The sequence below is a fragment of the Microtus oregoni genome, unplaced genomic scaffold (genome assembly GCF_018167655.1).
Source record: "Microtus oregoni isolate MIOR12 unplaced genomic scaffold, Mior012 000015F_ref0000493, whole genome shotgun sequence".
Classification (NCBI taxonomy): domain Eukaryota; kingdom Metazoa; phylum Chordata; class Mammalia; order Rodentia; family Cricetidae; genus Microtus; species Microtus oregoni.
The window spans coordinates 15554709-15611681 of NW_024543074.1; the positions used below are offsets into that span (position 1 = coordinate 15554709).

Here is a 56973-nt window from a genome sequence, read left to right on the forward strand (position 1 = left end):
CAGGCCCCTTCTTTCTCCTCAGGACACTCACTGCTCTCCTCCTCCCAGCCCTCCTGCACCTGGGGCTCTGGGGCTTAGGCTGCTCTAGGATGGCTGCTAAAGATGGAAGGCTGGCGCTCCTCCTAAGAGACCACAAACAGTTCATTTCTTTCCTAAATTAAATCAGAACTTTTTTTCATGTCAGTATTTACTATAATAGGAACAAATTCCCCTGGACCTCTACCCTCCCTTTGCCCTTCTCCTTCCATATGGTCCCTGTGTTCTCCGCACACTTTCACGTTTGTTTGCATTTAGTTTGTTCTTGTTCTTGTCTTCGTCCATTTGAGTGAGAATTACACAGAGCGTGACAGTTCCCCGTCATACTTCCTGGAGTGACGCAATGCTCAAAGTCTCAGAGGACAGCACAGGTTAATTCATAAAACTCGTCCACTTCAGGGCATCAAGCAACCACACCTTGGCTATATATTAGCCAGTTGCTGTCTAAGGGTTTATCAGGGGAGGTTTTTAGTCACCCAAGATCACACCTTCTGCCTCTCTGGATAAGAAAAACAACTGGAAGACTACCAGTGCTCTGGCTTCAATGAACTCAACTCCCAGGACACTGAGTAAATGAGCCAGGTCCATTGCAGCATCCATGACCCCACTGTCTTTCTCTTCCTTTTCCCACCCAGTGTCTGGGCCTGTCAACTTACTGACCCCTGGGGGAAGTGGAGTGTTGGAGTTGCCAGCACAACCCATCCCTCTCAGGTAAACCCAACCTGGTTTCCTTGTAGGAATCTCAACTTCTTGGCATCTTCATAGACTCTTCTGTCAAAGCACAGACTGCTGAGGACTTGGGAGTCACCGGAGCTGAGGTGAGAGCAAATGTCTTCCTCTCTTGGGGAGGGGGGCTTTAAGTTGCAGGGAGAGAAGCTACTATGCTCATTCTGTGACTGACTAGTGAGGCAGGAATAGGGAGGTAATGAGGGGCTTGTATGGCAGGCTTGTGTGACTCTCTAGAGTCTCTTGAGGGTTCCCTATTCTCCTGGAGACCTGACCCTGTTGCAAGGTAAGAAAACATGGTTCCCGGAAGGGGAGGAGCACTTTAGAGCCAGAAAGAAATCAGCCCCTATGGAACTTTGTAATTTAGAAGATGGGAACTTTGCTTTTCGAAGGGAAATGCACAGTGCCAACCCAGGAGAGAAAGAGACAGCATGGTCTATGCTTGGGTGTTTACTTCTGTTCCACAGAAAGCAGGTCCTTCCTCTCCTGGCCACTTTTTCTCTGCTTTCCTACCAACCTGCATTTGGGGGAAAGTAAGGACATCTGAATGTCATCCTCTTTACTTCCAAAGATAGCTGACTGGACACCCTGAACCCCAGTTCCCTTCTGAGAGAATGTCCCAAAACTCAGTGCTACAATTTAAGAAGGAACCTGGTAAATTAGACCCAGGGCTCCAGGACTTGAGTGAGGTCTACATCAGTCTTGGAAATTGGTGAGCTCTGGTGTCTGCCTTGGTTTTTAAGGACGGTGTCACAGCCATGTGCCTGAAGGTAGTGGATATGAACCATAGTCAGTTTTCATAAACGGGCCCTTGAACTGAGATAGTCATTGTCCCAGGCTAGCCCACAGCTCCTCTCAATGTGACTGCATGGTAGCACCCTCGGGTTTTAATAATCTCAGGGGCATTGTCATTTTGCACTTCGGTGTGAAATATGACTTCTGTTCCCTTTTCATACAGGGGTGCTGGCTTAGGACAGGACCTGGTAAGGAGGGTGCGGGACAGGAGGGGCTGGTAAGGAATGAGGAACTGAGACTGCTCAGGAGTGCAGAGAACAGGGTGGAGAGCAGAAAGGAAACTGCTTCTTCCTCGGCGGTACAGTCGCTTTAGACCCAGTGTAGTTTGGTTGTGGTTTTGTTTTAGTATTTTAGAAGGGAGGGAGGCAGACAGGGTCTTGGTGTGTACCCCAGGCTGGCCTGTGATTCACAGTGTGTGTTCTGCCTGCCTCAAGCTCAGGATGCCCACAGCAGGCTCCCAAGGCCTACACCATGCTTGGCTCCTGACAGCTCTTCAGATGGAGATGAAGATCTCTGGCAGGGCATTAGGGAAAGTGACTGACATCTGGGGCTGCCCTCCTGTGTAGAAATAGTTACTGACTGGCACTAACACACACTAACACACACTCATTAGCTCTCCCGTGAACCAGAATGCTCATCACAGTGAGAACACACAACTTCCTGTGTGTTTCTAGCTCAGTTACATCACATGAACATCATGATTAGGCATTCAGTCTACATTTGAGTGATCACACACCTCTGGTTTTCTCACTGTTCATCTCCTGGGAGACCAGACTTCTTTCTTTAGCCTGACTGTGAACTTTCAGCAGAGTGTTCAATGCTTTCTTTACCTGGGACCTATCTGAATGCATGGCCAGTCTGAACTCATCTTGGGACAGTGTTTTCCTCCTTGCTCGGGGTACTTGGGGAACATAGAGGAATGTGCTGGTTTATAATAGATATGGAACCCTAGGCCTGTGTCCTATCAGGTGCTGAGCGTGCCTGCACAGACCCGCCCAATAGAAAATTGTTGGGGAAAACCCAATGGTGAATATAAAATATATAAGTAGTTTTATCACTTGACCTAGTAATTCAGCTTCCAGAAACTTCTCTAGTGTTCCTATGGTTTTACAGTTTTAGATAACATTACCTTCTTGTAAAATGAGTCACAAATTCAGATGCATCCTCATGGTTTAGTTAAATTGGATTCCTGGAGTCAAAACAAACTTCTTTCCCAAAAGGTTGTTTGACTTCAGGATTCTATTTTTCTTTTCTGTGATTTAATTATTTTGTGTATCTTCTCAGGATTCCCACCTTCCAGTATAATTTTTATACCCCTGCATCACATCTACATGTAGATTTCAGGATATTTATGAGAGAACCCTTGGGCCTATAGAAATTCAATAGCTGTGGCCAGGAGGGTTGACTCATGCCTTTAATTCCAGTACTCAGGCTGCACGGGCAGGTGGATCTCTGTGAGTTAGAGGCCATTCTGATGGGTCGAGGCCAGCCAAGTGGACATAGAAAGATCCCATCTCAAAATACATAAATAAAAATGAAATATAAATAAATAAATAATTAGTGATATGATGATTAGTATTCTCCTGCCTCAGTTCTGATTACACCCAATCCTCACATATGTTACTCTAAACATCCGGAAGCCATGTCCAATCTCAGCTGTCATGATATTAAGAAGTACTGGTGCATTATTATGAATATGAAATTAGGAGCAGTTTACAGGCACTGGGATGGTGTTGAGGTTCAGAGCGCTTGCTGCTCTTGCAGACGACCTGGGTTTAGTTCCTAGCATGGTGGCTCACCAACAGCCCAAACTTCAGTTTCGGGGATCCCTCTTCAGAACTCCATGAGCACCAGTCCCATGTGTGGTACCCATACATATGTGAATCAAAACACTAGTTATAAAAAAGCTACAGTTTTCAGGGTTTTGACGGAAGCTATTAATCATTATTTTACAAACTAATTGTAAGTGAAACATGACTGCAAGGCAAAACAAAATTCCAAACTTTCTACTTTGATTTTTGCCAGGATGGCAAACCATGTTGAACTCGCCCATGAGGGAAAGAAAGCTCATCATGTCGGTGAAATGGTACTTCCTTCAGCTGTAGGGTAATGGATGTGCTGCACAGTGTTCTATCCAGAATGGTCCCCACATCAGGGCAGATCTCTGCCATTGAGCTGCGACCCAGCACTTCCCCCTCCTTTCGTGAAGTTGCTGAAAAATTAACACCAGCATTTTTCGACAGTGATGCTAAGAAGAACATCATAGATGCAGAAGCTTAAGTCAAATGCTAATAGATTGAATTCTGCCCTAGAAATAACAACAGAGTGATGGGTATGCCCATAATTATGGGTACTTGGGAAGCTGAGGTGGGAACAAGGTTGGAGGCCAGAATTTGGGTAACTCTGGGCAGAGAGAGGAGGAAGACAAAGGAACAAAACTGCTTTATTCCCTCAGGAAGCATTAAACAAACAATAACAACAACAACGAAACAAAACCAGAACTCATGAAGGTTAAGTATCTATCCAGGAGAAGCCACATTCGGCACTGAAGGAACTCTCATCCTTGCAGGGCTCCTGCTCTGGTGGAGGCTGCACAACGTGAAATTTCCTCTTTTGAACAAAAAGAACTTCAAGCAACTAGATTCCAGCACAAGGTAGGGTGAGGCAGGTTCACACCAGCGTCCTGCAGACTCATTGTATTTCTCTTTCTGTCCTCACCCCAAGAGCAGGTCCTGTCTATTCTGGGATGAATGAGAGTTGATGGTTCAACCCACTGTTTCCTGTAAATCCTGGAGAAATTCTGTCTCTTCTAGAATCTTTGGATCCTTAGCATCTCTACAGCCTCTTCTCCCAAAGCACAGACTTCTGGGGACCTGGATGCTGCAGGAGTTTGGTGAGAGCAAATGCTTTTCTCTATTTAGGGATAGGGAAAGATTAAGGTGCTGGATTATGCTTGGTCCAAGTCTGGCTGGTGAGGCAGGGAGGAGGGGTCTGTGTAGATCCTCAGAGTCCCTTAATGATGCCCCATCCTCTTAGAGAACTAACTCTACAACCAAAAACTGATGAAAGATCTCTACACAGAGAAGAATGAAATTGGAACTCACATTAAAGATACACTTCAGCTAAAAATGGGCTATAAAGATAATTTTCAGACCCCACAGTTGGGGTGCTGAAAGAGGAGAAACCCCAGGACCCCATCCGTTCAGGAATCCACAGCTGGATAGAGATTAGGGGAAACATTCAACGCAGATTCACAAATGCCAAAGAGACACTTGACAAAAATTGAAAGTCATAATCTTTGAGGAGGTACAAGAGGAACAGTGAAATATGATTTATTCTTGTCACAATGACTGGGTAATTTATTATTTTAATTATTATATTTATATTATAATTATAATTGTTTTCTTTTATAATTATTTTATTAGTATTTTTATTGTGTTCATGTATGTATGTACACCATGTGTGTGCCTGTTGCTCTGTAGAGATAAAGAGGGTGACAGATTCCCTGGAACCAGAGTTATAGAAGGCTGTGAGTCATCACATGGGTGCTAGGAACTGAACCAGGTCCTCTGGGGGAGCAGCCAGTGCTTTAACTGCTGAGCTATCCTTCAGCATCCTGACTTTTTATAAGACTAATTTATTTTACGTGCATGTAGGAAACTTGAGTCTTCTGCAAGAGCAGCAGGTGCTCTTACCTATGGAGCCTGTCTCTTCAGCTCCTGAATCTGCAGTGCCTGTTATCAGAAAGATGAAAGAGAAATGTTGTCAGAGATGTGGAGTCAAGAGATCCCAGGACAGCGTGGGTAAGCGTATGACTTAGAGCGGATAACTTGGAGAACACAGTGGCAGCTCAGCTAGTGAGGGACACCACTAGGCTTGTCCAGGGAAGTAAGATCGTTACGGCAGAGGGTTGCCTGTCCCTGGCTGTTGCTGCATTTTTGAAAAAGTCAAAATATGAAATCATGGATGGATGAGAAGCACAGAATATGTAGTACACATACAGCGGACTGGTATGGAGCCTTAAAAAGGAGGGAAATATAGTCCCTTGTGAACACATGGAAGAACCTGAATATGTTCTGTATAATAAGCCAGGCACAGAAGGGGGAATCCTGTATGAATTCACTTACATAAGGAATCTAAAGAAACTGAGATGACAGGAGAAGTTAGGGTGGCAATGAGCAGGGAATGGGCTTGCATGCTGAAAGGCTAGCAATTGTGTGTTATGTAAGAGGAGCATTGCAGAACAGGGCGCCTACAGCAAACGGTAGTGTGTTCTACCTGGAAAGCTACCAAAACTAGACATCGTATTGTGGTACAGAGGGCTGAAGGCAGGGCCGAGGACATGCTGGGCAAATGCTCTGCTTTTGAGCTCTATCTCCAGTCCTCTGATCACTTTTTATTTGGAGAAGGAGTTTCGCTAAAGTTACTCAGGCTGACGTTGAACTCACTCTGCATTCCAAGCTTGACTTTGAAGTTGTGCAGTTTCTGCCTCAGCCTCCTGGGTACTGGGATTATAGGATGCACCACCAGACCTACTCTAGAAGTAGGTGGTTAGTGTTCCTCACACAAAAATGACGGTTTCCTCCTATTTGTATCAAATAATCCATAAGTTAATTAACTTAGTTTAACCATCTCATAATATGTACATATTTCATATGGGTATTCTGCACTCTGAATACACGGCATTTATGTTAGTAAAGAAGAAAGGAAGGATGGAGAAAGACTGACAAGGATGGATGGCTCAGCAATCCAGAGCACTGGCTGCTCTTCTAGAAGACCTGTTCCTAGCACCCACAGGGCAGCTCACAACCATTTGTAACTCCAAGTCAGATGTCCTTATGTCATCTTCTGACTGCCAAAGTTACCAGGGACATTAGTGGTTCACAGACATACCCAACGGGAAAAAAACTATTAAAAAAATTTAAACTTATTATACATGCAGCATTCTTAAACATGTTTTTTTAAAGATTTATTTTATTATTATGTACATTGGGGCTTTGCCTACATGTATGTATGTGAGATTTCCTAAAATTGGAGTTACAGACAGTAGTGAGCTGCCATGTGGGTGCTGGGAATTGAACCCTGGTCCTTTAGGAGCAACAGTCAGTACTCTTAACCACTGAGCAATCTCTCCAGCCCCCACTTAAACATGTTCAGAGAGCTAAAAACATACAGCCCATAAAAGAATCCTGAGCATCCACACCGAGCTGGCAAGAACAGCACAAGTGACTCCTGCAAGCTCGGTTCCCTGAAGTCAGATGAGCTCAGTGGGGTTAGCTCACAACAGGGACAGGCCATTGGCCAAGACACTGAAGTGCCCCACCTTATCCTCCCACAGCTCTGCAGCTCCTCTTGTCCAAGGCTGTCTTCGCTGTCATTTTGTGTGAGAGTGCCCCCTAGCGTCAGTACAGCAAAGCAGCTGCAGTTCAAAACACCTCAGGCTGAAAGTTAGGATGAGAAAATTGATTTGTTGGGGGTGGTGATGTTTTTCCTTCACGGGAGCCTCTTTCTTATTGATTGGTATTCGTTTTACTGAATAAGGGGCTTCACTCTGACATTGTCACCCATGAGATGTCCTTTGGTCATGGGAACCCCTCTTTACTCTCTCTTCTCCCCCTCCCCTCCTGCTCCTCTTCCCGCCCTAGTACTTTAATATCTTTTAGAGGCTTTATTCTGCATGTGGGAGTAAACACGTGATGTCTGTCTTTCTGTATCACTTCACTTATCACACTCCTCAGCTCCATCCATTTTCCTGCAACGATGCATTGTATTCATCGCTATGGCTGAATAAACCCTCAGTACAGAGTAAGGATGTGGCTGGCTGGATTGTGCATCACCAGCCTTATGTTCCCCATGCACGCACCTGCGTCATTGATTCAGCAGGTCGGCTGCTGTGCAGAGGAAGATGATGCACGTGTGTGTGTATGTGTGTGTGTGTGTGTGTGTTTAACTGCATGACTTAGAGACGTAGATTCTTTAGGTTATATACCCAGGAGAGTAACTGCTGTGGTTTTTTATTTTGTTGTTTTTAATAGAACATCTTTTCTTTATTCTTGGATAATTTCATGTGTGTAACAATGTATCCTGATCATATGCATCCTTCCTCCCCTACTCCATTCCTAACACTTTCCTGCCTTATGTTCTCTCTCTTATTAATTAATTAATCATCTGTGACCCCCTGAGTCCAGTGAGTGCTGCCTGTTGGACACGGTGTGACTTTCTTGGCTTGGTCTGGTGCCTGTACTGACAGTATGGGGAGTTCATGAGTACAGAGTCATCGTCATGTCCTGAAGACAGCATTTCTTCATATTCCACCTCACCCTCTTGCTTTTACAATATCTTAATGGATTTATTTATCGTTATGTTCGTGTATGTGTGTGTGTGTGTATGTGTGTGTGTGTGTGTGTGTACACAGAGGTCAGGAGAGGATCCTTATCCCTGGTCCTGGGGCTGCAGATGGTTGTGCGCTGCCACTCAGGGCAGTGAAGCAAATCTGAGTCCTCTAGAAGAACAGCAAGTTCTCTTCAACACGACCCGTTTCTCCAGCCTCCAGCTCTCAGCCCCGACATTCTTCGTGTGTCATCTTCCACACTGGTCCCCGAGCTTGACAGGGCGGGCCATATGTTTGTTCCATTTAAGGAAGGGAACTCAGTAGCCAATTCTTCCCAACATTTGAGCAGTGTTGAGTCTCTGTATTAACCACTGACCACTGTAGAGGGAAGCTCTTCAGGCCAAGGTTGAGTGTAGTAGCAATTCAAGTATATAATCATCAAGGGAAAGTTGTGTTTAAAACAACTTTTAAACTATTTTTGTATGTATTGGTGTTTTGCCTGTATGCATTTGTTTGCACCACATGTATTAGGTACCACATGTGTAGGCTGAGGCTGCTCAGTTCATTTCCCAGCCGCTCCAACCCAAAATAATCACACAGAAACTATATTAATTTAAACGCTGCTTGGCCTGTTTGCTTGGGCTTCTTATTAACTAACTCTTACATCTTAAAGTAACCCATTTCTATTATTCTGTGTATTGGCACAAAGCTGTGGCTTACCAGATAAAGCTCTGACATCTGTCTCCTTTGACAGCTACATGGCATCTCCCTGACTTTGCCTTCTTTTCTCCTCTCTCTCTGCTTGGAATTCCAGCCTTGCTCCCTCCTGCCCTGCCATAGACCCAAAGCAGTTTTTTTTTTATTATTAACCAATGGTAATAAAAAAACATCTTCACAGCATACAGAGGGGAATCCCACATCATCTGTGCATAGTGGGAATTGAACATTGGTCCTCTGGAAGATCAGTCAGTGCTCCAAACCACTAAGCCATGTGTCTAGCCCTGTTGGAATCTGCTGACATCAGGAGTACTGTTCTGGTGTGGAAGGATATTGTGTAATTGTGTGCCCCTGTCGTCTGTCACGTAGAGCAGGGAAGAGAAGCTCCATTGTACAGTGGAGTTGCCCTGGCCGGGATTCTGAGAACTACTCTAAGGAAAGACGGAGACCAGTATGTCACTTTAAAATATAAATCTACTAATTAAATGAATCATGACGGAACCAAACAGTTTTCAAGACTACACTAATTGAATTTTTGAAAATATTTGGAAATGCCCAATAGTAGACTGAACAGACAAGAAAACAAACCTGTAAACTGAAGAAAAAAAACAATGAAACCAATAACCCAGGGAGCATCAAAAGCAGCTGCTGTTTTAAACTAATCATTCAATTTTACCGATACAGACTTGGGAGTCAGATGCTGGGGTGAAAGTCTACCAGCTTAGAGAGGCAGAGGAAGCACCCAACTGCTTCCTCCTCTAGCAGCATCTCAAAAAAGGAGTTTTCTACACTGTCAATTAAAACTCCTCCAAATGAATGTCCCTCCCTGCTACTTCCTGTGCGTCTCTCTCTTCCTTCATCCTCTGGACTCCCTCTTACTATCTATGGATTTTTTTCCCCTTATCAACGGGTTGCTTGCTCCACCTCTTGAACTATGGTTGATTTTACTTATTTCTGTTTACAAGATTCAAGCAGAAAACTCTTGGATTAAAAGTGTGTGCTAGGGCTGAGTCATGTCACAACGAGAAACAGGTTTTTCCAGTAAGTAATGCAATTTCGGGGTTCACAATGTGTTCAAATAACCTACATGAGGCACTGAAAACAGACAAATAAACAAACAAAAAACCCAGAGCCCAGTATTATGTGGATTGCTATCACGAAGACTGACACAGTTTTTGTCCCCAGAAAGCAGAAAGTGTCAAAAAGCGGTTGAGAAGTTATTGAAAGAAACAATGCCAGCAAAGAGCCCAATGTCGGTGAAAGATGTGAATCCACAGACACTCACAGAGTCCTCTGGTCAACTCTCGGGAAATGTTCTCCAGAGAAGACTGCCTGCCAGATCAGGACGTTTGAAAAACTCAAGGTATGTGTATTAACTGGTTTGTCATGGTGGGAAGAAACTAGGAAGCAGCCCAGAAGGAAAGTCAGAAGCTCAGAGTCCTAGGACAGAGCAGAGCACTCCTAAGCAACGGCACAAAGAAGACTTCACAGGATTAGAAACAAAAGTCCCGAAAAAATGAAAAGAGAAAATCAAGACCCCAGAGCCTAGAAATCACACCAGGAGGGAGCTGGAGAGTGGGGAACCCCTGCATTAAAGGAACGCTGTGGTGTGTCCCCATGGAGAATGCTCACCTCACAAATGCAAAGCCCTGAGTGTCATCCCAACCACTGTGGGGAGTGGAGACCATAAGACATGCTCACACTCAGTGAATCAAGCCAGTCCGAGAGAGACAAATCTCAGACATTTCCTCTCGGTTGTGCTTCCTAGAGTTTATAGATTACACACCCATAAAATCATGAGTGTGTATAAGACAAGAAAGAAGAGGTGAAATTATTTAAGGGGCTATAGGGGACATCAAAAAAGGTCAGACAGGAGAATATACTCAGTGTGCAGCATTCACCTAGGTTACATGTCCTCTAGGGTCTGGAGAGCTGGCTCGGTGCTTAAGAGCACTTGTTCTTACAGAGGACACGGGGCAGATATATGGGGGCTCACAACCACCAACTTCAATCCTGAGGAATCCAACACACTTTTCTGACCTCCATGGGCACCAGGCACACCTGTGGGGCACATACATACATGCAGGCAAAAAACACATACACATAAAGTAGTAAAATAAATAGACTAAAATTTCTAAATGTCCCTAATAACACAGGACCACAAATGATGAATATACACAAAGAAGTTTATTAGTTTAAAACGACTAGAAGAGGATCATATGTAATCACGACAACCAATGCGAAAATTTAACAACTTCACAAGTTATTGTAGTCTGTTCAAAATTTGTCAAACAACCCATAAACAAAACATGGGGTCCGACCTTCACCCAGAGCAGCTCAGGCGGCTGTGCTGTGCTCTGTAAAGCAGAGCCGGCTCTCACTGGTTGGCTCCTGCTCTAATGGCTCCCTCTGTTTGACAGGAAAGGATTTCATCCGGGAAAGAGAGCAAGAGCTCGGAAAATGGGCATCAGCGTTGACCAGGAGACGGACTATGCCGAACTGGTTCTGTCTGTAGGAGAAATCACACAGGGAGAGGAGATTAGGAGGAAAATGAAAAATAAAGAGCTGAAAGCAAGAGAGGCCCACAGTATCTCACAGGCTGTGTGCACTCTGCTGAATTCTGGAGGGGGTGTGGTCAAGGCTCGCATTAAGAATTCAGATTACAGCTTCAGCAGAGATGGAGTAGGACTGGATTTGGAAGATTCTTTTCTTAAAATTGTTCTATTTCCTCATAAATACCGAGACTACATGCAGAACAAAGGGGAATTTTTAATTTTTGTAAAACCGTGGGTCCTGGATATCTCTGGTCAGCGAGTCCTCACCTTGAAAACCAATTTCTATGTGAGAAATTTGTCAACTTCAGATGAACTGAAAGGTCCTGATGCCGTGCAGTTCCTCAAAGCCAAGAAGGACTCTGAAGGGAGATCATGTTCAAAAGAGAGCTTGCCTGCATCATGTGACTCTGATAAATGCCTTGCCACGTTTTTTAACAGAGAAAAGTTGACCCTGGAGGAGACATTCTGTTTCACTAAATCCAAACATGCAGAAGTTAAAATGTCCCCTAAAGAAAAAATTCTGGAGATTCTCCCTAAAACTGTTTCTGCATTTGCAAACACCGATGGGGGATATCTGTTCATTGGTTTAGAATTGGAAAAAGAACAAATAATTGGTTTTGAAGCAGAGAAAGCAGATCTTGAGGATCTAGAGAGTGAAATAGAGGCATGCATACGAGAGCTGCCTGTGGGTCACTTCTGTAAAGAGAAGCAGGAGAAGATAAAGTACACATGCAAATTCATCCCAGTCCTCAGACAGGGAGCCGTGTGCTCATATGTGTGTGCACTCAGAGTGGAAAGATTCTGCTGTGCTGTGTTCGCTGAAGAGCCCGAATCCTGGCGCGTGGAAGACAGCTGTGTGAAGAGATTTACCTCAGAGGAATGGGTCAAGCTCCAGATGGAAGCCACACCAGGTTGGGGAAGAGGGATTAGCAATCACTTTCTAATTGGCTCAGGGGGTTGAAAGATTGCTCTCTTGGCCCTGGCAACACCAAACTCCTCACTTACTGATCTCTACTAGATACTATCCAGAGCTCACAATCTCCTGTTTTTCTGTCCACTTAGATGCCCTATGGAAAGTATGTTAGCTGCTTTCAGTAAGGCTATGAGCTATTTCCTTCACAATGACCAAGTGTGACACAGCCTGCTTCTCCAGTGGCCAGGACTGAAGCAGGAAGAGGAGAGGGGGCCAGGCCCCATAATTCCCTTCAAGGGTCTTGCCACCTCCAACAGTAGGTTAAGCCGAGATCCCTGCCAAGACTCAGGCCATGGGCAAGACACAGCCCAACTTCTTGCAACAGAATCCTGAAAGTTTCTCCAGTCCTAGCCTCACTGTCACGCCCATTTCCATCAGAAAGCTGATCAGCAGAGCCTCTCAGGGACGCTATCCTATCTGCTTTCTGAATTTCTGCGCATCCACCCAGAGTTGCCTATCGAGTTCTCCTTGCCTCTTTCAGCCTATAGCCAGCTTGTCTGTCTAAATCCCTCCTACTGCGAAGGCTTCTGGAGCCCACCCCAGGCTCCCACTGCACTGATTCCATTTCTCAGAGTCAACTTTCTGTGTCCCTCATCCATCACTGACAGTGACAAATGCATTAGAAAACCAAGCAATGTGATGAGAATGTCCCTTTGTTTGGACATTGTGATGCGCTCGCCCACCATAGATTGTCTCCATTACCCCGGGTCCTATGGTAACCTGTGTTCAGTTCAGAAACCCCACTATCTAATCTGCTCCTTTGCTTTTTTGTTTTTTGCCTCTTTATTGCCATTTGTGCCTTTATCTTAAAACTTCCTCTTTCTCACATTTGTATACAAAATAGAACCCTGAATTTTTCTCAGAAGGAAAAAGTGCTTGCATTTTAACTCCCTTAGACTAGGGATGTCCAGCTGACATGAGCACCGGAAACTTCTGCAGTCTCACAGTGCAAGCTTTCCCATCTCTGCACAAACCCACTCCTCTCCCAGCCTTCATTCCTTCTGGATTTACCAGCTTTAAAAAGAAAGCAAACCTGGGGACATTTCTGAGGTGACAGAGTGCTGGCCTAGCATCCAGAAGCCCTGGCTTCAATCGCTCTGGTTTGTAAACTCATAAACTGGGCGTGGTGGCGCACTTGCGGCCCAAGGTCCACGTAGTGGGTTTGCACCAGCATGGTCTATGGGATGTTGTCTAAATTTCACTTAGAACAAAGTAAAACAGACCCACTTAGTTGTTAACACATTCAGGAACTATTAGTGTGCTTTTTGCAGTTATGTTTTCTGTAAGTGTACTGCTGAGAACTTCACTATCATCAAAGCTTAATTTTGCGAATTGCATTTGACCTCAAAAATCTAACCTCAATATCTAACCCCATTTTCTCTTCGGAAAACACAGTTCAACCTGGACTGTTAAAACACATTGCACTAGTTAGTGAATAGTATGACCTGTGAGAAATTTAAAATTACCTTTTCTGTCTTCTCAGGTTTCTTCAAGCAAAAATACAAACAGACCCTTCAATCAAGCAGCCCACCACCATGTCTCTGTAGCTGCTTTGCTATTGACATTCCAGAAGCCCAGCAACATAATGCCCGCCTTCCAGGTAGTGTCACTGTGGGTTCCTAGGTTGGTTGCTGTGACTGTGTTCAGGCCTCCTTGCCTCAATAGGTTTCTGTGCTGAAATCTGTCTCCAGGCTTCCTGCACTGGGATTGATATTTGCTGTCAGGTCCCTTTCAGGTCACTAGAATAACTTTGTCTCAAACATTAACCACCCCATACCACCCTGCCAGCACCAGAACACACACACACACACACACACACACTCTCTCTCTCTCTCTCTCTCTCTCTCTCTCTCTCTCTCTCTCTCTCTCTCTGTAGACAGCATCTGGCTACATGTAACATTCTGACATAGAAGGACAGACAAAATGGACTTCCTCTCCAATGTCAACCTGACAGGTGGAAGGTGACAGTGTCTCTTCAAACTCCTGTACTGGAAACTGGTTTTCAAGGACTTGGATTTACCCTAAGGCCGTGATTGCCAGTCTGTGCTCACAGGGAAGTCTAGCCTACCTTATGTTCTCCTCTGAGGCATCCATCCTCTCCCCATCCCTGGAGCTCTGGGAATGTGCTCTGCTCCCTCCTTTGCTCTGTGGAGCCGTCCTGTGTCTCCTTGCTTTCCTCCTTTCTCATCACCTCTTTGGTGCTTCCTGATGCCTGACTTTTCTGTCTTCAGCACTAGGTCTGTCCTTTGCTCCCCTGACTCTTCTCGTTCATTGAGTACCAGAGCAGGCTCCTGATGCACCATGTAATGGAAAAGGCAGGATTGTGAGTGTTCAGCTGCTTCCAAATCTCTCTCTTTGCAGAGTCTGAGTTTCTAAGTCCCCCTTGCACTGCCTCCCTTCTGTTCTTGAATAATCGTTTGGTATCTTGTGTGTTCACCTTCTGGGTTGTGATGCAAAGTGTGGGACTTACCAGCTGCTTGGTGATAGCTCATACAGGACATTCATGACATTTTTGTTTTATAATTTGGTATGTTTATTTATTTTTCTAGTGCTGGCTAGAGAGGTGCCATGCTCTCCAGAAGGCCTCCGCATGGAGCTGTGCTCAGAACATGAACAATATAAGCAGTTCCTTCAGACAGAGCTGGGCTCACTTCGTCAAGGAACGCTGATCATCTCTGAGAGCTTGGCTTTAAGTCTGGGCTTACAGAAGAAGCAGGAAGTCATCTTGGATGTGCTTCATATTTCCCAGGGCAGTCTCCTGACCCTGCACAGCTTTGTCCGGGGAGAGGAGGAGCTGGAAGGCGACAGCTCCGTTCTGAGGGACCTGGGCACTAAGTTAAAGAATGATTGTAAACAAACTGCACTGACTTTAAAGCAGAAGCTGGTAAATCTTGGCGGCTTCACTGGGAAAATAGGTGTTGCGATAAAGATAACGTACTTGGGTCATAGGGCAGTGTCTCTATATGATTCAAGCTCGAGAACAAGATACCCCAGAGAGTATTATCTGACAACCAAGACAGTAAGGGACTTAGAGAAGGCTCTTGCTGAAGTCTTAGGGACGGTGTACCAAGGTTAAACTGTAGTGATCAGTTTGCCTCTGAAATTTTAAACATAGAATTAGATACTTTACTTTTCGAGGATTGTCCTAACTCATGTTTGAGACTACCTGTCATAGGAAATGGACTTTGCTGCCATAATAGTTCACGTTTTGTAGGTGATAATATTCTTTCATTCTGTTAAAAAATGGAAAATATGTCTTTATATAACTTAACAAAAATAATAATGAAATTCTGGGAAAGGGATTGGCCGTTGAAGAAGACAATGGCAAAACAGTGCTTTAAGAATGTGTCCCTAAGCCGGGGATGTGACTCATGCTGTTCATTCCCGTTCTTCAAATAAGGCTGGTCATCTTAGTCTACAGGAGAGTTCCAGGACTGCCAGGGTGTGAAGAAAGACCATGCCTCAAAAGAAATACACAGGAAAATAATTAAAAGGCCAAAAATTGTCCCAATCTGCATAGCCATCCCTCTCGCTGAGGAAATGCATGGGGACTCTAATGATGGAAGACACTCTCCCTAGAGAAGTTAGTGAAGGCAATGATGAAGAAGGCAGTGTAAGGCAACATTTGGTCACAGTGTTGCTGCTCAGCTGTGTGTGCCATTGCTGTTAAATCTGTGATTTGTATGTGACAACCCAGGAAGGACTTTCCACATGTCCCAAATCACAGAGGCAAGGCGCAGGGTTTGCAGAAAGTAAGTGGACACTGCTCACAGCAGTAAATAGTAACTACGGGAGGTTTCCGGAAAGCTCAAAGATATGTAGAAAAGAAATACAATTGTACATTGCGTCTTAAGAAAACAGTGTATCTGTTTATGTAAGGCTTCAAAAGGCCAACAAGTGTGAGGAATTAGGACATGCTAGTATTCTCTATGGGACTATAGCATGTGCCTCAGTTTCTCTCTAAAACATTGTTCCCTTTTGAAGTCTTGATGATACGGTTTTAAGAAACTGATATTGTTCTTTTACGGTTCGAAGTACATATGTTTTATATTTGAATTGTAGTATTGTCTGTGCTGTACACTAACACCTATGAAGGTGTTTACAGCATTGACTTTATATGCGAGTACTGTGCATTTGAAATGTTGGTGTATCCTTCATAAAGGAAGTAATGTCCTCGTTGTACATCTTCATTTGTGAAGGATGCAATTTCTCAACATTTGGCCCCTCAGGGTGATTATATATGCACTCGTACCTGTTGTGACTTTTGATGGTGCTCATCAAAAGGCAGGTTGACCATGATGAGACTTTGTATGACAGGGCTATGGGCTGGGCGCTCAGAGATGCCAGTCATTCTAAGTCATGTTTCTGTTTTCATGTATTTCTTAATCAATGCAGTTTATTTTTAAAATCTAACTTATTTGTAATCCAATATTTTCTTATATCTATGTCTTTCTAAATACAATTCTGTATGCATCTTTCTTTGATGAATCTTCATTGTTATATCTGGGAAATTATACTTATCAAAATTTGGATGCCATCAAAATGTTCTGCCATGTTTTTATGTTTCTAAAATAAATAATCATTTGAAAACATAACCAATGCCTTTTTAATAATTCTTATTATTTTTCCAGAATAACATTTCGAACCTGATGTTTTAGGTGTTTTGATTACTTGGGGTTGTGGTTTTCAGAATTGTGGCTCAGAGCTTTGAAGACCAAGAAAGTAAGAGGACATGCTAGCATCACAGCCTGAACACTGCCCTTGAGACAGCCTGTTCAAGTAACTGGTCTAGAGGGCGCCTTACCACTCTGTCACCACCCACAAACTGCCATGGGTCTGAGGTCTATTAGAGACACCTGGAAAAGGAGGCAAGATCAAGGGTGAATTCATGAGAGTATGTCAAGAGACAACACGGTTGACCCTGGAAATTGATGTACTGTCAAGGGTGTGGGAACATATGGGAGGTTCATTAAGAAAGAATTTAGTGAAAGCAGCTATCTATTTAATGACAGCCTCTGAGAGACAGGATAGAGCTGGCTAATCTAGGAAACCAGGAAACAGGAAACTGCGTAGAGGAGTCTGTCATGGTGTGGGGAGGAGAGGTGGACTGGGAAAGTGCAGTGGAGTAGCTGTGCTGACATGTTTGACTGAAGGGTCAGGATGTCAGGCAAATTAGAAAGCCATCAACAAATGAATGAAGTGTGGGGGACGGTGAGGTGGCCCAGTGGGCGAAGGTTTCTGCTATGTCGCCTGAGGACCTGAGCCCTGATCCCAGGGATCAGTGCTGAAAGAGAAGACTGACTCCTGTAACTTGTCCTCTGACCTCCACATGGAGCTGTGGTGCATGGTCACCCATCCCACATCTACACAAATAGATACATGTATGTGCTTCTGATTTTTTTAAAGAGTCCATTGTAGGGTCTGGAGTGATGTCTCAGCAGTGAAAAGCACTGGCTTCTCTTTCAGAGAAACTGAGTTCTAGTCCCAGCACCCATGTGGTAGCTCACAACCATCTGTAACTGCAGTTCCAGGGGATCCATTGCACTCTCTGTCTGAGAGATCCTGAGGCCTGGGTGTGGTCATCTGCATACATGCAGCAAACACTCATACACATAATATCAAGATAAGTAAATGTCTTTGGTCTTTTTAAGGTATTTGTCTAAATTGATTTTGATCACAAATTTATCTGAAGCCCTGATATTCTATTTCTTTAAAAAAAAAATCCATTTTAAGTTGACTATAAGAAAGACCTTCAACTGATGGGTACATAACATTTTAAATCTACTTAAATCTGACTGTTGTGTGTGTGTGTGTGTTTTTAAAGAAACCAAGGGTTATTTCTTGTGGTTAGATTCCTAGGTCTGATGTAAATTGAAAAATAAACTTCTGAGGTACCTGCAATGTGGAAAGGACTCTTACTCTCCATACAACACCTGCAATGCTATCTACTTCCAATAAAAAGCAACAATGAAGATACTCAAACCGAAGTGAGCACAAAGATAGAATATTCATGTATTGATCGTGCGTTTGTTGGAAGAGCACTTCCAATCAGGAGACAGGAGGCTGGTGAAGCAAGCTGAGCTGGGGAGACAATGGAAGCAGACCCTGGTGTCTTCAGTCTCTGGTTGGCTGGTGCTGCCCTGGCCTCACCCAAGGCTTTCCTATTGCAAAACCTGACACACCAGCACCCACCTCTTTTTCCCCTCAGAATACAGGGCTGTGTACTGTCTAATCAGTGTGGCTAAAGGGAAAGCAGCTAAAGGGAAAGAGATAAATGAGAAATGGGGAGGAAAAAATGAAAGAGCAAACAGCACAGGCAAGGATTCCTGGAAGAAGTGGTCAGAGACCAAAAAGGAGCTCAAGAGGAAAGAGGATGGAAGGGCTTTTCCTAAACATGGAGAAGGTACAAGTAGAGAGGTCATGACTAGATCATAAAGACGGGTGAAATTACAAGATGGTGACTTCTTCCTCATCCTCCTGACCTAAGACAAAAGCCTGGCAGCTTCAAAAAAGGTCTGATGGGCTTTTCCTCCTGCCAGTAGGACCCCACCACCACCTATGGACCAATCCAACAAGACCAAAGCCAGACCAGAATGTGTTTTTCCCAGACTTATGGATCTATCAGCTGCACTGTCTTCGTTCAATCTGGACAGTCATAAAATGGGGGTGGAAGACCTTAAGAGCCCCCAGACATCAAGGAGAGACAGAACCTCAGCTTCCTGAGGCCTCCTCTGCTCTGCTCAGGGTCTTTCCTGTCTGTCTTGCTCTGTATTGTGATTCCTCTCCCCTAATAAAAGCCTTCGACAGGCTGACTCTGTTGCTGTGGTCTGCTGTGTCTGAGATCTCACTCCACCACCCTCCCTGTTGTGCTCCATAGTTTTCCTGACTTTAATATTTGACCTGGCAGAGAAACAGAATCCCAGAAGGCCCCTCACCTGCAATACAAGTAGAGGTGCTCAGGGTGAACTGGCCAGGGGGAGAGGGGCTTGTGCCCCAGGTAGGAGACAGAAGCAGTTGAGATTCCAGAAATAAGAATGTATAAATAAGAAATATAAAGCCTAGGAGACTGAGAGCAGACTGTCAGCAGCTCTCTAAGCAGCTTAAGGATTAACTGTTAACAGTGGATTACTGTGCTTTACATCCCATAGCTCTATATACAAGGCCGAAGCATCTCTCTGCAAACTGAGAGCCTAACACCCCCCACCCCCAAACCCCCATCCATCTTTGATTAACAAGGGATATGAGCTGAGTTAACATTTAGGAGATAGATACACATGACCTCTGGGTTGCACATTATCCCTGCTATGTGAAACTGGCAGCATCAAAGGGGAGAGCACAGCGCTTCAGTAAACACTACCTGCAAGTACCAAGGAAGACAATTGACTAAGTACAAACACCAGTTTAACTGAAAAGTGAAGACTGTAAAGTAAGGCAATCTGTATCTGAGTTTTACCTCTGCCAGTCTCCCCCTTTCTCCCCTCCCCCTTACCTTTGCTCCAGTAAAAACCCCCATGTGAGCTCAGTCACATGGCGACCTTCTCTCGCATGCCACTTTTTAAACTGCAGCAGCTGCTGCACCAGTGCAGGCAGAGGGCATCCCCCTTAGCACTGCAAGAAAAGACGCCAGTGACTCTAAGGTGTTTATAGCCTCCTACTGCTTTTTTTTTTTTTTTTTTTTAGCTCTTTACTTCAATGAGTAATCTCAGGAAAACACAAGCAATGTCCGTTTCTTTATTTTTGGGGTTTTGCTTTATATTGTTTGTTTGTTTGTTTGTTTGTTTGTTTTGAGGGTGGTGTATACATATTTTACAAAGACTGGGCTTACCCATCCCCTTTAAGCTCTGTCATTTCCAGTGCTCAGAGACCTCAGGTTTGAATACACAGGGGCAAAATGCCCAGACCACTAGGGACTCTGTGGTGTGCATTGTTTGGTCTCTGGAGCTCAACCCAAGCCCCAGTCCTGCCTCAACTCCCTGCTGGTTCAAGTGCAGCCTAGACTCTCACTGTCAGGACAGGTAGGGGGCTGCCTGTGTGAGAAACTGAGGGAGTGTGCTCCAGGCCACTGCTGTGGCAGAGCGGAAAGAATCACCAACTCCTCACTTGCTGAATTCTTCGTAATTGCATTTTAATCTGTTTCCCATCTCCAAGGGAATTTGAACAAACAACTTGCCTGGGGAGTTCAAAAAAATCCATATTGTTGGGGTTTTGAAAGAGTAGAAGACTCCAGAAGCCCTGATTAGTTCAAGAGTCAGACAGTGACGGATGCAGACCTAAGGCTTGAGAAGGACACAGCTCCATTTTGCCTCTGTGAGGTAATGCAATTCCAGGCAAAAGGCTGAGGTTGGCTTCCTTTCAATTTCCCCACCTTTCTAAGGTTTTGTTTCTTAGAAAACGAAAGTGCAGTTCTCTGTTCTCCTCTGCCTCCGCCCTACTAACCTCAGCAAGCAAAGTCTACTTCCAGTTGGGCAATATTCATCACTTTACAAGCTGCCTTGAGACTGAAGAAGCTGACTTAGAAAACACCAAATTCCTTGCAAAACAATGAGGGGAACGGCATTTTTAAAATATATAAGTTGGATTAATGCAGCAGCACTTATAATAAAATATCTTTTAAGAGGCACTACCACCAAACACTTAAATGGTGTTTTTTGTTTGTTTGGTTTTGGTTTTTTTGGGGGGGTTTTTGAGACAGGGTTTCTCTGTAGCTTTGGTTTGGTGCCTGTCCCGGAACTAGCTCTTGTAGACCAGGCTGGCCTCGAACTCCCAGAGATCCGGCTGCCTCTGCCTCCCGAGTGCAGGGATTAAAGGCGTGCGCCACCACGGCCCGGCTTAAATGGTGTTTATGAGCAGGTGGCAGCATGCTTCTTTGTGTTGGCTTGGACCTAGGAACTCCATGGAGTTGTGGCAATAAGTGTAGCTCCCACCAGTACCTCCACCATGAAGCTAGACTCTCAAAAAGCTAAGGAATTGGGTGGATCCAGCTGCCAAATTAAACACACAGAGGATTATATTGATTTTAACTGGTTTGGCCTATTAGCTCAGAATTATTAATAGCTAGCTCTTAAAATTTAAATTAACCCTTAATTTAAGGGTTAACCCTTAAGTCTTATCTTGTTTAGGCTTGGTACCTTTTCTCAGTGAAGTATTCTCATCTTGACTCCACTGCATCTGGGTGGTGACTATGTCTCTGCCTTTTCTCTTTTCCGAATTCTCTTCGTCTGGTTTCCTTGCCTATACTTCCTTCCTGACTACTGGCCAATCAGTGTTCTATTAACACCAATATGAATGACAAATCTTTACAGTGTACAAAAGCATTATCACACAGCACTCCTCTCTGTATAGACCTCCCGACCTCTGTGGTTAACTAGTGGCTAGCTCTGCCCTCTGACTCCAAGCAAGTTTCATTTGTTAGAACACAAACCAAATATCACACAACAATAAACTGTGCCCATTGGTTTCTCTTGTGGTCCGACAGGGTCTCAGGTAGCCCTGGCTGTCCTTGGACTGGCTGTGTTACTAGCAAGGGCATGGAACTCCTGCTCCTTCCACCATCCTCTCCCACCATGTGTCTCCAGGTCTGGCTGGTTTTCATTTCAGATTTTTTTTATCATTAATGCTTTTTGGCTAGTTAATGCTCAAAATAAAGGAAATCTTCTGTAGTCGTCATACATGGATAGATTTGTTCCTTGCCCATTACCCTCCCTCACATCTGTCTCTTCCCCCACTAGTCTCCTAATTAACTTCCTTCTTCCTTCATATCATACATGCCAATCTACATTCATATATGAGAGACCCATGTGTTTCTTTCCCCTTCTTGTTAGTCTCGTCTCCCTCACCCTATCTTCCCCTTTTCTGTGTGTCTTTTTGCCTGCGTGTGTACGTGCACGGGTATGTGGATGTGTTATGTGAATGTGTGTATTTTTGTGCACATGCATGCATGTGTGTGTATGTGCACATGCATGTGTCTCTCTTTGTGTTTGTATATTTCATGTTAAGCATGCATTCAACCACTGTACTTTGCAGCGCCATCTCTCAAGTAATTTTATCTTTGTCTTCACACACACTTCAGTTTAATGTCTACACTTGCCATATTTGGTTTACTACTTTGTAAGTATTTCAGTTCCCCAAGTTTTCAGCTTCATCATTGTCCAAAGGAATCAGCAAGGAACATTGCTGGGTTCTCCAGAAGACAGGGCTGAGACAGAACCAGTCCCACTGATCTCTCCCTGGGGATGAGCAGGATGGTGAGGGTCAAATGACCCAGACCTGAACTCCCTCATACCCTCCACCCCTGCCGGCCACTTAGGAAAAACACACACTGAGCTGGGAGACTGTCAAAGCAGGATCTCACTTTATTGCATCAGGGCAGGAACTTATAAAGGGCCGAGGTAGTAGATAGAAGTCTTGGGATGGGGTGAGGTGGAGGGAGAAATAAGGGCCAATAATATCCTGTCACGTCAGAGGTGACTGGGCAGAGGCGGGCCTAGATCAGGCTGTCAGAGTCACTCCTCTCCAAACTCAAGTTAGGCTTAGGAAGTTACACTGGGCCTCATGAGGCCCAACAGAACTTGTCAAAAACTTTCTGCTCAGGGTAGGGATGGAGCTCAGAGGTAGATTTATCTAGTATGTGTAAAGTCTGGTGTCACTAACCAAACACATATGCACACACACAAGGAGAGTGAGAGAGAGAGAGAGAGAGATGGAGAAAGACAGAGACAGATAGAGAGACAGAGACAGAAATACAGATAGACAAAGACTGAGGGATCTGGTTCTTTCCTGTGACTTCATGAGTTTGGTTTGGGTGTGAATCACAGCCTCCCCTGGAATAGTCTCTGTGTGCCTTCCTGAGTCTTGTCAGGGTAATTTCCACACCTGTACACTCTTGTGGGTGCTCCTCACATTTGTGGTTAAACTTTCCAAAGTTGTTTTGTGGGCTGTAGAGATGGTTCAGCAGTCAGGAGCACTGACTAGTCTTCCAGTGATGCCACAGTTTCAAGAGCCACACCAGTAACTGGGATCCAGCAGGAACTTCAGCTGAGCTCAACTGACACTCTCAGGGCCATGGAGGGTACTAGAACACTTAAGTAGATAGTCAAGGAGATGAACTGACTGATTCCCTGGGTGGCTCTAGCAATTTTGCTTCTTCTTGTTAGTTTTGCTCAGTTTTGTTTGCTTTCTTTATTTCCTTACTGGAAAACACTTCTTGAGCAACGTAGAACTATTGGACACATAAGGCAACCTCTCTCCCTTCCCCATCCCTCCTGGTTGGCTGACACTCTCTCTCTTTTAGTCACAGCAGTCTGGGAGGCTGAGGTAAGAGGACTGTTGTTGTTGGAGGCCATTCTGGGCTTCACAGTGAGTTTAAGGCTAGCCTGACCTACACGGTAAACCATTGTCCGAAAATGTTTTAAAATGCCTCTTCCAGTTCTGTGAGATGCCATTTCTGGACATGACAAGGTTACTGTGCTCATAAATTCACAGCAGCTGTGAGCATCTGCACACGACCCACACAAGATCCAGTCAGTGAATAATTGCAGCATGGATGGGGAGGTAGTTATGAAGCTCCATCCTAGAGAGGCTGTTGGCAGCTGATGGCTGCTGGAGAGGTGGAGTCTTAGTTGAGGTTACTATTGCTGTGATAAAACACCATGTCCAAAGCAAATTGGGGAGAAAAGGGTTTATCTGTCTTACGCTTCCACATTGTAATCCTTAACTGAAGGAAGTTAAGACAGAAACTCAAACAGGGCAGGAACCTGGAGGCAGGAGCTGATACAGAGGCCAAGGGTGAGTGCTGCTTACTGACTTGCTCCCTATGGCTTGCTCAGTCTGCTTTCTTATGGAACTCAGGGCCACCAGACTTGAAATGGCCCCACCCACAATGGACTGGCCTTCCTCTATCCATCACAAAAAGAAAATGCCTACAGGATAACTGACAGCCTAATTTTATAGAGACATTTTCTTAATTGAGGTTCTCTCCTCTCAGATGACTTGCTGGTATCAGGTTGACTTAAACTATCCAGCACACAGGGTGATCATTTTTACTCAGAGATGTGACTCCTTGTAGCTTGCCCACACTTAAGCAGGCAGCACTTAGTGGTCTCAGCAGATTATATTTTAATGAGATGTGGTGGAGATGGGGAGGGCGCATCTCAGGAGAGGCTGGAGCTTGATTTGATCAAGATACATTGCTCATATGTATGAAATTGTCAAGAAATAGAAAACTTGTGTTTGAAAACACTAGAATAGCAACAACAGATCTCTTCCCCTAGAGGATAATAACAGTTTATATGTGTGTAACTTAGAGCAATCATGAAACAAAACTGTGGAGATTACTGAGGACAAAACCCACCACAGGATGCATTTGCACCAATCCTGCGTCGAAGCCTGAAAGAATCTAAGTCTATAGATGACAGGGATACAGGCACATCCGGGTCACCTGGAGAATGCTCACAATAGACCAGATGTGGAATTAGGACAGTGCGCATCAACAGAGGACTTGATAAAGAAACTCTGACATCTGTTCACAACGAGGGTTTACTTAACCACGATGAAAATGAAGAGATGCTCTCTTTCCCAGGATAGGAGCTACAGCTTGAGATTATTTTGTTTAGTAAAATAAGCCAGACCTGGAATGAGAAATATGGATCCTCTCTCTCTCTCTCTCTCTCTCTCTCTCTCTCTCTCTCTCTCGTTTCAAGACAGGGCTTCTCTGTAGTTTTGGAGCCTGTCCTGGAACTAGCTCTTGTAGACCAGGCTGGTCTCGAACTCACTGAGATCCGCCTGCCTCTGCCTCCTGAGTGCTGGGATTAAAGGCGTGCACCACCACCACCCAGCAAGATCATCTTCTTTTACATGCAAAATTCGGATTTATTTGGAAGAACAACAGGACAAAAGGGAAGAAGGAACAGAGAATAAGAGGGGGGAAAATGTCGTGGGAAAGGATAGCAAAGGAGCAAAGGGAGAATGCAGTGAGAAAGGGATTATAAATAAGAAAGGTTTGCTATAGAATGCTCTTCTCTGAGATTCCCACGGAAGCATGTTTCTTCCTACAGGGAGGGCACCTTGCCTGGGGGAGTTTTCATCTCCTGTTTCTAGGAGGAGAAAGAATTAGATTGTCTCTCTTGCATCTGCAGTTTTTCAGTTGCTTTAAATCAAATAATGCCAAACAGTATGTAGTGGAGTCGCAATTGCTACCACTGTCTAGTAACCTTTGGGCAAGCAGGGATCTGCTTACGGACCTCCGGGATTCTGTACCTATCAACTGCCACTCTTCACGGAGGATACAATTGTCACCGGTGCCAGCTTCTCACAGTGACCTGTGGGGAGGGGAATGTGTCTCTCTTGTATTGTTTTGTGGTCGAGTGCCCTGGAGTGTTGGAATCCTCCCATGTCCTGGATTTTAAGACTTAATGGAGTAAAGTGCTAATCCACCAGCCTCTTCCTCTCCCACAGGCCTCATCTCAGGCTACAGAAAACCCGCATTGCCATCCCCTCATTGCTCAAAGGCAACAAGGACCTGCTGTGCCTAGGCTGTGACCTGGAAGATGCTTTGTCTGCAGAGTGGGAAGGGGCTGTGGAACATTAGCCCTGAGGGGCAGCAGGTGGAGTGTGCCCACGACGACAACTCAGCCAAGATGCTTCTGGGCATGGAGACAAAAAAAAGTGAACAACAGCTGTGGTCCGTCTGTTGGATCAGGGTCGAACAAGAATGGGTTCTCTTTTATGGTTCTCTGTTTCTACTCTTCTGTAGTGTGGCACTACAGAAAATTTGATGACAATTATGTTTTTAAATTTCTTAGTGAAGATAATACATTTCTCTGAACATCTCCTTCTATGTAAGTCACTTGGGTAAATATTAGGTTTTAGAGAAAAGGTTGTGGCACTTAAGAGGAATCAATTTGGCTGACATGAAATACTATAAGTGTATTCCTTCTTCTCAGCATAAATCAGACCACTACTGTCAACACGGAGCTGCACTGCAGTAAGAGGCTGCTTGTTTCTTCCTGGCTGTTCAGCTCCGAAATAACCACATAGAAACTGTATTAATTAAATCACTGCTTGTCCCATTAGCTCTAGCTTCTTATTGGCTAACTCTTACATCTTAATTATCTGTGTATCGCCACGTGGCTGTGGCTTACCGGGTAAAATTCCACTGTCTGTTTCCAGCAGGGCTACATGGCTTCTCTCTCACTCTGCCTCCTTTCTCCCAGCATTCAGTTTAGTTTCTCCACCTAGCTCTCTTCTTTCCTGCTCTGCTATAGACTCAAAACAGTTCTTTATTAATCAATGGTAATCCCAGCATACAGAGGGGACTCCCACATCACTGCCCGTCACTGATCGTGCTGTCCAGGGAGGCAGAGAGGCATGGAGGCTGACACTGACTTTGGGGTCGGGCAGCCTTGGCTTTGGATCCTGGAGTTGAAATTTATCAGTCCCATGATTTTCTGTGGGGATTTTAAAATTTAAATCAAAACTCTCTCATCTCTAAACTAGATCTAATTGGGCCCAAATCAATGGACGGTTTCTCATGAAGAAGATTGTTTCCTGTGAGCACATTGCTGAGGTTTTTATTTGTTTATCTGTGTATTTATTGAAAAGCTGTGGAAAAGAAGGTGGGAGGCTGGTGAAGCAATGGTGAGCTTGGGTGGAGACGGCAGCAGCTGCTGGGAACTGTGCAGACTCGGGGCTGCTGGTGCTGCTCTGGCCTCATTGGAGGTTTTTCTTTTGCAAACCTGACACACCGCAAGGTACTTTTTTCATCACAAACTCTAGGGCTGTGTGATGTCTAATAATGTGACTGGAAGGGAGGACGGTTCAGGGAGAAGAGTCAATGGGAAAAAGGTGGGGAGAGAAACAGCTAACAACCAAGGCACAGACTGCTGAAAGAAATGCCTACTGCCAGAAATGGAGCTCAGGTGGGAGATGCTGGAGCTTTCTTTACAAGGGAGTAGAGGTGGTTGATGTGATATCCAGGGTGAGAGGAATCTCTGTCCCAGGTAGTTGGCAGGAGCAGTGGAGACTTCAGCTCCGCTGTTGATCACTAACTGAGTAGAGTCAGAACTAATGATCTTGTCTCAAATTCCCAAGAGAAAGTCTTCCAACTTCCAAAGCTAAATGTATTCTAATTGTTAATCCCCCTTCCTGACCCTGGCCTGCTAGACATTAAGATCTTGACCCATTCCTCTGAGGTAAACCTCTTCACACAGCTGTCTTCCACGTGCCAGGACTCAGGCTCTTCAGCGAACACAGCACAGCAGAACCTCTCCACTCTGAGTGCACACACATATGAGCGCACAGCTTCCTGTCTGAGGACTGGGATGAATTTGCATGTGTACTTTATCTTATCCTGCTTCTTACAGAAGTGAATGACAGGCAGCTGTCGGATGCACTTCTCTATTTCACTCTCTAGATACACAAGATAGCTCTTCTCCGCTTCAAAACCAACTATTTGCTTTTCTTTTTCATCTAAGCCAATGAACAAATATCCCCCGTCAGTGTTGGCAAATGCAGACAGAGTTTTAGGGAGAATATCTTTAACTCGTTGTAACAACTTTTTTGTTTCGAACGATTTATATTCAACATTTTTGGATTCGCTAAAGGAGAATTTTTCTTCTGTGAGTTCTGCCTGGTTAAAAAAAGCCGCAGCCAGCTCTTGCACATCCCGTTCTTCTTGCACGTGGAGCTCTTCTTGTCCGGGGATGCGGAGTTCTTCTCGCACATCTTCCCCAGGCCTTTTGTCAGACGACATTTTTTTTATTGGAGATCTTAATCCAGGGTTCTCCAGGTCTTTGAAAAATTGCAGAGCAGTACGCAAGTCCATTGGAGGACAGGAGGCCCCATTTCTCTCGTACAAGTTGGTTGCAATGGTGGCAGGCTTCAAACCAGAGTTATCCAGACTGCATGGTTTCACAGAGATGACAAAGCAGCGTCCTTCCTGTTCGAAGTGTAGTTGGTTCTGAGCAAGTGGCATAATAGCCTTGAAAGAGGTCTCCAAATCTTCTCTTATTCTGTGTTTGTTGTAATTACAGTCTTGATTTTTAATATGAGCCCTGACCTTGCCTCCTTGGGAATTCAGCAGAGCACACACAGCAGGTAAAATGTTTGTCTTCTGTTTCCCAAGACCATCCTGCCCACTTTTCATTCCAAGAGTGACTTCTACATTTAGAACCAGCTCAGCGGAGGTGCTTTCAGGATCGATGGTGATGTTCTGTTCCACCCCAGCCATTCTGTTCCCAGACAGAAATTCTTTCCTGGAAGACAGGCAGAACCATTAGAATAAGGCTGAAGAGGTAGAGCAAATTCTATACTGAGAAGCTAACAGCAAAATTGTACACTGGGAGAGTTCCATGGCACTGCGCAGTGTGCAGGTGGGGGAATAAGCCATTTGGAGATAGATATTAGGCCATGATAGCGCACATATGTAGTGACTCTCAGGTCTGTTGCTATCCTTCATTATGATCCATCTGTATTTTAGCTTCATCTTATCAATAATTTATTTCCTTCTTCATATTTAACATGATACAACGTGAATTTTGTGTCTTTCCATAAACTACAAGGGCAATTTACCTAATTTTTTTCTTAAAGATGTAGGTTTTCTATAAAGCCACTGATACTTTTTCTTGAACAATTTCAGATGTTCATTCATCAAGTGTGATGATCTCTCTTCATGGAGAGTCCCTTAGCAAAATTGTCCCTTGGGACCTAAGGGACACAGAACAATAGAGAAGGGAATTTGTTTTCTTTCTTTCTAGGAATAAATTTCACTCACAAACTTTGGCCATTGATCTTAGGGAGGACGACCTGAGTTGTGGTCCTCTCTTCCTGTTAGACCGCCACATATTTCCAGGGAGATGTGGTTCTTACAGTTTAAACAGAATCACTAGGCTTCTTTCCTTTCAAAGCTGATGCTGTAATTACTACTCCTGTGGTCATGAAGCCTCTGGGGGGTTACCAGGTCAACAAGGTGGAACCATCTAAATGGTCCCAGTGTTCTGATAAAAGGAACTCCAGATAGCTAAGCTCACGCTGTATGTCATGTCACAGTGAGATGCTGGCGGTCTTCAAACAAAAGAGGATTGTCACTAGATCCTGACCACAACGGCGACAGCATCTTCATTTTGACCTTTTGCCACCTACACTGCAAGGAAAAATGTCTATATTCGTATTCCACCAAACTGTGCCACTCTGTCAGATCAGTGTCAGAATGACACAGGCTGGGTCTCTGTGCCTCTCACCCACCGGGGTTTCCTCTTAAGAGCCAGCAGGGTCCATTGTTCTGCAAATGGAGAATAAAATGATATGACACCTGTTAACTACTTTTGTTGTTGTTGTTGCCTTAAGATCTTTTTTTTTTATTTTGTGCTTATGGGTATTTTGCATACATGTGTGTCTATTAGCGTGTGTGTGTGTGCGTGCGTGCGTGCGTGTGTGTGTGTGTGTGTGTGTGTTTGTGTGTGTGTGTGTGGTGTTCATAGAGGTCATAAGACAGCACTGAATCCTCTGGGACTGGATGCTTGTCTGTAGGTGGGTGCTGGAAACAGATCCCTGGTCCTCTGCAAGAGCAGCCAGTGCTCTTAACCACTGAGCCATCTTTCTAGCCTGAGCTCTCCCAGTTTTGAAACTGACTTCTTTTTGATTGGGCATACATGTTGTTGCCGTCAACCTCTGACTTGTAATTCAGTGGGTCTCTGGTTTTTAATGTTTCTGTGGGAGAAAGAGTACTCAGGATGGTTTTCCTTGTTTTTTTCCTGCCCAGTGTGGGCTTTAACTCCTAAGCAATCCTCCTGCCTCAGTCTCCTGAATAACTGTGACCATAGAAACGTCCTATTACTTTGTTACCTTAGCACTAAAGTTAATTTACTGGCAATTGTTTTAAGTTTGCATCTATGAGGTTCTTTCCGCTATTGTTGTGGGTGGATGATCATGTCAAGTGTAACAGCATCATAAAATGAGTCCCAAGGATGTGGGGGATCCTCAGTGAAAGGACACTTGCCTGATATGCACTGTGCCCAACCTATACATAAAATTAAATTATATTAAATGGCTTCAATATTTTACAGACATGAACTCATTGTGTTGCCATCCTATATGAAAGCGAAGAAGAGAATTTGGAATCTTGCTTTTCCATGGCGTCACATATTATTCACAATCAAGTTTGTATAATTATAATGAACTGGTTTTTTTTTTTGTTTTTGTTTTTTTTTTTTTTTTTTTGGATTTTTTTGAGACAGGATTTCTCCGTAGCTTTTTGGTTCCTGTCCTGGAACTAGCTCTTGTAGACCAGGCTGGGCTTGAACTCACAGAGATCCGCCTGCCTCTGCCTCCCAAGTGCTGAAATTAAAGGCGTGCGCAACCACCGCCCAGCTCACGAACTCTTCTTAAAAAGACTCTAACCCGCTGCCCAATCCCACATGCAACATTAATGTGAGAGTAAGGAATCCCCTGTTACTCCAACTATACTAGCGTCGTGGCTCAGTGTGACTGAGGTTTGGGTATGCTAATCACATCTGGTTTTCTTTAAGCCCAAGAGTTCTCTCATGGAGTCCCTAGTCCTATACACATCATAGTTCAGGCATCTATCAAGATCTGCTGGAATGGGTGGGAGGCCAGAACAAGTAGACAAAACAGAGATAGATCCAGAAAGTATGAAGTGGAACTCCGAAGGAGCAAAACCATGTGAAGAAGGAGTTGGAATTTCTGGAAATGAAGATTTAGTCTACATCATGAGGCCATACTGGGCCTTCTGTCTCAGGTCTGTAAACTAGCAAAGAATCATCTGAGTACATACAGCTATGTGTATGGAGAGAGAAGCTTTGGAAATCAGAACTACTGGGTCAAGTGATGAACACCTAAGAATTTGGAAATGAACTAGAAAATGATGCCCTAGAGGATGGCATCAGTCTTTGCTCTACCAGGTTTATCTTGGGCAAGCCTATAGAGCTGCATCTAGTGCCTCTAGGAGATCACACTGTGACTGCAGACCTAGAACCAACTGCACCATGCACAGCATACCTTAGGGTTGCCTAGGAACGCGAAGATGCCTTCCTGAGAGAATTTCATTCAGAGAAGCCCTCAGGGGAGAAAGCTTTTGACTTGAACTCAAGACATTCTAGAGGAAGAGATGCTGAGGCAGAAGTCCTGACTCCTGGCAGAGGAACACCAATGGGACACAGCCATCTGTGCTTAAGTTCAGAGCTCCACAATAGTCTCAGTGTAACAGCGCTGTGCCTAGACAGCAGAGAGAGATGTCTGCTTCTGCCGTGCTGATCTTTCTTCTCCTTATCACAACAAGTTAATGTTGGTAGATCCTATTTCCTCCATGGGATGCTGCCCCAAACTTGGGACCAGTTTCCCTGAGGGCTTTCCAGATGATATCTTCACTCCAAAGCAAGGGGAAATGGGGAGTCGGGGGGTTGGGGTTGCATGCTTGTCATCTCAGCACTTGCAAAACTGAGTCTGAAGACAACCTGGGCTATATTTTTAGCAAGATTCTGTCTGCCATAGTCTGTTTGCAGGGTAGGCATTGGGTAGAGAGCTATGAGTAGAGAGGAGACAGGGAGACCAAAGAAAAACAAAACCGAAAGTCTTGTAAGATTACGGGAAATGCAGTTTCATTTCTGCCCAGTTAGAAGCTGCAGCCCCACCCTGTTCTATTCATTGCTGAGCAGTATCTGTTCATTTCCTCTCAGCACCTCCCATTCAGCACCTTGTTTTAAGCCAGCATCCCTAGTCCACTCCCCAACATCAAAAGGGGAAGGAACCATATCTCACCCCAAAGTGAAACTCAAGGAAACTGGTGTGGAATCATCTTATAGGAAATCTGAGGGCTAACCTGGGACCCAGGCTCTCTAATTTCATGCCTGAACTATGAAAAATTTTATGACTTAAATTCCCGTGGGCATCTACCTGGAAAGCAGTCCTCAACTAGTAAGCTGGAGTCTGGAGTGCATGAATTCTGGTCCCTGAATGAAACTCACTGATCTTCCACAACCTTTGAGTCTGGTTTAAACACTAGTTTTTCCTTGTAAAATTCTCTAGAGTGTTCACTGGAGAAAATTCTTTCAGAGCTCAACTCACAACTTTGGCTGTTGTTACCTTTAGCAGGAAATGATGGCATTCAGACAGATGTCCCTAGTTCTGCAGGCAGTGCCTTTCGGCAGGAGGGAATAAAATGGGGTGGGGACACAAGAGTGGGAGACGATGCCTCTTGGGAAACAAATAACCCTGGCGCATTCCCTGTTAGGATGATGCATTGCCTCTTGGAAGATCATGTTCTCATTGTAGATAAAAAAAATTCTCAGGACTCTCGGGTTCTTAGATCTCTTTAGTTCTGGGATGCAGTTCCTCCCTGCCTAATGGCAAATTTCCCCTAACATTCTACAGAGTCTTGTCTCTGAGAAGATGGAGCCCCCCCCCCCCCCCCGCCCCGCAGAGGGTCTTGGAGTCCTGCACAAACCTGGCCTGTGCATAACCTCTTCTCCCTGCCTCACTTCCCCTGCTTGACCCTCTCAGAACCCAGGTTTCCTCTCTCAGGGATCTGTAAGTACCGCAACCCAAGCAGCCCGAGGGACTTTGTTTTGATCCCATTCTCCCTAAACTTCCAAGCCCTCAGCACCTGTGAAGGAGTCTATGAAGATGCACAGGAGCCAAAGTTTCCAGAAAGAAGTCAAAGCAACCAGGCTCCTCTCCAGGGCTGGGTGTTGCGCTGGAAGTGCTCCCTCCTCATCCCAGAGCCAGCAGAGTGAATTCTGGGTGGGCATGGGGAAAGAGAGGGATAAAAATGTTGAGATGGTGAATGCTACCACAGAGTGTAGCTCACTTACCTATAAAGCTGCTCCAATGAATCTCTCCGGCTTGATGCCTCCTGTGAGCTGGCTGTGCTGTGGACACCTGCTGGACGAAGCAGGGAAGTTCGAGCCTGGGACAGACTCCCACAGCAGGGGCTTGATGGCTGTCACCAGATTTTCTCCGCAAGTGGATTTGAAAGTGCCAAATTTCAGTACTTGTGGTCGCACTAAACTTTCCTCTTTGTGGATCTTTGCGGTGTGAGCGGATTCCTCCACTCTCAATACGGAGTTCAGTTTTGGAGAACCTGTGATTCATCAGTTAGCGTCAAACCAGGAAGTGTGAGAACTCTCTCTAAGCTCTTTGATCCCTTTCTGTGATTGTCACTCAGCCTGTCAAAATTGAAGAACTGGGCTCCTAGAACTTGGTAACTCAGCCTTCACAACTTCACCAGAATCCTCAGAGCAAAGGTGCTGTCTCTGCCCTCAGACAGAGAAGGTGACACTAGGGACAGGCAGGAACACCTGTCAGAGCCTTGCAGGGAGGGAGCATGGGGAGGGAGACTGAGCCAGGGGAGGAAGTGTGGGATGCTGCCTCATAAGATGCAAGCTGTATCTCCTAGGTCTTTGGGAAGATGGGGGATCTGTGGGAGTCTCCATGTACTACCCTAAGCAGACAAGAATCATCCACCACTTTTTCTTTGTGCCCTGACTTATGATAATTATGGCAATACAAGTCTCTGACTCACAACATTTAAGAACCACCAACCAGGTGTGGGGAGAAAGGAGAGACTTTAGGGTAGAGAGGAGAGGTGAGAAAGAAAATAGAGGGAGTGAGGAAGAGGCAAGAGCTTAGGCAAAGGAGAGAGAAGAGGGGAGGCCGGGGGCAGCAGAACGGGTCTTCAGACACCCAGCTGTGGGTGCCTCTCCACCAGGAACCTCAGGCAGGTAAAAGAGCCCGTGGGTGACTCTAGCACCCTTGCTCAGGACACCCCAGTTGAAGGTGAAGGGAGCAGAATTGAGACTTCTGCATCCTGCCCTGTGCTCCTCCCCGACCTTGACACCTGTAGGCAGAGAAACTGTTCATTTCATAGACTGCGGTTGGATCACTTGACACACACCTGTAGTGACCGCAGCAATGCTGCCTGCATCCTGTCGTCTTCTGGACTTTGCATCACCGGGATTATCCTGCGATGCTGGAACCTCAAGGAAATGGTGCCCAAGGCCTTGAATCTAAGCTTGATCTACCAACGCAAACTTGTGTCCAGATGACCATGTGAACCTGATGGACAGTTTTCCAACACTTGACATTTCAGAATTAATTATTTTCCTGAATCATTAAAATGTCAGTTTGCATCTCACATGTTGCCAAATATTTATTAATATATGTTATATATGTAAGATATGTATACTCCTATGTACATTATGAAATGTCATTCAGATTAAATAAAAATGAAATTATGTTATTTGCATGAAGGAAAACAGAAAATATTAGAAAAAAATCTTTTTGGTGAATAAAATATTTCAGACCCAGAGCTGCAAATATTGCTTCTTTTCTCATCTATATGGAACTTCACTTTATGCTGAGTGAGAACCATGTCTCAAGGTGGGAGGAAGGGAACAAGAGAAGATGAAGAGGCCAAAGAATGACAAAGGTTACATGCTTTCTCTTATCGCAGAACCCATTTCTGTGTATACACACATATATGGACACCCTAGGGGACTGTGGGATTGGCAAGGTGGCCATCAGGAGGGAAGAGGAGGAAGCGGGGAGGGTAACAGGATATGGATGTGGGTGAATTACAAGGGCAGGTGTGTGTGAAGATATAACGAGGCACATTGTTATATTTGTTGGCTAAAAATAATTTAAACACAAACAGATCCTCTGTCTGTTCAACAGCAGGAGGCATGTCTCGGAGCTCAGAAGGATCTCCTCATTACCTTGGAAAACATCTGCCAGAGCAGACAAAAGCCCCATCCTGAAAACCTTTGGATAACAACTGGAAAGCATTGGGGTGATTGTCACACCCCACATGCGTCAGTCAGGATGTTGACTCCAGGGCCACAATAGGCTTGTTGGGAGCCTGCAGCACCACTGTGGTCATTGGGCTTCTCTGCAGGAGCAACCGGCTCCAAAGTCAGCATCTAATCATGCGTGAATTATGGTCTGATGTGCTACCTCATGAGATCCAAGAGATCTGAGAACACAGGGCCAGACAGGAGAATCGTGGGAGACCCCGAGGGACATTACCAGAGGGACTATAATTTACTAATGCACCCCTTACCAGAGGGTGATACAGGTCTGAAGGTTAGGAGAAAATCTGCTTGACCCCACAAAATTTTACATGAATGCAATCTTAGAAGTTATGTAGAAATTGGCCGGCATGGAGGAGATGATCACACATGGATGTTAAGCATGGGCTGAAGCATCCAGGAGACATGGAGTCAAGTCAGTCCTGTGCCTCCAGATGGAACAGCAGCAGAAAGTGTCTCTGGAAGGGCTGACGAACTGCACTGCCCAGAATGTGCCAGGCTAATAATTCATCAACATTCTTCGGCCTTCCCATCATCCTCTTGTCCCTGTGGCCTTGGTAGCCAATGGCAAGGAACCACTCATGCAGACCCATGACAGGATGCTCAGAACTCTGCTCCTTGTGGCTATCCCTGCTGTTCTCTGGAAGCCCTGCGTGGCTCGCTTCAGCCCCACGATCTGGTTCTCGTTGTCGATACGGTACTGACACAGCAAGCCTTTGTGTGCTTGCAGTGCGGTTAGCAACACACTTACTTTCAGATTTTCTACTCCAAGGCAGCTGAGAGGGTTTATATCTAGGATTATCATCTTTCCTTCAAATGATATAAGGGAGGTAATATTATTTTTTTTTTACTTTTATCTAGAAAGGTGTTTTTAACAAAAAAAATTCAGACAATTTTTGTAGCATGATTTTCCATGGTGTGGAAATCTTAAACAGACCCTAACACAACCCAACAACTTGCAACATGCTAAAGGGAATTCTAGAGTCTGTTTTGAAGGAAAGCCACACATATGCACATACACATTCTTTCACACACAAATACAAACATTTAATTTAAGAATCTTAATAATTTCTGGGTTTTTTTTAGTTGTAGAGGTTACTAAACTTGGGGCTAGCACATGCTAACATGCTTTTTGCATCTGGTATATACCTTGAACCTAGATTGACATAGCAAAATGTCTGTCAGTGTTTAGTTAGAAGAATACTCCTAGTGTTGTATCATGTGTTAGGGTTTATGTGTCGCAGGAAGGAGATACCACAGACTGAGTGGCTTAACGGAAATTCATTTCCCACAGTTCCTGTGGTTTTGGAGTCCAAGACCAAGACTGAGGCAGAGCAGGGTTCACTGTGGGGGGGGCGCTCTACTCAGCTGCCAGTCAATCTATGCTCCCATGGCCACAGGGACATAAGGAATAGGAAGAAAGCACCCTGCCAAGTCACCTCCTAAGGACATGGTCCATGTGCTGTTTCACCCTGAGGACTTTGTTTAGCCTTGCTCACCTCCTTAGTGGCACCACGTCCACTTTAGGGTGAGTGAAGATGACACACTCAGTTTATAACACTGTCCCTGAGACTATAACCAAAGGAAGGGAATTCCAGTTCAAGAGGAACTTAACTTGAAATTGATATGCTGATGACTAATCTCCAGTGTCAACCTGAGCACACTTAGATGTTTCTAGGAAACTTGTCTCTGCTCTGTTGGTGGGAAACTCTCTACAGAGGTTTAGCTAGGAGGGAAGATGTACCCGACATGGGGTCTGTATCCCATGGCCTGGTGTCCTGGGCTGAATAAACCCGGGAAGACACCAGGAAACCAGCATTCACTCCTCTCTGCTGCCTCAGTTTGCACACAGTGGACCTGTTACCTCACACTCCATCCCTCATAGCTAGAGGCCCTCCAGCCACCCCTCCATCCCTGCTGCCATGATGGACTCTGCCCTCGGGATGCTGTCATGGCAACCAGCAATGTAAACAGTGCACACTTCAGAGGGAAGCAGCAGAACTAAGCTGTAGACACGTCATAGACGTCATAGACGCTGATTGGCTTTGGTGGGGCTGGAGTGATTCATGGGTTCACGGGAATAAACCTAGGTCATCTAAGTTACACCATCAGCAAACACTTCTATACAATGTTTAATTATTTAAGACGAAGTGTTGGATATATCTTAGCCTGACTTGGGCACCTTATATAGCCTTATAGCCTCTTATCAAACTTTTAATTCTACTGCCTTGTCTTCTTAGTGCTATACCCATGTGCTATCAAACCAGGCTGAACTAGGTTCAAGAATATTCAAATTCATTGGTTTTATTTCATGTGTCTCGAGTGTTTTCATTGCAGGCATATCTGTCCTGCTATGTGCACAGTGCTTGCAGAGTTCAGGAGAGAACATCATATCTCAAGGAACTGAAATTACAGATAGTTTTGGAGCTCCATGTGAGGCTGGGACCTGACCTGGGCTTTTAATAAGAGCAACAAGTGCTCTTAACCCCTGAACCATCTCTCTAGCCCCTCTAGACTCACTGATTTCTAAAGATGTCCCTCCCCATTTCTGTTCCTCTTAGGGCTCATATACCCTGTTAGAGTCAGATTGTTTTTCTCTATGAAAGCCTGAGAGAGTAATTTTATGAGTGCCCTGTTATTTCTTTCATTAAAAATGACAATTAGGTTGTATTATCACAAAGCTAAGCCTCTTGGCACACAACTGTAAGCTCAACACTTGTGAAGTTGAGAGAAAAGGATCCTAAGTTCTATCTTCTCCTCGGTGACTTACTGAGTTCAAGACCAGCTTGGACCACAAAAGACTCAAAACCAAACCGTGTTTCTTCTTTTATCATAATGTAGTCTTAGTCTGAGTCATTCTAAATCAAACTTTGAAGATAAGTTTTGTTTTTCCCACCTCTTTTGTGCTGTGCTCCCAAAGCCTTGGGGCAGGTTGCTCTGAGCCTGCTCAGTGTCTGCAGGGTTTCCCTGAGCACCTGCCTCTGAGCTGTCACATTGTCTCTTATCCTCAGGACGTGAGCAGGTGTGCGTCTCTGCAGTGCCCACCGCCCACTGTAAGGGCACACAATGTCCTTATGAGGCTGACAGGAGCGGCCATCCGTGAAGACCAATATTTACAAGGCCGTGTCAGAGGCAAGGCACATCTGTTTCACAACTGGCATAGGTGCTTTGCCATTGGTCCCTGGGACTTCTGCAGCCATGGCCTTTGCCTTGACTTTCAGTATCAGACATAAGTTCCCTGCAGAGGTGTGTGTGTGTGTGTGTGTTTGTGTGTTTGTGTGTGGCAGGGGGTGATATGACCTTAAATCCAATTGGAAAATGATTGAACCCATTCTACTCATGCTATTATCACACCATAGAGCACACGATCATTTCTACGGTAACTGGAAATATATAGGTGGCATCGATTTTTAATTCCATATATGATTCTACATTTAATGTTGCTTCAACTATTCTGAGTGATAGGGGGATTGACCCCATGAAGTGTTCTCACTAAGAAGACCCACAGATACAATAGGGATAAAATATGCCTTCCTTAGGTCAGTGGTGGCGGTTCACACCTTTAATCCCTGCACTCAAGTGGCAGAGGCAGGCAGATCTCTGAGTCTGAGGCCAGCCTGGACTATAAGTGAGTTCCAGGACAAACAGGACTACACAGAGAAACCCTATCTCAACGAACAAACAAGAAACCTGCTCTTGCCAGTCTGTCCCACACCCCCACACATGTGGACTCACCAACCCTATATTACCACCTTCCTCACCCCCAACACTGAGAGCACAGCCAGTGGCTACAGGAAGAATTTCTCACAGACTTTACACTAAGCAGGTGTCTTAGTTAGGGTTGCTATTTCTGCACTGACACCATGACCATAAAGCAGGAGTTGGAGGGAACAGTTTATATAGCTTACACTTCCACAGTGTCATCGGCCTTGAAGGAAGCCTGGACAAGAACTCAAACAGAGCAGGAACCTGGAGGCAGGAGCCTATGCAGAGGTTGGGCTGTCCCACATCAATCACTAGTTTAGAAAATGTTCTATACAGCTCTCCTGGGCAGTAGAGTCTAAAAGCTAGCCCTGCCCCTTACTAGCTGTGGCACTCAGGTGAGCTGGCCCTACCACTCACAGGGGCAATGTGAAGAGCAGATCCAGGTGGCACAGGTGCAGAAGAGTGGGCAGATAGACCAACAAGGCCAAGACCCAGGGTTTTGAATTGGCTCACCCCAACATCTAACCTATTCATGAACAGCTAGAACATGGGAAGGGGCTGGTCCTGTAGAAGCATAACTGCAGGATCTCCATGACATCGACAACAACAGTATATCTGAATGGGGTCCAGGGGAAGGTCCAGTACTGATAGGGTAGCAAAACCAGAATCCTGGAATCAGACAAATAACTCATTGCAAACAAACAAACCATTTTCAAGTAAAGATGTTTGAATAAAAGAGGACACTTTCCATGGTGAGCTTGTTGTTTTAAATCTTTATTTAGTTTTTGCTTTTCTTCTGCAAGTGAGGTTGAAACACCAGATGGTGGTTATGGAGGGAAAAAAGAGGTGAGTGGAATTGGGGTGCAATTCACAAATAATCAACAAAAAGTTAAACAAAAGATGAAAGAATGAAAGAAAAGAAGAAAGGAAGGAAGGAAAGAAAGAAGGAAGGAAGGAAAGGAGTTAGAAAAAGAGGAAGGAAGAAAGGGAGGGAGGGAGGGAAGAAGGGAGGGAGGAAACCAGAGAGGGAAGGAGGGAGGGAGGGAGAAAAATGTCTGCACTGCAGCTTGGCTGAAGCCTGATCTTATGAAGAAGGCATTTCCTTTGGTCTACTGAAGTCCATCCACAGCTAGCAGGGAATAGTTGGTTGGCAGCAGACCTCTGCTGAGAAATCCTCTCCAGTTACACAGCTTCAGGGATTTGCAGGCTTGGCCCACTTGTAGCCATGAAGTCCTTCAGCTGTGACAGGCCTAAAGGATATCATTGTCACAGGCTCTAGGTGTTCCTTGAGAGCCTCAGCTAACACATGACCAGTGGGCATGCGTGAAGTCACCAGTGGTGCCAGAGGCTTACTTGCCATCCATCAGGCTCTTGACCCATTGCTCAGTGGTAAACTTCTTCACACAGCTGTCTTCCACGTGCCAGGACTCGGGCTCTGCAGCGAACACAGCACAGCAGAATCTCTTCACTCTGAGTGCACACACATATGAGCACACGGCTCCCTGTCTGAGGACTGGGATGAATTTGCAGGTGTACTTTACGTTCTCCTGCTCCTCACAGAAGTGAATGACAGGCAGCTGTCGAATGCACTTCTCTATTTCACTTTCTAGATGCACAAGATCGCTCTTCTCTGCTTCAAAACCAATTATTTGCTGTTTTTTTTTTTCTATCCAAACCAATGAACAAATATCCCCCGTCAGTGTTTGCAAGCGCAAATACATTTTGAGGGATGAGTTCTTGGATGCATTTTCGCAGCTGTTTCACAGAAAGCAATGTAACTTCAACATGGGTGGATCTGGTGAAGGGGAAGTCTTCCTGGTGCTGAAATTGTTTCTTATTAAAAACCGCAGCAGCCAGGTCCTCCAGGTCGCTCTCTTCTTCTACTCCAGGGCAGGCTCTGCTTGCAGGCAGCTCTGGTCTGACACAGGATCTCCCTCCCACTTCCTCCAGGTCTTGGAGGAAGTTGAGAACAGCAGCGGCATTCACTTCAATTGAAAATGAAAAGCTTCTAAAATACAAATTGGTTCTCAGGGTGCAGATCGGCAGACCGAAGACATCAAGACTCCATGGTTTCACAAAGATATTCAAGTAGCCCCCATGCTCCATGAAGTCCAGATGCCTCCCCACAAAGGGCAGACATTTACAAAGAGAGGCTTCCAAATCCAGTCCCAATCCATCCCTGGGAAGGCTAAAATTTTCATTTTCAATTTTAGCCTTAATCACCCCACCTCCAGAGTTCAGGAGGGCACACACAGCTCGAGAGATGTTTTCATTCTCCCGTTTTCTGAGGGGTTGGTTCTTCAACTTCTTTCTATTCTTCTCCCCAAGTGTGATTGCTTCCACATTTAGAACCAGGTTAGCATAGTCTGTTTCCAGATCCTCGGTGATGGCCATGTCCCCAGCAGCGTTTTCATTTTCAACCTGAATTTCCTTCCTGTAAAACAGACAGAGCCTTTAGAATGAGACCTAACAGGAGAAAGCAAATTCTGTACTGTGAAGCCAACAGCACAATCCTTGGGTACACATGTTCCACGTGAAATGGTTTTCTTTTTACAGATTTTTGCATCATTGGCCAAGCTTATTTGCCTACTGGGTTTTCAGATCTGATGTTCCAAGTGTAGTTAAGTCCTTTGAATTTTCAATTCTAGTTTAATTTTCACTATCTCTTTTCCAGTCATTAATACTGTCCTCAGTCTCCTCCAAGCAAACTCTCAGTGGAATCTGTGTAATTTTTGTCTTTTATGTAACACATTCTTTAGTTACACAATTTTTTTAGACTTATTTATTTTATGCCTATTGGTGTTTAGCCTGTAATTATGTCTGAAAACCATGTGCATACAGTAGCTCTGGGGCCAGAAGAGGGCACCAGATCCCTTGGAACTGGAGTTTCAGATGGTTGTAAGCCCCATATGGGTATTGAATTCTGGTGTTCTGGAAGAGCATCCAGCGCACCTCAGCACCGAGCCCTCTCTCCATTCCAGCTTTCAAATTTATGATTAGTATCCGTTCTGTCCATTTTGCAATTAGGCTATTTCATTATGTTTGACTAAGTTTATTATCTCCTTGGCTATCAACCCCATAGCAGACTGTGTGTTGCAAACCTTTTCTCCCTCTGTGAATTGTCTGTGTTTGTCATTGATTCCTTTGTTTTGCAAGAATATCCCACTTTGATGAAATCTCAGGTCAACATTGGGAAATTTTTTTATTGTGCTTTAGGAAACATCTGCATTGATTTTTCTCTCTGTTCCTGTGACAATTATCCAGACAAAAAGCAACTTTGGGATAGAAAATGGTTTATTTGCAAATAATTCAACATCACCACTCACCACTGAGGGATGCAGAGCAGGAACTTGAAGGAGGCCTGCTTGCTGTTCTACACAACATTACCTTTGACCAAAGAACCCACTTCACAGCCTAGGAAATATACCAGAAACCATGGGGGATGGAGCTGACCCGCTAGCTTTCTTATGCTGCTGTAGTCTCCCTGCCTAGGGAATGGAGCTCTCCAAAGTCGTCTAGGCCCTCCTACATCAATTATCAACACAATCTTACACACATGCCCACAGCCAATCAGATACTGGCTCAATTGATGAACTCTTCCCACATAATTCTAGGTTCTGTCCATTTGACAGTAGAGCCAATCAAGGCAACATCCAAATGACCTTTGCCAAAACCAATGTCGTAGAACTTTTCTTCTAAGTCTTCTTTTTTTTTCAGTTTTTCAGTTTCATACATTTTTTATTGTTTTATATTGATATGTTTATCATTTTCTATTCAGCTTGTGTAATGTGGTATCAGAAAAGTTCTAATCTCATTTTCTTCAAGTGTTTCAATGACTTCATCTACTGTCTAGGGTCTTGCCTCTCTCAGAAGGCGATTCTGGCCATTAACTTCCTGCTTTTGCATTAGCCATAATTTCCTGTTTTTCACAAACCTTGTGAGCTTTGACTGAAAATGGGTCAGTTAGGAAAGCAGCTAGCACTGCTAATCTTCCAGGGCACCTCCATATGTGTCTACTGATTAGCTGGGCAGGCCCTCATCCTCTGCCGCAGTATGAGGTCACATTAAGGTCTCCGTGGCTGGGCAGGTGACTCTGTAGGTAAAGTGCTTGTTTTACAAGCTTGAGGACCTGAGTTTGGATTGCCAGCACCCACATGGAAAGCTGAGAGAGACTGCATGTGCCTAGCATCCCAGTGTTGGCAGACAAAGAGGGAACCCCTGGGTCTAATTAAACAGGTAGCTCCTTCTCAAATTATAACACTGACTCCGGAGGAAATTTTCTCAGAAGGGAACTTGGGGTTCAGGATGTTATTCTTAAAAACGATCCCCGGGCGGGGAGCGGGAGGGCACGCTCCACGCGCTTGGTGGCGGCAGGTAAGGGACACATAATCACAGGAAATAGCCATAAGTATTTATTAAGGAAGAAGGAGAGAGAGAAAGAAAGAGAGAAGAGATAAAAGGAGAGAAAAGAGATAAAAGGAAAAGGGAGAAAACACGTGCACACGCCAAGATGGCGTCGGGCAAGTCAGAGTTAATGGGAGTGGGCATGGCTTGTCCCTTAAAGCTACAGGAAAGCACAACTCAGGGTGTCTAGTCAGCTACCTTTGGAAGCAGAGAGAATGACATTTGGATAGCTTACTCTGCCACAATTGCAGGCTGATAATAAAATCAAAGAAAAAGGGGACAGGTGTGACTGAGCTGCCCAGATGTGAGCACATTTTCCCTAATGCCCTGCAAATGATCTTCATCTCCACCCAAAAGGTTGCAAGGAGCCTAGCATGGTGCTGACCCTGTGAGGTTGATGTGGGCACTGCGAGCGTGAGACATGGAAAAAATGAACAGTGAATCACAGGCCAGCCTGGGCTACACACCCAGACCCCGTGGGCCTCCTTCCCCTCTAAAATACTAAAGCAAAACAACAACCATCATAAACAGGAACTAAAGCAGCCTGTACTGCTGAGAAGGGAACAATTTCATTTCTTTTTCTTTCTTTTTTTTTTTTTTTTTTTTTGGTTTTTTTCGAGATAGGGTTTCTCTGTGGCTTTGGTAGACCAGGCTGGTCTCGAACTCCCAGAGATCCGCCTGCCTCTGCCTCCTGAGTGCTGGGATTAAAGGCGTGCGCCACCACCGCCCAGCCGAACAATTTCATTTCTGAGAAGGGAACAGTTTCGTTTTCTGAAAAGGGAGAAGTTTCGTTTCTGCCAATGTTGGTAGTTACAACTCCACCCTGTTCTTTGCACTGCTGAGCAGTCAGTTCCTCATTCCTTCCCAGCCCCTCCTGTCCAGCGCCTCCTTCTCAGGCCCAGTCCTAAACCAGCACCCATGATTCACTCTCCATATGGAAAGGAGACAGTCGCATCTCACACCCAAATCCCAAAGCACAATACTCATGTCCCCAGGAGTTTTGAACCTCAAGGGGAATACAATACAGTCATATTTAAAGGTGCTGTGGGCTAGCCTGGGACACAGACCATCTCACTCCTAAACCTGTGACTATGGTAAATTTTCAATGGTTCAAAATTCACTTTTTTTCTACATGTATCTGGGACTCAATCCTTCAGAAAGAAACAGGACAGGTGAACCACAAATCCAGGCATGTAAATTCATTAACCTCCCAGGAGCTTTAGCTGTGGTTTACAAATCAGATTTTCCAACCCTAATTCCACTCCCAAATTGTGTTGTGCCCTGGAGAAAATTCCCTGAGACTTTGACATGGGATTTAAGGTGTCTTGTTAGCTGTCTCCAGCGGGGAAGAACATGGCATTCTGATGTCAGCACTGCAGACTGGCAGGAAAACCCCCTAGGACAGGAGCAGGAGCTTCCTCTGGAGAACAGTGAGACCTGGAGCCCTCTTTGGGCTCCTCTAAGGTGCTCTGCTTTGGTTTAGGAGAGCAGTGTCAGCTTCTCTGGACTCTAGTGTACTTCTTTCTTCATCTAGACTGCAGTTCCTGCCTGCCTGCTGGACATAGTTACCCAACTTCCCACTGGGTCAGATCTCCAAGAGAACAGGGAAGGCTGCAGAGGCGCTGGAGACCAGCAGGAGCCTGATCCACCCACACCCTCTGCTGCCTGCCTCACTAGTTCTGGCTCAGACAAGGCAGAGCCTGAGCTTAAACCCTCCCTCCACCCTAAGCAGACAAAGGCATTTGACTCACCCACAGCTCGCCCAAGTCCTCCACAGCCTGTACTTAGTCAAAATGAGCTACGAAGACTCCAAAAGCCAATGGTCCAAGTAGGAACAGAAACAAGCAAGGGTCCCCTGATAGAAAATAATTGTATTGATGACCCCCTATATGATCCCAGAGCCACTAGACTGTACTGGGACTGGAAGGGAGAAACCGAAAGGGCAAAACCCCTTTAGGGTTTGGGGCTTGAGCAGGCTCTAACGAAGTGATCACTTACCCCTGAGTTCTGCGGTTGCCTAGCTGAGTTGTTTGAAGTCTGGGGCTCATATCTTCTCCCAGTCAGCCCCCTGGTGTGATGAGGCAGTCTACAGTCACCTGAGGAAGACCCTGCCCACTGTGAGGTCTTCCAGGGTGGGCTATGTCACTTGTCCAGTCCTAGCTACAGCTCCGGTTGTGTCCCCTCCTCCAAGCTTAACCTAGTCCTTTGTTCTTTGCTCCCCTGATTATTGCAGAGCTTGCTGCTGCCTCAGTGCTGGTGCCATATTGGAAATTTGAGAATTGCTGTAGTTAACCATACCACCCTCTCTGTACCAAACTCTCACTGTTTGCTGATGATATGATAGTTCACATAAATGACTCCAAAAATTTTACCAAGGAACTTCTACAACGCATAAATGTAATGAGCAGGATACAAGATTAACTCATAGCCAGGCAGTGGTGGCACAAGCCTTTAATCCCAGCACTTGAGAGGCAGAGGCAGGCGGATCTCTTTGAGTTTGAGACCAGCCCGGTCTACAAGAGCTAGTTCCAGGACAGGCTCCAAAGCCACAGAGAAACCCTGTCTCGAAAAAACAAAAAAAAAAAAACAAAAACGAAAAAAAAAAGATTAACTCATAAAAATCAGTAGCCCTTCTGTACACAGATGATAAAAAGCTGAGAAAGAAATCAGAGAATCAACACCCTTCACAAAAGCCACAAATAGCTTAAAATATCTCAGAGTAACTCTAACCAAACAAGTGGAAGACCTGTACGACAAGAATTTAAATCTTTGAAGAAAGAAATTGAAGAAGACTCCAGAAAGTGGAAAGATCTACCATACTCTTTTGTAGGAAGAATTAACATAGTAAAAATGGCAATTTTACCAAAAACAATCTACAGATTCAATGCAATGCCCATCAAAATCCCAGTAAAATTCTTTACAGACCTCGAAAGAATGGTACTCTGTCAGGAGCCATTTTCCCAAAAAGTATAGTGGGGACCATTGTCCTGGGGATGTTTTCAGAGAGTCCCACACCCCAACTATATTGAGAATTGTTTGTTGTCAGAGCCCACCCCACACCCAACTATCTTGAGAGCTATCTGTTAGCAGAACCTGCCCCACATTCCAACTATCTAGAGAACTGTTTGTGGTTGGAATCACAAAAGGAACGATTCTGCTTGCACAGAGAACACTAGGTGTGTGGACTCGTGACCTCCTGACAGATGATGACTCGTGACCATTGCAGCAAGATCCCTTCATGCCTCTGCCCCCATCCCAAGTCAAATTCCTCATCCAGGGGCTATATAAGCTGCTGCCATTACACTAATAAACGGAGGCTTTGACAACAGATCTTGCTTGGGCTAGTTCCTCTTTCCTGCCCATGCCTTTTCAGATAGTACCTCTTCGGGAGCCTGGAATAACTGACCTGCCAGGCGGGTTACAACCCTAGACTAACTGACCCACTGGGCGGTTACAGTACTCAACTTCATATGGAAAAGTAAAAAACCCAGGATATCCAAAACAATTCTGTACAATAAAAGAACTTCTGGAGGCATCACAATCCCTGACTTCAAACTCTACTACAGAGCTATAGTACTGAAAACAGCCTGGTATTGGCATAAAAACAGACAGGAGAACCAATGGAATCGAATCAAAGACCTGGATATTAATCCACACACCTTCAAACACTTGATTTTTGACGAAGAACCAAAAAAATAATCAAATGGAAAAAAAGAAAGCATATTTAAAAAATGGTGCTGGCATAACTGGATATTAACATGTAGGAGAATGAAAATAGATCCATATCTATCACCATGCACAAAACTCAAAGACTTCAACATAAAGCCAGCCACACTGAATCTCATAGAAGAGAAAGTGGGAAGTAAACTTGAACACATTGGCATAGGAGACCACTTCCTAAATATAACCCCAGTAGCACAGACACTGAGATAAGCAATTATCTCCTCCTGAAACTGAAAAGCTTCTGTAAAGCAAAGGACATGGTCAACAAGACAAAATGACAGCCTACAGAATGGGAAAAGATCTTCACTAACCCCACATCAGACAGAGGTCTGATCTCCAAAATATACAAAGAACTCAAGAAATTGGCCATCAGAAGCACAAATAATCCAATAAAAAAATGAAGTACAGACCTAAATAGAGAACTCTCAACAGAGGAATCTCAAATGACTACAAGCCACTGAAGGAAATGCTCAACATCCTTAGTCAGCAGAGATATGCAAATCAAAACAACTCTGAGATTCCATCTTACACCTGTAAGAATGGCCAAGATCAAAAACAGTGATGACAACTTATGCTGGAGAGGTTGTAAAGAAAGGAAACACTTTTTCATTGCTGGTGGGAATGCAAGCTGGTACAACCCCTTTGAATGTCAGTGTGGCGATTTCTCAGAAAATTAGGAAACAACCTTCCTCAAGACCCAGTAATACCACTTTGGGGTATATATCCAAAGGATGCTCAATCGTGCCACAAGGACATGTGCTCAACTATGTTCATAGCAGCATTGTTTGTCGTAGCAGAACCTGGAAACAACCTAAGTATCCCTCAACCAAAGAATGTCAGGAGCCATTTTCCCAAAGATTATACCAGGACAGGAGCCATTTTCCCAAAGATTATAGCAGGGACTATTGTCCTAAGGATGTTTGTGGGGAGCCCCACATCCAACTATCTTGAGAACTATTTGTTAGCAGAACCCGCCCCACATTCCAACTATCTAGAGAATTGTTTGTGGTTGGAATCACAAAAGAAAGATTCCGCTTTCACAAAAGAACACTAGGTGTGTCAACTTGTGACCTTTGCTGCCTTGGCAAGGTCCCTTCTTGCCCTTGCTATGCTCCTGCCCCCATCCCAAGCCAAATTCCTCATTCAAGGGCTATATAAGCCACAACCATTTCACTGATAAAGAGAGACCTTGACAAGTTGAGAACAGAATCTTGTCTGGCTTTGCTTGGTCTCCATTTCTCCCTCCCGCCCATGTCTTTTCAGATAGCGCCTCTTCGGAACCTTGGAATAACTGACCCACTGGGCGGGTTACAGAAGAATGGATAAGAAAAATGTGGTACATTTACACAATGGAGTACTACACAGCAGATAAAAATGACATAATGAATTTTGCAGGCAAATGGATGGAGCTAGAACACATCACTTTGAGTGGATTCAAGATGTTTGAGGGTTATTTTAAAAACATTGATGAAGGATGTCCTTCTGTATATGTGTTGTCTTTATTGGTTGATGAGTAAAGCTGCTTTGGCCAATGGCTTAGCACAAAAAAGCTAGACAGAAAGTCCAAACAATGATGCAGAGAGAAAGGGGAGGCAAATGATGCCATGCCACTGTCAAAGGAGAAAAAGGTCTGAATATTACCGGCAAGCCATGAGCCTCATGTTCATATAAACTACTCGAAATGGGCTAATTTATAGTTAGGGCTAGCCAGTAAGAGGTCTAAGCCATTGGCCAAACAATTATATTTACTATATTAGCCTCTGAGTGATTATTTAATAAGCAGCTGGGGGAACTACCGAGTGGGAGAGAAACTAATCCAGGGTACCAGCAGGACAGAGAATACGCCCTTCTACAACACACTTTCCCCTTTTACACATTTAATTGCACTCTTCAAAGCGCACCCTTACAATTTAATGTGGTATGTTTGAGTGTGTGTGTGCACAACGAGGAGGTGCACACGTGTGTGCACATGCTTGTGCACATGTGCCTGCGCTTGTAGAGACCAGAGGACAATAGCAGATGTCATTGGCTTAGAATCACCAATCAGACTAAGCTGGCCATTGAGGGGTCTTCCTGTCTCCACTTCCCCAACACTGGAATTGCAATCATGGCATTTTATGTGGGGTTTAGGTATCAGATTCAGGTCCTCCTCTGTGCAAGGCAAGCAGTGGGTGGTCACAATCAACCAGGGGTGGCACGGCCCTTTTTAGACCTGAGCTGGTGGAGAACACAGATGTCTCCTCCCCCAGACTTCTTGATTTGGGTAGTTACAATCAACCAACAACTCCCCTTTCACACCACACCAACAATTATTTGAAAGGAATTAGCCATAGTGTATGGAGAATCCAAAAAGATGGATACCGATGAACAGGAAGGAATAGGGAGGGACTTGGAGTTCTTGTGGTCTTTCTTGGTTTGTGATGGCTGGAGAGATGCTCTCTTTCTTGCTGGGTCTTCAGCCAAAAAGGAAGTTCAGCAAGTTTCTTCTTGGCCTCTCTGTGATATGGCGTAAAAGAATGGCAGATAGAATTTATTATAAAATATTCAGCTTGAATAGGATAAGGAAAGGGAGGACTTACGAAGCCAGAGCTCCCGCGAAGCACAGGAAAAACAAAGAGGGCGCTGGGAGCACACCAGCAAGATTTATAGGTAAATATTAGTCTAAGGGGATCCTTCCCTGCAAGCAAGGTGATTGGCTGGGCTTCCCCTACATCTCTACATCTCTGAGTTAGCAGATTTTCACCCCAACATCAGACTCCTGAGTCTTTACTGGTAGATAGAATGATAGAGACTTGGTTAAAAACTACTTTTGGTGGCAGCAGCAGAGCCAGTGTTGGTGGATGGGAAGTCCCACCAGGCTATGGCCTTAGCGGCAGAGGGGTTGCAGGTGGTAGTGACAATGTCAGTAGAGTCTGGTGCAGACGATAATTCAACAGCGAAACAGCAGTTCGAAGCCCTAAGGCGGCTGTGTTGATGTCTGTGGAGCCTATTGCCACCATAATAGAGACCTGTAGTCTGAGCTGCCACCTTGGGCCATGTTGTTATCTGAGGACCATGGTGCCATGGGGGCCATGCTAATCTTAGTGGCCCACACTGCCACCTGAGGCCATAGAGACATCCTGGCCCCAGCTGCTGCAGATGTCCATGTCTGGGTCCTTTGTCCTACCACAACTAGTGTCTGTTGATGTCACTGGCCCATGATGCCACTAAAGGCCACACCATGTTGGTGTCTGTGTTGGGCTGTCACCTGGGCCAAGTCTTTTTGAGTGGTCAGTGCTGTCAGCTGGCTTCATGTGATTTATTTGGGAGTTGGGTGTCAGGCCCCAAAAAGAGCCCCACGGAGTCCAAAGAATCAAAGAGTAAAACACAAACAAACAAACAAACAACGGCATATGTGTGCACCCAGTTCATCTGCCCTGTCAGGAATTCTCGTCATGGTCAACCCGTCTTTTGATGACCTCCATCAAAAGTTTCAGCAGGTACCACTTCACAAATGAATATGTACAACGAGGACATTGCTCCCTTTATGAAGAAACCCCAACCTTCCAAATGAATATGTAATACTCCCATGTAATCTCAATGCTGTAACACTTTTACAGGTGTTAATTTATAGCACAAACAACATGACAACAGGAATGGAAAACATACAACACATCAACCAGTAAAGAACAATATCGACTTATACTATCAAGACTTCAAAAGGGAACAATATTACAAAGATGTTACTGGAGCTCATGCTATAGCCCCATAGAGAGTACGTGCATGGCCTAATGCCTGACACCTGTTGACCTTTTGAAGCCTTACATCAACAGATATATTGCTTTTCTTTAATACACAATGAACAATTGTATTCCTTTTCTCGTGACTTTGACTTTCTTGGAGACCTCCATATTTACTACCTGCTGCTGTAAGCCATCTCCATTTATTTTATGCATATCCTGAGCCTTGCCTCTGTGATTTAGAATATGTGGAAAGTCCTCCTTGGGTTGTCACATACAAATCACAGATTTAACAGCAATAGCACACACAGCTGAGCAGCAACACTGTGACCAAATGTTGCCTTACACTGCCTTCTTCATCATTGTCTTCACTAACTTCTCTAGGAAGAGTGTCTTCCATGATTTGAGTCCCCATGCATTTCCTCAGCAAGATAAATGACTATGCAGATTGGACACGTTTTTGTGTTTTGATTATTTATGTATGTCTTTATTTATTTATTTTGAGTCATGGTCTCTTTTTATATCCCTGGCTATCCTGGACTTCTCTATGAATATTAAAAGGATGGGCCATTCTCCAAACTCTAAAATGAAAGTCACAGACCCCATCCCCAGTTGAGGGACGCATTCTTAAAGCACTGTTTTATTGTTGTGTTCTTTATCAGCCAATCCCTTTCCTAGAATTTGGTTTCTACTTTGTGAAGTTATTAAAGGATACAATTTCCATTTTTTTACAGAATCAGATGTAACCGCCCAGCGGGTCAGTTAGTCTAGGGTTGTAACCTGCCTGGCAGGTCAGTTATTCCAGGCTCCCGAAGAGGCGCTATCTTAAAAGACATGGGTGGGAAAGAGGAACGAGGCCAAGCAAGATCTGTTGTCAAGGTCTCCGTTTATTAGCGTAATGGTTGTGGCTTATATAGCCCTTGGATGAGGAATTTGGCTTGGGATGGGGGCAGGGGGCAGGGGCATGGGATCTTGCTGGGGCAGCAATGGTCACGAGTCGACACTTGGTCACGAGGTCATGAGTCTTTGGTCAGGAGGTCACGAGTCCACACACCTAGTGTTCTCTGTGCAAGCAGAATCGTTCCTTTTGTGATTCCAACCACAAACAGTTCTCTAGATAGTTGGAATGTGGGGCAGGTTCTGCTAACAGATAGCTCTCAAGATAGTTGGGTGTGGGGTGGGCTCTGCCAACAAACAGTTCCCAATATAGTTGGGGTGTGGGGCTCTCTGCAAACATCCCCAGGACAATGGTCCCTGCAATACTTTTAGGGGGAAATGGCTCCTGACAATCAGAGAATATTTTCACCTCATATTATGAGATATCATTGCACCATAGTCCACTTTCCATGTCAAGCAGTCTCAAACACGATTTAGGACAATCCTCGAAAAGTAAAACATCTATTTCTATGTGTTTAAAAATTCAGAGGTAAACTGATCACTACAGTTTTACATCGGTAAACTGTCCCTAATACTTCAATAAGGGCCTTCTCTAAGTCCCTTACTCTCTTGGTTGTCAGATAATATTCTCTGGGGTAACTTATTCTCGAGCTTGAATCATATAGAGACACTGCCCTATGACCCAAGTACGTTATCTTTATCGCAACACCTATTTTCCCAGTGTAACCGCCAAGATTTACCAGCTTCTGCTTTAAAGTTAGTGCAGTTTGTTTATAATCGTTCTTTAACTTAGTGCCCAGGTCCCTCAGAACGGAGCTGTCGCCTTCCAGTTCCCCCTCTCCCCGGACAAAGCTGTGCAGCGTCAGGAGACTGTCCTGGGAAATATGAAGCACATCCAACATGACTTCCTGCTTCTTCTGTAAGCCCAGACTTAACGCCAAGCTCTCAGAGATGATCAGCGTCCCTTGACGAAGTGAGCCCAGCTCTGTACGAAGTAATTGCTCAAATCGTTTATGTTCTGAGCACAGCTCCATGCGGAGGTCTTCTGGAGAGCATGTCACCTCTCTAGACAGCACTAGAAAAATAAATAAACATACCAAATTAAAAATAAAAATGCCCAGAATGTCCTATGTGAGCCATTGTGAGTCCTCCTCTTCATATCACCAGTAGGTGAACACACAAGACACCAAAGAATAATTCAAGAGCAGAAGGGGCAGGTGCAAGGCAGACTTATAGACTCAGGTTCTGACAAGAGAGAATCATGAAAACAGATATACACTCACATTCCCGCCTTTTCTATTACATGGTGCATCAGGACCCTGCTCTGGGCAACTCCATTATTGAGAAGAGTCAGGGGAGCAAAGGACAGACCTAGTGCTGAAGACAGGAAAGTCAGGCATCAGGAAACACCAAAGAGGTGATGAGACAGGAGGAAAGCGAGGAGACACAGGACGGCTCCACAGAGCAAAGGAGGGAGCAGAGCACATTCCCAGAGTTCCACGGATGGGGAAAGAATGCATCAGAGGAGAACACAAGGTAGCCAGGCTACCCTGGTGAGCTTGGAAAATTCTGAGAAGACATTAAAGGTAATTTTAAATTTCCCATATGCCATGCTGTTTATCAACTAGTACAACATGTGTTAAAAGTCTCAGCTGAACTGTGTTTTCCTCAGAGAAAATGGGGTTAGATAGCGAGGTTAGATTTTGAGGTCAAATTCAATTTGCAAAACTAAGTTTTGGTGATAGTGAAGTTCTCTACACTACAGAAAACATAACAGCAAAAAGCGCACTAAGAGTAATTGAATGTATTAATAATAAAGCGGGTCTGTTTCATTTTGTGCTTTTTAAAATTGAGAGAAGGATTCATTTAGACCATGCTGGTCACAACCCACTCTGTGGAGCTTGGGCCACAAGTGCACCACCGTGAGCAGGTCATGATTCTATGTAACACTAGAGATAGAAACCAGGATTTCCTGGATGCTAGGCAACCACCCTATCACCTATGAAATGTCCCCAAATGTGGCTTCTTTTAAGAGCTATTCAATCCTGAAGGAATGAAGGGTGGTAAAGCAGTGAGCTTCGGAAGAAGCTGAGGACGCCCGCATTTTCAGAGACTGCAGAATTTCTGGTGTGAGTTTCAAGTGAGGCCTTTCATTCCAAGTGAGATGAACGCCAGAATGTGTCTCTCCTTCAGAAAACGTTCTGAGTTTTATTCCACATGCAAATGTGAGACAAAGGAGGAACTTCTAAGAAAAGGGTGAACGGAATAAAAGAGTTAAACAAAGACTAAGGAAAAGATTAGATGGCGGGGTTCTGATGTTCTGAAAAGGAGCACAGGTTACCACAGGTCCGAAAGCAATGGAGACACCACATGCTGGGCTAGCACACTGAAATTCCCAAACAAAGAGACATTCCCTTTTCATTGCTTGGTTTTCTAATGCATTTGTCGCTGTTAGTGAAGGATGAGGGACACAGAAAGTTGACCCTGAGAAATGGGATCAGTGCAGTGGGAGCCTGGGGTGGGTTCCAGAAGCCTTCACAGTAGGAGGGATTTGGACAAAGAAGCTAGATATAGTCTGGAAGAGGCAGGGAGAACTCGATAGGCAACTCTGGGGCAGAAATTCAGGAAGTACACAGGACAGGGTCCCTGAGAGGCTCTGCTGATCAGCTTTCTGATGGAAACGGACGTGACAGTGTGGCTAGGACTGGAGACCACTTTCAGGATTCCACTGTAAATTGTAGGGCTACAAATTGGCCCTGGCCTGTTTCTTGGCAGGAATCTCATCTTAACTCCCTGAGAGAGTTGACAAGACCCTTCAAGGGCATTATGAGGCTGGACCCCTTCCTTTTCCTGCTTCAGTCCTGACCACTGGAGAAGCAGGCCATGTCACACTTGGTCATTGTGAAGGAAATAGCTCATAGTCTTACTAAAAGCAGCTAACATACTTTCCATAAGGAATCTAAGTGGGCAGAAGGAAACAGGAGGTTGTGAGCTCTGGATAGTATCTAGAAGAGAACAGTAAATGAGTTATTGATACCTGAGGAGTTTGATTTGCCCAAGATCAAGAAAGCAATCTTCCAACCCCCCTAAGCCAAATGTAAAATGATTGTTAATCTCCCTTCCTCAACCTCGTGTTGTGTCCATCTGGAGCTTGACCCATTCCTCTGAGGTAAATCTCTTCACACAGCTGTCTTCCACGCGCCAGGACTCGGGCTCTTCAGCGAACACAGCACAGCAGAATCTCTCTACTCTGAGTGCACACACATATGAGCTCACATCTCCTGGTCTGTGGACTGGGATGAATTTGCATGTGTACTTTATCTTCTCTTGTTTCTCACAGAAGTGACCAAGAGGCAGCTCTCGGATGCACTTCTCTATTTCACTCTCTAGATTCTCAAGATTGCTCTTCTCTCCTTCAATACCAACCATTTGCTGGTTTCCTCCATTTAAATCAATGAACAAATATCCCCCATCAGTGTTTGCGAATGCAGACACAGTTTTAGGGAGAATCTCTAAAATCTTTTCTTTAGGGGTCATTTTAACTTCTGTATGTTTGGATTTAGTAAAACAGGATGTCTCCTCCAGGGTCAACTCTTCTCTGTTAAAAAATGTGTGTAGACTTCCGTGCTGTAACTCATCAGAGTCACATGATCCAGGCAAGCTCTGTCTTGAACGTGATCTCCCTTCAGAGTCCTTCTTGGCTTTGAGGAACTGCACTGCATCAGGACCTTTCAGTTCATATGAAGTTGACAAATTTCTCACATACAAATTGGTTTTCAAGGTGAGGACATGCTGACCAGAGATATTCGGGATCCATGGTTTCACAAAAATTAAAAAGTACCCTTTGTTCTGCACGCAGTCTAGGTATTTCTGAGGAAATGGAAGAAGTTCACGAAAAGAATTTTCCAAATCCAGTCCTACTCCATCTCTTTTGAAGCTATAATTTGAATTCTTAATGTGAGCCTTGACCATGCCCCCTCCAGAATTCAGCAGAGTGCACACAGCCTGTGAGATACTGTGGGCCTCTCTCCTTCTCAGCTGTGGATCTTTCATTGTCTTCCTATTCTCCTCTCCCAGTGTGATTTCTCCTACAGACAGAACCAGTTCGGCATAGTCCGTCTCCTGGTCAACGCTGATGCTCATTTTCGGAGCGCTTGCTCTCTTTCCCGGATGAAATCCTTTCCTGTAAAACAGACGGAGCCATTAGAGCCGGAGCCAACCAGTGAGAGCCGGCTCTGCTTTACAGAGCACAGCACAGCCGCCTGAGCTGCTCTGGGTGCGTCAGTGTGAAGGTCGGATCCGATGTTTTGTTTAGGGACTATTGGACCATTTTGAACAGACTACAGTAACTTGTATGCTTAGTAAAATTTCAAATTTGTTATCATGATTGTATATAATTTTTAAAAAGTGTTTAAAATTAAGAAACTCCATTGTCCTGGGCAGTGGTGTTACATTCCTTTATCCCCAGCATTTGGAAGGCAGAGGCAGGAGGATTTCTGAATTCGAGGCCAGCTTGGTTTACAAAGTCAGTTTCAGGACACCAGGGACACCCAATCCCCTCAACCTGTCATGCCTAACTCCCCACCTTTTTTTTTTTTTTATTTTTAAGTGAAAGGTGGGAATGTTGTAAAAGTAAATTGCTGGCCTGGCCTGTCACCTGGGTACCCTATCCCTTTAAGAGGCAAGCCCCACCCACTCCCATTCTCCCCTTTCTGCTGAGAGGAGTGTATCTCTGGCCCCTCCTCCCCTGCCCTTCTTCTGGAGAGGCATCTTCTGCCTCTCTCCCTTCCCCTCTTCTCCCCTTCTTTCTTCTCTTTATCTCTCTCTTCTTCTCCCCCCACCCCCAGTAAATAAACTCTATATCCAAGTTCTCTCTGCATGTACCTGTCTCATACCCACCACAGTCTCCCGTCCACCATGGAACCTGTAGGGGTGGTGCCTACATGAATGGCAACAGTTGGTGGTCCAAAAGAAAAAGCCTGTGTAAACTTTCAGAGGAGCTAAGTGCTAGCATGGAACCCTGGCCATTCAGTTTGAGACCACAGCTTTGAAAACTGACTATGGTTTACACCCACTACTTTCAGGCACACATCTGGGACACAGTCCTTAAAAACCAAGGCAGAGCTCACCAAATTCCATGACAGAAGCAAAGTTCACTGAAGTTCTGGAACCCTGGGTCTAATTTACCAACTTTCCTTCTTTTTTTTTTTAAATATTTACTTTTTTTATGTATACAATAGTCTATCTGTATGTATAGATAGGCCAGAAAAGGGCACCAGACCTCATTACAGATGGTTGTGAGCCACCATGTGGTTGCTGGGAATTGAACTCAGAACCTTTGGAAGAGCAGGCAATACTCTTAACCACTGAGCCTCTCTCCAGCCCCCAACTTTCCTTCTTAAATTATAGCGTTGAGTTTGGAGTTATTTTCTCAGGGTGTCCAATCAGCTATTTTTGGTGGAAAAAAGGATGATATTCAGATATCCTTCTTCTGCCATAATTGCAGGTTGGTAGGAAAGCAGAGAAAGAGTGGCCAGGAGAGGAAGGACCTGCTTTCTGTGGAACAGAAGCAAAC

The 56973-nt window shown here is 44.8% G+C and overlaps 3 protein-coding genes and 1 pseudogene across 3 annotated transcripts in view; 1 reads left to right on the forward strand and 3 right to left on the reverse strand.

Annotated features, from left to right (window-relative positions):
• The first annotated feature begins 4428 nt into the window (after positions 1-4428).
• On the forward strand, positions 4429-15320 carry LOC121457010 (schlafen family member 12-like). Its single transcript, XM_041665626.1, has 5 exons — positions 4429-4450; positions 9791-9968; positions 11026-12071; positions 13617-13733; positions 14683-15320. Exons 1-5 carry the CDS (start codon positions 4435-4437, stop codon positions 15207-15209), a joined length of 1884 nt encoding a protein of 627 aa, XP_041521560.1. The 5' UTR covers positions 4429-4434; the 3' UTR covers positions 15210-15320.
• Positions 15321-27254: 11934 nt separating this feature from the next.
• On the reverse strand, positions 27255-33132 carry LOC121456209 (schlafen family member 12-like). The gene is made up of 2 exons (XM_041664098.1): positions 32956-33132; positions 27255-28383 (listed from the first exon to the last, which is right to left on the reverse strand). Exon 2 carries the CDS (start codon positions 28356-28358, stop codon positions 27255-27257), a length of 1104 nt encoding a protein of 367 aa, XP_041520032.1. The 5' UTR covers positions 28359-28383; positions 32956-33132.
• A 6595-nt stretch (positions 33133-39727) lies between these two features.
• Positions 39728-45276, reverse strand: LOC121456784 (annotated as a pseudogene).
• Positions 45277-51375: 6099 nt separating this feature from the next.
• Positions 51376-56973, reverse strand: part of LOC121456812 (schlafen family member 12-like) — a 6051-nt gene continuing 453 nt past the window's right edge. The window contains exons 2-3 of the mRNA XM_041665282.1: positions 54527-55581; positions 51376-52473 (exon numbers count right to left, since the gene is read on the reverse strand). Coding sequence (XP_041521216.1) covers positions 51914-52473; positions 54527-55541 — 1575 coding nt within the window. The 5' untranslated portion in view covers positions 55542-55581 and the 3' untranslated portion in view covers positions 51376-51913. The remainder of the gene's footprint in view (positions 52474-54526; positions 55582-56973) is intronic.

Bases quoted from the DNA above. Each gene is read 5' to 3' on its own strand.
- LOC121457010 (XM_041665626.1), top strand. The intron at 9,969-11,025 runs GTATGTGTATTA...TCTGTTTGACAG, and splicing joins GGACGTTTGAAAAACTCAAG to GAAAGGATTTCATCCGGGAA. The intron at 12,072-13,616 runs GTTGGGGAAGAG...CTGTCTTCTCAG, and splicing joins CCAGATGGAAGCCACACCAG to GTTTCTTCAAGCAAAAATAC.
- LOC121456209 (XM_041664098.1), bottom strand. From the start codon at position 28,358: ATGGCTGGGGTGGAACAGAACATCACCATCGATCCTGAAAGCACCTCC.